Below are 69,434 nucleotides of genomic sequence, written 5' to 3' on the forward strand. Positions count from 1 at the left end.
AGACAAATGATTGTCCAATCCCTTCTTGAAAAGCTCCAGTGATGGAGCACCCACAACTTCTGGAGGCAAGTTGTTCCACTGGTTAATTGTTCTCACTGTCAGGAAATTTCTCCTTAGTTCTAGGTTGCTTCTCTCCTTGATTAGTTTCCACCCATTGTTTCTTGTCCTGCCTTCAGGCACTTTGGAGAATAGGCTGACCCCCTCTTCTTTGTGACAGCTCCTTAGTTATTGGAGCCCTGCTCTCATAAATTATGGTTGTAAACCGCCAAGAAATATGTGATGGGGCTCACTGGAAGTAACTTGCTAAAGTCCCAGCATCTCAATACAGTAGCCAACGTTGGTATTCAGAGTTCACATACCTGACTGACTACGTGTCATCAAGTCAATATCAATTTTTAACAACTCCATAGATGGATTTTTCTCAGGATAACCACGTACCTGGAGTAGGTCCAATATTAATTTCCACAACTTAGCATAACATTTTTTTTAAAGAACCTTGTACCTATGGGAACCTGGCAAGATAAGATTTTTTTTTCCAGTAGAACTTGCAAGTTTCAATCAACAGGACCTCAAAAGTCCATCTTGAATGCTAGCGAGAAGTTCTTTTCCAAGAATACGATGGTTCAAAGAACAAAAAAAAAGACTGCATATGTGATTTTTTTTTAAAAGCAGAGTCAGCATCAATCAATGCTGTTCTATGAAGCCCTAGGAGGTTTGGCACCTTTTAGCTGTGTTTCAAAGTACATAAAACAGTACGAGGCAAGGTCCATTATTATCCTTGGTATAAACTCATAATGATTGCCCAGAGTAAAGTTTCTGTACTGTATCCCCCTATTTGTTTTTATTTCTATTTTGCAGGCCTGACTGATAAAGAAATTTTAGCCCAGGCTTTTATCTTCGTTTTTGCTGGATATGAACCCACCAGTAATTCCCTTGGTTACATGGCCTACAGCTTAGCCACTCACCCAGACATTCAGAAGAAGCTTCAAGAGGAAATAGATACTGTCTTACCTAACAAGGTAAAGAGTGTGGTGATTGTTAACTCATAGGTCTGCAGTTCGGCACAGTGAATTCATTTCACTTTGCTTGGATGGCTTAAAAGCAGTAATAATATCTGAATTATTGAATTAATGATGCGAGGAGAAGTCCACGACTCTGTTATCCGACCTGCAAGACACAGAATCGTGGCGTTAATGCAGAAACCAGTTTAATGTTAGGAAATTCTGTTAGCCTATTTTGACCCACAAGGAGCCAACATTCCTGCTTGAGCAGGGGGTTGGACTAGAAGACCTCCAAGGTCTCTTCCAACTTGGTTATTCTGCTTCCGTAGAAATGGGAAGGGAGACCTTTGCCTCTATCTGTGAGAGAAAAAGTGGACTGGATGTGAAATTAATTATTTTAATTATCTCCCTCCCCTCCAGGCACCGCTTACCTACGATGCCATCATGCAGCTGGAATACCTTGACATGGTGCTGAACGAAACCCAGAGAGTATATCCCCTCGGAGGGCGTATTGAAAGACTCTCCAAGACGGATGTTGAAATCAATGGGATGACCATTCCCAAAGGCACCGTAGTGATGATCCCACCCCTCGTTCTTCATCGGGTCCCCGAATACTGGCCGGAACCGGAAGAGTTCAGACCTGAGAGGTAGTGTAGAAAGAAAAATCTTCATCAGGGTCCAATCCAAGCTGGGAATAAACAAAATGGAGACTGCTTTAGAAATAAGGTTGCAGTTTACTGAAGAGCAGAGCCAGACAGAAAGATGGCTGTGGGAAAGCTGCCCACATGTAGCAGGGAATGGTGGGTTTTTAATACCTTCTTGGGCTTTTGTTTGGAGTTGTTCCTGTGGCATGAACTTTGGCACAAGTGATCAAAATCCAACCACTCTTGAATTCCATTGACCCTTATCTGGTGCCAATTTGCTATTGAACTTTAGTTGACTAAATTCTTGTGTTTGAGCTAGAGCAATACATCTTTTGAACTGCAACTTATGGTTTTGATTCTATGCACCCGAGATAAGGGTGGCTATTGGATTGGCCACAGGACGGAATCCCTAGTGTATTAATTCTGAGCTCACATGATGCACTCAGTCAAAACGTTTGCCTGTTTGGGGTGTTGCATTTCCAGTGAATCTACGTAGTGGGGTAAGACATTGTTAAGCCATGCCCAGGCCCCATTCACACGTGGGGAGGTCCTAGCGCCTTCTTACAGTTCCTGACATTCTTTCCTTCCTCGGTTCACCCAGGTTCAGCAAAGAAAACAAAGAAAACATCGATCCCTACACATACCTGCCCTTTGGAGCTGGGCCCCGGAACTGCCTCGGAATGAGATTTGCACTGGTCTCCATGAAAGTTGCAATCGCCATCATTATGCAGCACTTCTCCTTTAGAGTCTGCAAAGAAACACCGGTGAGAAAGATTTGGAATAGATCTGTTAACAGAATAACAGAGTTGGAAGGGACCTTGGAGGTCTTCTAGTCCAACCCCCCCCCCCCGCTCAAGCAGGAAACCTATTACCATTTCATTGCAATTTCAGACAATTGATTGCCCAGGCTCTTCTTAAAAAACACCCAGTGATGGAGCACCCACAACCTCTGGTGGAAAGCCGTTCCACTGGTTAATTGTTTCCACCATCAGGAAATTTCTCCTTAGTTCTAAGTTGGTTCTTTCCTTGGTCAGTTTCCATCCGTTGTTTCTTGGTGAGAAAGATTTGGAATAGATCTGTTAACAGAATAACAGAGTTGGAAGGGACCTTGGAGGTCTTCTAGTCCAACCCCCCCACCCCCCCGCTCAAGCAGGAAACCTATTACCATTTCACTGCAATGTTAGACAATTAATTGCCCAGGCTCTTCTTGAAAAACACCCAGTGATGGAGCACCCACAACCTCTGGTGGAAAGCCGTTCCACTGGTTAATTGTTTTTTCACCATCAGGACATTTCTCCTTAGTTCTAAGTTGGTTCTTTCCTTGGTCAGTTTCCACCCATTGCTTCTTGGAAGTGCTTTGCAGATTAGGGCAGCCCCCACTTCTTTGTGGCAGCCTCTGAAATACTGGAAGACTACGGGAGATTTTTTTTCCCTGTCTTCTGAAAAGGGGTAGCCACTTAGATCAGAGATTTCTACAGGAGCAGCCCTTCAACAGAACTCTTTTACACCTTGAGCCTGGGCCCTTCTTTGTCTAGTACAGGGGTAGGCAACCTTGGCTCTTTTATGACTGGTGGACTTCAACTCCCAGAATCCCTGAGCCAGCATGACTAAGCTTGGAAACCTCTCCCTTTCCCCTCAGCGTGGCTGGCTCAGGAATTCTGGGAGTTCAAATCCACGAGTCATAAAAGAGCCAAGGTTGCCTACCTCTGGCCTAGGCGTAGGTCGCTTTATGACTCGTGGACTTCAACTCCCAGAATTCCTGAGCCAGCCTGGCTCAGCTTGGAAACCTCTCCCTTTCCCCTCAGCGTGGCTGACTCAGGAATTCTGGGAGTTGAAGTCCACCAGTCATAAAAGAGCCAAGGTTGACTACCCCTGGTCTAGTATCCTGAAACTTCTGAAAGGTGTTGGATATCAATGGATATCTCCAAATAACAGAAATAATAGAAGAGGTCTTCTATTGGAGATCTTCTAGTCCAACTCCCTGCTGAAGCAGGAATGAGGTTGTGTTCCATGGTTCTATTTAGACCTGGAAAGGCCCTAACTGACCTTTTGCTGCGATTTTCGATTTGGTGAATCTGGAAGTTGAGTTGGGTTATCCTGTTGGCTGACTTCTTCTTTCTCTGCCTCTCCCTCTTCTGCAGATTCCGCTGGTGATGAGCAACCAAGCTTTCTTAGTCCCGGAGAAACCAATCGTTCTGAAGTTAGTCCCACGATCAGACAGTTGAGAAAGTGAGGAATAAAGATAAGCCATGGCTGTATCATCCCTGCAGTGGATTTTACAGTTCGGGGTTTTGTCTTCTGCAGAAGCTTGGAAGAAAACCATTGAAATATTCACTAAATAGCTTTGGAGAGATGGACCTGTTTGCTTTAAGTGGCTCTTATAAGGTTGAAATCATAACAATGCACTTAATAGGTGGGGGAGATGTTAATATTAGTTGTTGATGTTAATGATGATGTATAACTTGATATTTTGAACATTCTTGAACTATAAATTAAGCCGGTGATGAATCCAGTTAGCAAATCCAGACCTCACATGTACATGAATTGGATTGTTCTTATCACCATCAGAATTTGGAACTTTCCACCAAGAAATGTCAAATGATTTTTTTCTCTCTGATATCCACTGATATCCATTAATATGTAAAATTGACCTCATCCAACCTTGGAGAGTCTTGAAACAGGCTTTAATTGGATGGAGTCTGCAACATGGATGAATTTTAATGGGCTTTTAACTAATTATTAAATGGCTTGGTTTGCATTCTATTGTATTTTTTTTATAATTAGCCATCCCTCCTTGCTGTTCTTGGCAGAAAATACCTATTTTCAAAAAGAAGCAAGCATGTAAAATATAGACATACGAGATAAATAAAGGATGTTTTTTTCACTTTCTTTCCCTTTGTCTTGTTCTTCTTGAGTTGCCTTAGTGGAAAGGTAAATTTTTAATGTGGGCAAAAGACAGGTTGCACAGAGGAAAAACTTTTGCTAGTGCTTTTGGAAGAATTTGTATTCTCAGAAGTGGGTAATAAAGTAGAATAACCAATAATGCAGAATCTGCGGTCTCCAGAACTTTTTCAAGCAGTGTTTGCTGGGGAAATGTTGGCGATTGAAGTCCACATAACTTGAAGTTGCTGAGGTTGAGAAAGACGGCTTTAGAACAATCAAGAAGGGTAAATGAGAGTAACATGTTGCCATGCTGCTAGAGGCAACAGAAAGACCCAGAATGCAATACCCAATCATACAATGCCCCAACCAAGGAACTACCAATTCAGACAAACAATCAAACAGTAAACCACAGCCTAATCAAAGAATCACCAAGAAACTCCCACCAACACTGACAGGGCAAGCCACTTGTATATAAACAGAGATAAATCCCCACTCCATTCTAGCACTGATAATGTTCCCTAGTTGAGTAATGAAATGTCTGCAAGAAAAGAGCCAAACTCAGAGAGCACCAGGGACCCCACAGTCCTCCTCCTCCTCCTCTCCACAAACTCCATTTCCTTCTAGCACTGATGATGTTCTCTAGTTGGGTCATGAATACAAGAAAACAACCAAGCTCAGAGAGCACCAAGGACCCCACAAATAAAGTAACTTTAGAAGTCTTGATCCTATTCTTTCTTTTCTTGGCTTGCAAACCCTGCTTCATTTTGCCAAGCTGCTGCATTACCTGCACTGACCAGAGCTCTCCTACATTAGAACACCCCATCTGGATTGCTTTGAAAATTATCAACCTTTCTTGTATCCTTTATGGCGCTGCATTCTAAGAGATAGTTCTATCTTCATAGCTTTCCTCCAGATGTTGCCAAAACAGACCTACCTTACCCATGCCCAACATCGTCAACTCATTCTTTGGGGCATCAAGGAATGAGCCCAGTGACTTGATGGAGACAATATTTTGGCCTAGTGGTTAAGGGGTACCAGGTTCAAAACTGGGAGAGTGTGAGTTCTAGTCCCACTTTAGATGGAGACAGTTAGATAGATTGTGAGTTCTAGTCCCGCCTTAGCCATGAAAGCCAGCTGGATGGCTTTGGGCCAATCACCAGGAGACGGTGTGTTCTAGTCCCGCCTTAGCCATGAAAGCCAGCTGGGTGGCTTTGGGCCAATCACCAGGAGACGGTGTGTTCTAGTCCCACCTTAGCCATGAAATCCAGCTGGGTGGCTTTGGGCCAATCACCAGGAGACGGTGAGTTCTAGTCCCTCCTTAGGCATCCAAGTCAGCTGAATGACCTTGAGCCAGTCCGCCTCTCTCAGCTCAACCCACCTCACAAAGTTGTTGTGCAGAAAATAGAAGGAGAAAGGTGCGTTGGATCTGTAAAAATAATAATGGCAGGATATACATAGAATAAATAAAATTTCCAGCCTCCCCAACTTCACTTTGCAATGGAACCAAATCGGGGAATCTGTGCTTCAGTAAAGGCAGCAACGTAGATCCCCGAAAAATAACTAGCAGATTAATTACTAGCATCAAAGGGGAAGGACTGTTCTGTTTGGAGTCAGAGATGGTTACTCAAGCGAGGATAATGCATTCAACATTGTCCTTGCGCGGCAAGCTGGAGTATCAAAAAGGAAGGCGTTCGTTCACCTATACGCAACTTTGACTTCTTCTCGCAAAGCATTACAAATGTATTATAGAGACAGAGGCAGCCCTATTGTGCATGTCCAATTTAAACAACATCTCAGGTCTCTTAGGAATCACCACGATTTAGCAGATTAAGTAAGACGTGTGTAAAACACCGAGTTCAATTTTCTAAACACTATCAGTCTGTGGAGTCCTTACAATGAGCCAAGAGTTGGGCAGAAGCCTTTTGAACTGGGCCTGGAAACAAACTTGGAAGAGATTGAATTTGTTGAGGAAATACAATCTCATTATAGAATCTAGACCTGATCAGCAGTCTTGAACTGTTACTTCCTAACCATCTTGACTGGCAGCGCTGTGGAGAACACATTGCTGTAATCTAATTAGGAAATATTAAGAAGTGAGTAAGTGATAAGTGAAGGTAGAGTTGTGACTGGTTTCAAAATATTGTGGTGAGCCACGATTTGTTTAAGCTTTGTTGAACCTACCACAGTTGGCTAGTTTTGCTTGGATAAATCATGATCAGTAATGTTCACAGCCGTGTTCACAAATCACACTGGTGGAAGATGTTGACGCTGTCAACTTTAGCATCTCCTCAAATGTAGCCAATTTTCTCAAAATGAGCTTATTTCCTTCAAAGGTTGAGTACAAATTCTAAAATGTTGGTTTTTCAAGGTGCGATCCTATCCAACAAATCAATTCCTCTCTGTTCAGTTGAGCTTCTTTGATTGATTGATTGACTGACAGACAGACGTCCTTGAATCCCATCTGTGTTCAGATATAAGTCTGATATGCAGGCTGTCTCGAGGCAGACATAGCTAAAATATATAATTATTAACTATTAAATTTTCATACTGTTTATCCCAGCTGGTAATATGTACAACCCAGGAGGGAATTTTAAAATAGAAAAACAATATGTTACAACTTGAACAAGGATGTTATGAAACCTATTTTAATTTCTGAGAATTCATTGATGGCACACCTAGCGAAACAGTTCCTTAATTTTGGAGACTGAGTAAGCATCCATTGCCCAAGATTTCAAAGACTCCTAGTTTTGGTTGAGGATCAAATTAGAGTTAGGAAGAATTACAACCCTATCAATGGCTGTAATACTTGCACATTATTTATTTGAATGTCTCACGAGAGCAGGGTTTCTCAACCTTGGCAACTTGGAGAGGGGTGGACTTCAACTCCCAGAATTCCCCAGCCAGCCAGGTGGGAATTCTTGGAGCAGAAGTCCACCGCTCTTTAAAGTTGCCAAGGTTGAGAAATATTGCACAACAGAGAGGGAGCTCATGTATTTTTCTCCTTTGATTGTTTTTCAATTTTTAACTCCAGAAGCCATCCAGAGTCATACTGGAGTTGGATGATCTTCTAGATCGAATGAATGAATGAAAGAAATAAAAAACAATGTAAGAAATGCAACAGCCATCCTTCAGAAGAGAGTTCTTGCTTGGATACCATCCCAGATTTGTGTCTTCCTGTCTTCCTTTGACAAGATCCAAAAGTTAAGATTTGTACATTCTCCAGATTTCATTGACGTTTACCCTACTGCCTCCATCCAACATTGAAGATCACTTGTACTTCAAATGCTTCTCCTTAATCAAACTTCTCCAAGCTGATATCCCCAGATGTGCTTGGAATGCAAATTCCCATGATCTCTGACTCAGGAAGAACATGACATTTCATGAAGAATGAGATTTGATAGATTAAACAAAGATGCTCAGTGTCTGGAACTTTACTTTTTGCTCAAGCAATTTTGGAAGTTCAAGGCAGGGATCTAAAGTCCTTTTGTGGCCCTCCGTGGTGGCTTTAATTCAGACTAAACTCACAGTTGGCAGTCACCTTGCTTGTCCAGGTGGCTTCAGAAGCCTTGTCTCCATTCCTGAACTTTGCTGAACTCTTTGTCTACGCAAATATGTTGACAAGAGAAACTCAAGGCACTGACTCACTGGACCTTAAAACTACTCTACGCAACTTTGCATGCCAAGTTAGATGAAGGACAGGCAGAGATAAAGAGATTACATATCCATTATCTGTTTACTTTACACACACATACCAAAGGATTGCTACTATGGCAAGTAGCAGTCTTGATGAGAACGCCTACAGAATGATAGAAAGGATATTAGAGAAAGGAATATCACTTACTAGTTGCATCATCTCAGAAGAAACTCTGCTAACCTTTTGTGAAGTCTGAAAAAAGTAATAACTACAGTCACAATAATAATGATATAATAAAACCTTACAAGGGGGAAACATTGGCTTCAAGGAACATCTTATCCATGCTGAATCTTGGTTGCTCCAACCCATGGAGAAGACATAAGTCCAGAGCCAATGTTTGTCCTCCTTCTGCTTCGAAGGAACATTTTTATTTACAATCCTACCTTCTTCATCCCAACACTTCATCTGTGACTTATACTTGTCAGATATAAGTAGGTAATTAGTGTCTTAAAAATGTCTTAAAAAGCTATAGACTAGGACCAATACCTTATTTTTGTTTTGTGCAATTCTGCCTTTAGCTAAACCACGACACAAATAGCTAGAAACTCTTCAGACTGTTGGGTATCATTCTAAGCTGGGTGTTGGGGATATGTAGTATCTGTGATGCATGAAGGCATTGTACAGTTGCAGCTTCCATCTTGCCTTTTTTGACCTTCGCCTGATTCCAGTGTCCCTTCCTGGATAAGATTCCCATCTTGTCAACTCCTCTTGACTCCCATTGCTATCTGAAATTTGGCAGAGGAAGAATATAAACTTGATAAATAAATAAATAAATAAATAAATAAATAAATAAATAAATAAATATATTCTTCACAGTGACTTCCAAATTCTACAGCAATGGCTTCTATACAGTTAACTTTAGGAACCTGGTTTTATTTTTTTTATTTTTTTAAAAAGGTCCTATTTTTCAAGAAGAGTTGAACATGTTTTTAGCTGCATTTATGATTTCAGATCTACTAAGAAGTAAATTTGCTCCAAATCTGTCTTTATCCCACTTTTAGCTCCTACCTTTGATGGTGTTTTGGAAAAACTGTATTAGATGTCTTTACTTTATCCGCTAATACATGTACAAATATCACAAAAGTTAGACTGCAATTGTGGAATATAAATTTAGAAATTATAGACATTCACAGGAGGTAAGAGAGAAAGAACGATGATGTGTCCTACCACAAAAATTGGGTTGCTAAATAGTTGTTGGATGATATTCTTTTGTGGGTCACTCAGCAGGTTATCTATCTGTCACCAGAACATCCACCCATGTGCCAAAAAACAATGTACTATTTCTAATTCTCTGAAATACTTGTGCCCAGAAGCAGATGTTCTGAACACATTTCATCTCTAACCTAGACCTTCTACTGGTTCATTCTTTGAGTTCAACTCATTCAAATACACAAAATTCTTCTTTCTGTTCAAAATGATTGTGCTTCTTGGGGTCTTCAAGATAGATAGGAACTACAGTTCCAACCCCTGGAGCAACTTTTGGAGAAAGACAGTCCAAAGTTGCAGAAAACCAGGCTAAAACAGGAGCTTTTGACACCCCTGGGTCTTGCGTTCTGCTGCACAGTTTCATTTTTTCTGCACAAGACATTGGTTCCCCATGTGCTCAGGAGAGAAATAATTTTATGGGACTAACTAAGATGTAGAAGAGTTATAATGTTCCAAACATAGCTGCACCTTAAATCTATTTATTTACTTACATACCACTGAATAGTCCACTCGCTCTTGGTCAAACCGGTCTGGAGTGGTTAACACTATCACAAGTAGAAAACATAGCAAACAATAAAAGCTTAACACCATTACAGCCAAAAATGGACACACAATAACTTTTATAAGTATAACTGTAAAATCTATAGGAGAAGGTGAGCTTTCAAAATTTCATTGGAAACAAATCAGGGAGAGAAACAACCTAGAAACAAGGAGAAATTTCCTGACAGTTAGAACAATTATCCAGTGGGACAGAAGTTGCCTCCAGAAGTTGTGGGTGCTATTAAGTTAATTCAGAAAAAAATAACAAGAATTGGGAATTCATATCTGTAATCTGTAATCTTTTCCCAGTAAAGTAGCTTCATAATTAGTCATAAATAAGAGACATGATGGCAGTCTCCCAATATCTCAGGGACTGCCACAAAGAAGAGGGGGGACACCTGTTCTCCAAAGCGCCGGAAGGTAGGACAAGAAGCAACGGATGGAAAATAATCAAAGAGAGAAGCAACCTGGAACTAAGGAGAAATTTCCTGACACTGAGAACAATCAATCAGGAGAACGGCTTCTCTCCAGAAGTTGTGAGTGCTCCATCATGGAGGTTTTTAAGAAGAGACTGGACAACCATTTGTCTGAAACGGTATAGGGTCTGGACAGCCACCTGTGTGAAATGGTATAGGGTCTCCTGCCTGAGCAGGGGGTTGGACTAGAAGACCTCCAAATTTCCCTCCAACTCTATTATTCTGTTATTCATTGGCTTTATTTTATTTATTGCTGAATAATATTAGTTTACTGTTCCTAGATAACCAACCTGAACAAGGAGCGCATACTCCAAAGGAAAAACATTTAACCACCTGTTATGCTCAAAAGGCACCATTTTACAGTAGCAAAGGTATTTCCCCCTTTAGCCCGGCCAGACATGGCCATTTTCAATTAAACAGGATTATGGGATGTTGGAATCAAACTTCAATTTCTTTTCTGGTTGAATGAGTGAGAAGGATCAGCTGATGCACCTTCCATGCTCTCCAGTTGGATCAACATTTTCCTAATCAGTCAGGAATTTCTACTTTGCATCACACAAACTTTCCTGACCCAGAGCTGTTAACTCATAATTCTTTGACCTTTTTTTCTGGCACGAACTCCTCTGAACGCTGCTTGACAATGTCACAGTCTGTGCTCAGCCCACTTTCCACCAGGAAGATGGCAGAGATCCAGAATTCTTATCCAAGAAGAGTAAAGGGCCAAGAGCTGATCAGATGAGCATGTTTTGCTAGAGTTAAATTGCACACGATGTACTTTCAATACAGCATGCAGCTTTTCACATTTCACAATGTCTCTCTCTCTCTCTCTCTCTCTCTCTCTCTCTCTCTCTCTCTCTCTCTCTCTCTCTCTCTCTCTCTCTCTCTCTCTCTCTCTCTCTCTCCCCCCCCCAGGTAATATTGGTTTCTGGTTTTAATTAATTTATTATTTGTTTTGTTTGTTTCTTCTCTGCTTTTATTATTTTTGTAAACAAAACGGTGAACATATCCAATACACTTTCCCCCTCCTATTTCCCCCACAATAACAATTCTGTGAGGTGGGCTGGGCTGAGAGAAAGGGACTGGCCCAAGGTGACCAGCTGGCTTTCATGACTAAGGAAGAACTAGAATGCACCGTCTCCTGGCGATTGGCCCAAAGTCACCCAGCTGGCTTTTATGGCTAAGGCAGGACTAGAACTCACCGCCTCCTGGCGATTGGCCCAAAGTCACCCAGTTGATTTTTATGGCTAAGGCAGAACTAGAACTCACCGTCTCCTGGCAATTGGCCCAAAGTCACCCAGCTGGCTTTTATGGCTAAGGAAGAACTAGAATGCACTGTCTCCTTGCGATTGGCCCAAAGTCACCCAGTTGATTTTTATGGCTAAGGCAGGACTAGAACCCACCGTCTCCTGGCAATTGGCCCAAAGAACCCAGCTGGCTTTTATGGCTAAGGAAGAACTAGAACTCACCGCCTCCTGGCGATTGGCCCAAAGTCATCCAGTTGATTTTTATGGCTAAGGCAGGACTAGAACTCACCGTCTCCTGGCAATTGGCCCAAAGTCACCCAGCTGGCTTTTATGGCTAAGGCAGGACTAGAACTCACCATCTCCTGGCGATTGGCCCAAAGTCACCCAGCTGGCTTTCATGCCTTTCATGAACCCATTTCTAGCCAGGTGCCTTAACCACTAGACCAAGATATAGTTTTAAAACACCAATATTACCATTTCCTTCCTGGAGAAAGACGGTATGGCAGTGACATAGAGATATTTTCCAACACAAGAAGAAGAAACTTGAATCCAATATGTGTAATTATTACGGAACATTTCTGCCTAGTCTTCTCCATGGCTGTCTACTCTGAGAGTCCAGAATTTGGAAAAATTATTTTATATTCAGTAACTTCAATATTGTCAAGTTTTTGTGCAGCAGCAGGTAAAACTTCTCAGCTCCTGGCGCTGGCTTCTTAATATCAATATTTTATGTATTTTATAGATATTGTTGACATTATTGCTGTTCAACTGTTATTTCATGTAATTCTGCTTTGTTGGCTGGTTGCAATCTTTGACAATCATAAACTCCTATTGAGGCTTGGAAGGAATTTGGTAACGTTGTTGGTTTTACAGATTAATGTGACTTTAAACCCAGTTTATCTTATTCTTTTTTTTCCTTCATTCTTTTCAAAGGTTAGCTTGATCAATTATTTTCAAGACCTTTTCACCTCCAGAGTTTAAAATTGGCTTACGTGAACCATGATTGGACAATTGAGTTTCTCCTATTCTGGCTATACTCCACCTCCTGTTCATTAACTAAGTACTCCTTTCATGCCTAATTCACATACTCTTGATTTGAAAGCAGGTAGGAACAACAATTCTCAACGATTTAAACCTGTAGTACTTTCTGACAACATTTTCCCTCGAACCATCAATCTTTCCAAAAGCAGAAGGAGAAACTCAAGGTCCCCAAAATCCAGGATGGATCACCTTCCATATTTCTCACTAGAGACTTGGGCACTTCTGATTTTATTCCTTGGCCTTCTGATGTTGTAAGTAAAACATGATGTTCCATCTTCCTCTGCCTGCATGAATTTCAGCCTTGTTCGCTCCTCATGTCCCGCAAATCAATCAATAAAATCTTGTGGGTGATAGTCTACTGAGTTATAGGAAGCTGCTGGCTTGTCTTAACTGATCTGGTCAACATATCTGGGTCTCAAGCAGAAATCTTTCCTAGCTTTAATTGAACATGTCCAAGATTGAAATAGGATTGCACAGCTTTATTGTTGAGCTAGAGTCAAATTCCACACACTTATTTTGTCTATGCCACCTATTTTTTTTTTTTACTATGGAGAGAGAGGAAGGCAATCTTTGCATATTCCAGTTGACCTGATCTACCATTGGTGAAACCATAGACTTCTACAGAAGCCTATTTATTGCTTCAGCATCATTCCTGGCTCCCCAAATATTCCACAAGGTGTTTAAAAATTTGAATTGTGAAAGAAAACACATTTATTTACAAAGGTGGGCTTGGAAGCTGAGCAGAGTCTGGCCTGTTAGGTTCTTGAGTGTAGCCTGACGTCTACTAGATGGTCTTATCAAAAAGCCTTTGATCTTTGGTGACCACAGCCTAGTCCTTTAGATCCTCCACCACACATCACTGAGTCCATCTACCCTACACGCGTGATCTACGGTACCTAAAAATCAAGTAGAAAAGATAAAGAACCAGGAAGTAGTTCAGATCGAAAGAAAAGAACTTCCCAGAATGGATATCTACAGGACCTTTTGCCAGAAAAGCCAGCTCAGCTCTGATTTCTCAGCAGTAAATATGTCTTAAGTTGCATTTTTATTTCTCTCTTCTCCCCACTTTGCTTTTTGCCTTGAGCTGGTAGAAGGTCTAAAAGAAAACTTGTCTTTCTTTTTTAAAAAAATTGATTTTTTGCTCAAGCTTTTAAGGCTTCTTGCTAGTCTGGGCCTCCATTTCTTTATGAAATGATTGCTTTTACCTTGAGGTTATCTCTCTCTGAAGATTTCTGCAAAAGCAGCAGCATCCCCCGCTTATCAACGGCCAGTGCTTATTAAACAGTTTTACAAAGTCATTATGGGAGAAAGAAATGGAGGAAGATGCTGTGAGCGTGGACACACACACACACACACAAATATATATATATATGGAGGAAGATGCTGCAAGATTAAATGCTTAATTCCTGAGTTAACATGAACATGTTTGACCGCCTCTGGCAAAGATTTTGGGAGATCTTGCGTTTCAATCTTGTGTTCTGTTTATTAAGGGGGGGGGAGAGAAATGTTGTCATTTTTTAACAGCTAAGCTAATTTCTTTCAAACAGAAGGTAACTTTAAAAAAAAAAATCTGCAGAAACCAAAGTGGAGCTTTTTTTCCTGCTCTTAGCGGTGCATTGATCTGTTTGCAGATTGCAGAACTAAAATAGATAGTGTCTCCTTCCTGCGTTGTGATGCAATCACCGCCGAGGGTTAAATTGGCAATATCCCACATTTAAATCCAATACCCATGAAGGTTCCCGATGCAACGGCACAGAGTCCTTGATTTAGAACCATTTGTTTAGCCACTATCTGAATTACAACAAATTTGCTTAACAGCCACGGGACTCGCTTAAAAACTTCAGGGAAGCAGGTGGCTGCTAAGCGACTTACACCTGATTTTACGACCTGTTTTGCCACTGTTGTTAAGTCAAACAGTGGCCAAACAGGTTGTAAAATCAGGTGTAAGTCACCTGCTTCCAAACTGTGGTCGTAAAATGAGGACTACCTGCCCCCCATTTCAGCAGGACACTGATTGCTTTGCATTTTTAGACTGGCATTTTTAGACTGTCAGGATGCCGAGATACAGGTCGTTCTCGACTTATAACGGTTCGTTTAGTGACCGTTCAAAGTTACAACAGCACTGCAAAAAGTGACTTAGGACCACTTTTCACACTTATGACCATTGCAGCCTCCCCAGGGTCACGTGATCAAAATCCAGAGGCTTGGCAACTGGCATGTACTTGTGACGGTTGCAGTGTCCCGGGATCACCTGATCCCCGTTTGCGACCTTCCACCGAGCAAAGTCAACGGGGAAGCCAGCTTCACTCAACAACCGAGTCATTAACTGAACAACTGCAGGGATTTACTTAGCCACCGTGGCGAGAAAAGTCGTAAAGCGGGGCAAAACCCGCTTAAGAAATTGTCTCACTGAACGACATCAGTTTTGGGCTCCATTGTGGTTGTAAGTTGAGGACTGCCCGTATGTTCTCTCCCATATCTCTCATTTATTTATATTAGGGGTGTCAAACTCGCAATGTCACGTGACGTGTCACGACTTTTTTTCCATTGCTGGCTATGGGGTGGCCGCGGTTTCGCCATGATGCATCCGGCCTGCGGGCCAGCAGTTTGACACCCCTGATCTATACGGTCACACTGAAGAGAAATAGGAAGTTCTCTTTTGGTTTCTCTGCCCGGTTCTTTCAGAGCTGCACATGGGTCCCTCGAGTCCCCAAAGAGCACAGATGCATGCATTCCATCCAACTAAATGGGGCCGTTCAAGTCTGGTGGGATAGACATCTTTCCTTGCTCCCATCACTTCACTATCCCTATCCAGACTCTCCTTTTTTTTTTCAATATAAAATTTTATTATTTTTCATCATAAAAAAAAAAATCACAAATATTACACAATGCTATATGAAAAACCCCCCACCCCCCCGGACTTCCCAAACCTAATCCCAGGATAATATTCAGATTTAAGTAAACAAATATTAGTATCTCTAACTCCACAAAGTATGTTATTCTACATGAGCCTATCCAGACTCTCCTGAACCCTGAAAAAGATATGTTCTCCTTTTACAGATACGGGGTCTGGCCTTATGGAGTCTTCAAGAAGTTGGGCATCCCGGGCCCGATGCCTCTCCCATTCATCGGTACGGCCTTCGGGTTTCGTTATGTAAGTTTACAGCTTGCTTTTATGGGCATGTTTTCAAGAGCGGATTTCTGAAAGGCTTCAGATCTTTATGGTTTGTCATGGAAGAGAGGATTGCCAACTGGGGTTTAGGGCTTCGGGTTTTTAAGATATTGCATGGACCCGTTCAAGAAAACTTGTTCATGCAGCAGGAGGCATAGAGAAGATAGAATCTTAGGATTGGGACGGACCTTGGAGGTCTTCTAATCCAACCCCTGTTCAAGCAGGAGACCCTCTACCAGGTTAGGCAACCTTGGCTCTTTTATGACTCGTGGACTTCAACTCCCAGAATTCATGAGCCAGCCAAGCTGGCTCATGAATTCTGGGAGTTGAAGTCCACGAGTCATAAAAGAGCCAAGGTTGCCTACCCCTGCCCTAGACCATTTCAGACCAATGGTTGTCCATTATTGGTTGTCCATTATTCTTAAGAACAATATGGTTGTCCATTATTCTTAAGAACCTCCAGCGATGGAGCACCCACAACTTCTGGAGACCAGCCATCCCACTGGTGAATTGTTCTCGCTGTCAGGAAATTTCTCCTTATTTCTAGAATAGATCCCTCCTTAAGAAGCTTCCACCCATTGCTTCTTCTCCTGCCCTCAGGTGCTTTGGAGAATAAGCACTAAACATTTGAAAATGAATCCCGACATAATGTGCTGGGGTTGGTTTGGGCGAGGACTCGGATTTTAGAATCAAAAAGAGGCAGGGAATCTTGCGATTTCTCTGTCGCCCAGTTTTCATCTAGTTTAATCTAGTTTAGTCTAATCAAGGGCTGAGAAATTTACCTTATAAAGCAGAAAGCAATAAATAACACAGCTGCTTGTATATTTGAGCTTGGCAAGAAACAGGCTTTAAATTCTTGTTTGTGTGTGTGTGTGAAAAACCTATTACCTAAGCAAACAAGTTGGTAAACTGCTTCAGTTTAATATTGTCATTATTTCAGCTTTGCGAACCCTGTTCCATTCGCAAAGCTCACTAGTCTACCCAACCACTCTGAATACACAGATAATCCTCGACTTACGACCACAACTGAATCCAAAATTTCTATTGCTAAGTGAGACATTTGTTAGGTGAGTTTGACCCCACTTTACGACCAAAGTGGGACTTCAGTTGTTAAGTGAGTAACACGGTTGTTAAGTGAATCTGGCTTCCCCCTTGATTTTGCTTGTCAGAAGGTTGCAAAAGGGGATCACGTGACCTCAGGATCCTGCGACATCATAAATATGAATCAGTTGCCAAGTGTCTGAATTTTCATCACGTGATTGCGGGGATGCTGCAACAGTCATAAGTCTGAAGCACGGTCCTAAGTCGCTTTTTTCTGTGCTGTTGTAATTTCGAACAGCCCTGAGACAAACTGTTGTAAGTTGGGGATTAGTTGTAAGCGATTCCTGATCATCGGTGATTAGAGATATTTGCAAATCTGTGTTGGGAATTTTATGGCAAGGAATGATTGCAAGACGGTTGATCTCAGATCTACCAAGTGTGGTTTTTGCCTTTGACACTCACCCTTAATGTTTCTGTTACAGGGAAGATCCAATTTTGATATGGCCTGTTATAAAAAATATGGTAAAATCTGGGGGTGAGTATTTATTTCCTTTTTATTCGACTGGCAAAGTTTTCTGGGCTTGTTCCCCTCATTCATGGATATATAGCCCTATCTGTTGCCAGACTTCAATGGAGAGACTTTAATCCATTGACCATTTATTCTAGGACTTACAATGGACGACGGCCCATTCTGGCTGTAACTGACCCTGAGATAATTAAAATTATACTGATAAAAGAGAGTTATTCCACCTTCCTGAATCGTGGGGTGAGTTTCAACTTTGCAGACATTCCGACAACGTTTAGAAAAATGCTTTGATTATAGACAGAATCAGAATGCGATAATTACAACCCAAGAAAAGATATTTTGCAGTCAGGGACCTACATTGTGTGGGTCCTGGGACATGGGCCTTCTCTCAGTGGCAACTTCCCTATGAAACATTTTCTCCCCACTCTTCCAAGTCAGGTTAGCCCCATCCCTGCTCTCATTCCAGAAGTCCCTTAAGACCTGTGACCAGGTTGTAATGGGCAGTGTGAATGGTCTTGGGGGAAGAGGGAAAGAGATACTACTTAGGAAACAATTAGATAAGAGAGGGAGGAGTCTCAGGTTGCTTAATGGTTAGAGGAATAAACTTAGGAAGGACTTAAGTTTAAATGCACCAGCCGTTTAAAAACGAGTTGGGAAGCTTGTTTGGAAGTCAGTGTAGATAGATTGCCTTGAAAATCTAAAAATTGTGTTTGCACAGTTACGGGTGTTTCTAGGCTGGCAAAATACTTTGAAACGCAAAGAAGTAAATGTTGATCCAACTTGCTAACCCTTAAATAAACACAACCAAGCTGTAAATAATAACTATACTTAGCATGGTGTCTGAATGCTTGGTTTTCACCTGACGTGATTAACAATGGCCTGCAAACCAACATCTGCGTGAACCTAGATTATAGTTAAGTAGGACCAGAAGGAATAATTCACCAGGGAGCTAGACTTTTGTAGAATTGTAGAGTTTTGTTGAGTTTTATAGCACGGCGATAAGACTTTTGCCTTTTTGTAAGGACAGGGCTGGTTGCCAAGTCCAGATGGACATTGCAATGGTGTGTTCGAAGCCTCTCCTGTTGTTTTTTTTGCTCTTCCTAATGTGGGATGGACATCCATTCCTCTCTCTTTCTCAAATGTGTCCCTTAGACTTTTGCTCCCCGTGGCCAGTTGAAGACAGCCATTGTGATAGCAGAAGATGAGCAGTGGAAGAGGATTCGGACAGTCCTTTCGCCCACTTTCACCAGTGGAAAGCTAAAAGAGGTGAGGAATAAGAGGGGAGGACCCATTAGGGCTGATTTTGCTATAGGACAAAAAGTTAGGCTCTGTTTCTCCTTTACTTGCATTTTGTGTGTCTCCATCCTTCTCCCTTAGATGTTTCCCATCATTCAGAACTATGTGAAACATTTATTAGCGCTTTTGCAGAAGAAAGCAGATCGAGAAGAACTGGTGGACGTTAAAAAGTGAGTAACAGCCTGACTATGTGGGCTGGGGGGGAGTCCTTCATCTCTGGAGAAATGGTGGTCCTCTGTTTGGAACCTCACTTCTTGAGATGACAAAAATGGCTGCCCTTGACAGCTCGTGGAAAAGAGGAAAGTTGAGGATGTTAGCAATTGAAACCTGTGGAAGAACCTCTCAGGAGAAAATAGCAGATGACAATGGAGATCCTACAGAACCATTTTAGAAGACAATCAGGTAGATAATTGCATCTGCTGGAGTAGATCCCATAGTGCCTCAAAAAGCTGATCAAGCTCAAAATCTAGGTCTCAAAGTAAAGACTCTTCATGTTCCAGATCAAACTGTTGAAAATCTAGATCAAACTGAAATCTAGCAGAAGTTTACGAGCAGATCCAGGTCTGTATCTTGATCACCTAAAGAAAGTGTTCCGGGCATAAAAGTTTGACATATACAGATGGAAGCATACAGATGGACATTTGAGGGCCTTCTTCCTTCTTTTTCCTTATTTTGACCACTTGTGTCTTGCATTTCTCCAGAATCTTTGGTGCCTACAGTATGGATGTGGTCACAAGCACCTCTTTTGGTGTCGACACGGATGCCATGAACAACCCCAAAGACCCCTTTGTCCAACAGGCACAAAAACTGATGACGATTGACTTCCTTTCTCCACTGTTTATTTTATTATGTAGGTTGGTTCTACCTTCAGCTTTGAAATCCATTCTTTGTAACCCCTGAGACAGTTTAGCACTTGTCATGGTCTGTGGGGATGGCCTTGAGGGAGAGAAGGAAGAGGTGAAGACTAGACAATGATCAGATAAGAGGCAGCTGAGCCCAGAGAAGGAATGGGAAGTGGCAACCATTTCAGAAGGAACCCTCCCTAGTTTCTTAGACTGTAAAGGGGAGAGGGGTATCTTCAAACCTACAAGATTCCATTAGTGTAACCTTACAATAAAGTTAGAAGTGGAACTTTTGGGTGTGCTTTTTGTCGGCACCATCTTGCGTGGCTGACGGCACTGAATCTCACGACCACTTCCCCCTTTAAAATAATTAATTACACCTCTCAAATAAATGTCCCCTGCCTTGATAACCATCTCCTTCTGCTTCCAAGCAACTTACAACCTATTTTCTGATGGCACCTGCCGTGTTCTTCTAACGCTTTCCCTTCTCTTTCCAGATGTTGCCCCATGGATAACCCCTCTTCTTGAAAAGATGAATGTAAATATCTTTTCCAATGAGTCCGTGGAATTCTTTGCAAGGTCCGTAACAAAACTGAAAGAGAAGAGGGCCCAAGAGGGTCCAAAGGTGCGGAAAAAGCCTGAATGACTAAGTTAATTCGGGGAAAAACACACACCAAGAATCGGGAATTCATACCTGTAATCTTTTCCCAGCAAAGTAGCTTCATAGTAGCTCTTTCAAATCAAGAGACGTGGTGTCCGTTTTCCAATATGTGAGGAACTGTCACAAATAGGTCAACCTATTCTCCAAAGCACCAGAGAGAGCAGGACAAGAAATAACTGATGGAAACTAATTAAGGAGAGAACCAGCCTAGAACTGAGGGGAAATTTCCTGACAGTGAGAACAATAAATCAGTGGAATGGCTTTCCTTCAGAAGTTGTGGGTGCTCCATCACTGGAGGTTTTAAGAAGAGACTGGACAGCCATTTGTCTGAAATGGTTTAGGGCCTCCTGCTTGAGTGGAGGATTGAACTAGAAGACCTCCAAGGTCCCGTCTAACTCTGTTATTCTGTTAATCATCAAAATCTAACTTTTTTTTTTTTTTTACATACTGGGCCTCTTGTATAAGGCAATGTCATAAACATATTGTGTTAAGATCGATACAACCAGCTTTTGTGATGGCAATCTCTGGGATTTTGGTTAACTCAGACATGGTTCTATCCTGGGCAGGACCAACCATCTCTTGTTAGATTCAAAATAAAACATAGCATTCCATTTTAGGTATAAGCATATCCAATCCTTTCCTGTATTAAATCCCTTTAAAATTAAAACATAGCATTGCAACCAATGATCTGGAAATAATTAGGGGATTCCTTCTAAATAAAGTGGCATAGCTGTAATCAGGTTATTGAAACTGTAGCTATGGTGTAAATACTACTCTGGCCAAGTTATCAAGAAGCAAGCATTCTGAAATGTTCTTATTATTTCAGGGAAGAGTGGATTTCTTGCAACTGATGATAGAATCTCAAAACTCACTGACAAGCCATGAGATGAATGGTGTGAATCACACCTATAAAGGTAATAATTTGAAACCATCGTCAACGGTCACGTCTTCGAACCGGAACCAGCTTTCATTGCTAAGTCTGCTTGTGGGAATTAATAAAACAATGTGGGCGAGAGAGACAAACTTCTCAGTGAAGGAAAGAAGCACTGAGACAGTTTAGGAATATTTTTAAAAAAGTTAGTGGGTTTGAGGGAAACCTTCATAAGAATTCAGATCTTCTTGGATGCAGCCTACAATTTCTTGATCCCACCTATAAACTTCAGTTAAACCTTGTAGGAAACCAGGCTAAAGAACGCTTTGCCAATGGATCCATAAAGAAAGATGACCCCGTTCGTGTGCGTCTTCTCCAATGGTTCCTTGAGTTAGCGATTCTTTGCATCACAAGGTGGCCTTCAACTTTTCTCTCTTCCCTTCTTCATGTAGGTTTGACTGACAGTGAGATTCTGGCTCAAGCAATTATCTTCATCTTTGCTGGTTATGAGTCCGTTAGCAGCGCCCTCAGTTATTTGACGTATGAATTGGCCATCCATCCTGACATACAGCAAAAACTTCAGGAGGAGATTGACGTAGTTTTGCCTAACAAGGTAGGTGGGACTCAACTTTGATGCAATTAGGCTTTCAACTATGTCCATTAAGCTCCGCCCTGATTCCCGTCATCTGGAATATTAAGTATCCAGGATGCTGGATACTTAATATTCCAAACAAGTGGTATTCTGGAATACTGCATCCTGTTTTGCTCACCACGTTACAAAAAAGATGTTGAGGTTTTGGAAAAAGTGCAGTGAAGACCAACTCAGATGATTAAAGGCCTGGAGACAAAAACATATGAAGAACGGTTGCGGGAATTGGGTATGTCTAGTTGAATGAAAAGAAGGACTAGGAGTGACATGATAGCAGCATTCCAGTATTTTGAGGGGCTAACACAAAGAAGAGGGGGTCAACTAATTTTCCAAAGCACCAGAAGGCAAGACAAGAAGCCATGGATGGAAACTGAACAAAGAGAGAAGCAACCTAGAAATAAGGAGAAATTTCCTAACAGTGAGACCAATTAACCAGTGGAACAGCTTGCCTTCAGAAGTTGTGGGTGCTCCATCACTGGAGGTTTTCAAGAAAAGACTGGATGGCCACCTGTGTGAAATGGTATAGGGTCTCCTGCTTGAGCAGGGGGCTGGACTAGAAGACCTCCAGGGTCCCTTCCAATTCTATTCTGATTGATTGAAGTAGCTCTTTGAGCATAATTGGTTTTCCTTTAGATCAGCTGCTAAACAATGATGGACCAAACTCTAAGCTATCCGAATTTAGGGTTGATGCTTTCTTGTGGAAAAATGGCGTAAGTCCCACACCAAAGCCTTGAGTTGATGGCCTCCTTGAGAACATTCTAATCCTTAAGGAAAACCTGTTAACAACGATGATGACAACCACAATAAAACACGTCTTACATTTTGCACCTTTAGAACATGCAATCCATAGTGAGTATGTTGCTATGGTAACACTATGTCACCTCCTACAGCGATAGGGATGTGATAACACAAGGCAAAGCAAGCTGTTGTTGATATGCCATTCTCTCAAAAGAGCAAGCCAGCTAACCTGGCTTGGGTCCCAGGCCTGCGGTTGGTGAATTATTGTTTGTCTAGGCTAAGGTCTCTGTGTTGTTTGATTTGTGTTGTTTACCAGACGGTTTCTGTCTGGGATGCTCACTTGATGTTTTCGTTTGTTTCTATGGATTGTCCAGTCTTGTACGCCATCCAGAGTCCCTTGGAGTTGAGTGACTAGTATATTCTAAACAAACAAACAAACAAACAAACAAACAAACAAACAAACAAACAAAAACCACGGCATTGGACTTGGTTGTTATCTGAACAGAAGAGCTTCAAGGACTGTAGAACAAAATGGGAGATTCGAAACACGTCCTAGGAAAGACTGTGGGAAATTGAGAGAATCCAGAAAGTCACAGGAGTTAACTTTCTTGACTCCATGAGTTTGTGATCTTCTGCTCTAGATACAGATATTAACTTTTAAGGTTAATTAGGGACAAAATAAGCAAGTTTTTTCTATGTCTCTCTCCCTCCTTCCCTCCCTCCCTGTCCCTCCCTCCCCCCCTCTCTCAGGCTCCAATCACCTATGAAGCTCTCATGCAAATGGAGTATCTGGATATGGTCCTCAGTGAAACTCTACGAAAGCATCCAGGCACCGGGCGACTTCAAAGAGTGTGCAAGAAAACCATCAAATTAAACGGAATCACCATCCCCAAAGGGATGTTCATTATGATTCCTCCCACCATCTTGCATTATGATCCAGAATACTGGCCTGAACCGGATCAATTTAGACCTGAAAGGTACCCTTTGATATTTCTATGGGTTTTTTTTTAATTCTTCCAGTTCTCATAACCGATGACTTGATGGTAAGAAAAAGTCAGAATGAGTTGAAACTTCCTGACCAAAAAGCTTGTTAGGTGATCTTGTCTGCTCATAAGGCAGACAAATTGGGTGCCTGTAATGGGCTGTGAGAATAACTTTGGGAGATGGAAGGAAGTATCTGCAGCCTAAACAATGGTCTGATAAAAGACATCTAAGTCCAGAGCAGGAATAGGGCTGGAGGAAGCATATCAGAAGGGACTCTTCCTATTTCTCTGGAACATAAACATAGAGGAGGAGAGAAGAGTTTCCAGACTTGCAAGATTCCGTTACTCTCACCTTAGAGTAAAGGTTTTGTAGTATTCCTGGTTTCACTTACCTGGTCTGGGCTCCCCTGAAGGGCTAATGGTGCCATCCTAAGACTCTTCCAACCTGCCCCCCTTGAAGAATCTGCTGCCCCAAGGATCCACTTGAAAGGTTCCACCAACAAAAGGCTTCAGAAGAGATGCAACTTGCTAGAACGAGAATGGAATGAATTGGTGGTTGTCAGGTGTGAAGAACCAGGACTCCAGTTAAACTGATTGATTCCATCACTGGAGATTTTTAAAAAGAGGCTGGACAGTCACCTGTCTGAGATGGCATAGGTTCTCCTGCTTGAGCAGGGGGCTGGACTAGAAGACCTCCAAGGTCCCTTCCAGCTCTCTTCTATTCAATTCAATTGTTTATGCCTACACGCAAGACTCTGACCGTGAGCACTAAACTGGTGCTAGATAAGAGTTAAGGGAATTCAAGAGGGATTGGACTTAGACCGTTTGTGAGAGTGTAATGATTCCAGGCTGACTGCTCTCTTGACTCCACCCCCGGGCTCTGCCTGTCCTTTTCCTAGACCGGCTGACTACTGCAATTGACCGAATGTTGGTCTGTCCCAACAGATTCAGCAAAGAGGTCAAGGAGAAGATCAACCCCTACACTTACTTGCCTTTTGGAGCCGGTCCCCGGAATTGTATCGGGATGAGATTCGCTCTCCTTACCATGAAGGCCGCCGTAGCCAGGTTGATGCAGCATTTCACCTTCCAGCCCTGTAAAGAAACTCAGGTGAGGATCAGGAATTGAGCTGTGCTCATTTATGGAGGAAAAACAACCCGTTGGCATCAAATCCCCCCTTTCTTTCTCAGTAGCAGAGACAGGAGATCTAATGAAAGTGTCACGCACAGAGCTATTCTGGAGGGTAAATGCTCGACAGGTAACGCTTCACCTGCAGCCAACATAACATCAAATATTTGGAAGATGCAGCTTGCATTTTTGTAGCTTAACTCTTTGACTCTTGCTCTCCAGTTGGAAGAAAATAGAGCCGTGGACTCAAAAGCCGTGTTCCTGGCCCAACTTTTTCTTTTCTAGCAAGGATCCAACTCCACAAGGGAGAAATGCAAAGACATTGCTAATTTAGAAATAAATGTATATCGTCCCATATAAAACACAAATAACTTGTTCCCAGTCTCTTTCAAAGCATGCTCAGATGTTGCTCCTACACTGGTCCCTAGCATGGATGATGTTACCTGGTCTGAGTAATGAAATGCCCCCTCAAAGCATGAGAATAGGAACGACCAATAAGTCCTTGGTGCTCTCTGAGCTTGGTTGTTTTCTTGCAGAAGTTTCATTACTCAAACTAGGCAACATCTTCAGTGCTAGTATTAGCAACATCAGTGGTAGGAACATCTGAGCATGCCTTGAACATGACCAGGTCTCTGGTCTTTGACTGTAATAAACTTGATTTGATTTGATTTGACCAGGAACGAGTGATTTGGACTTTGCTGCATAAGTGCAGAACCAATAGTCTTCATTAAGGTAGTCCATCTTGTTTCTGGCTTCTGCGTAATGAATTGTGAAGATCTGCACTCATGCAAGTTCTGGATCACTTCTTCTGAATCATGTCTGGAGGATGCATCTCATCCTTCTTCCTCAAGAACGACCAGCCGTGAATTGGCAGCCACTTATCTTCAACTAAAGCTACAGAAGAGAGGATAAATTCTGTTTCTTCTTCCTCTAAAGATGAACTTATTGTCCAATTATGGGATGACACGAATCAAAACCCCATGCAATCATAGGAAAACACTGATATATACTAGGAAATATATTTATAGGGCGAAATGAGATTTCAAAATCTATCTTCCAATATGCTACAGTCACTTGGAATGGACAACCCACAGACTGAAAATTCTTAAAACAATGACTCACCTTCAAATTAAGTAATTCCAGAAAACATTCAACACTCTTCCCTAAGGCGGATTCTTCCAAATTTGTGGATTCTGAGTCCCATCATTCCCAGCCAGCCAAACCTAATGATAGAATTATATTAGGTAGAATTAATAGATGAAAGAAATTCAGACCTTGCCCTGAATTTTCCCTATATTTTATTTCCTGGTATTTAAATATATCTTGTCCACCTCTTTCCTGTTGCAGATCCCACTGGTGTTAGCCACAAAAGGGATCTTCCGAAGACCTACAAAACCCATCACCTTGAAGATCATTCACAGGACCTAAACCAAGGTGTAGTAGAGACCCCCCCCCACCCCAATGGAGTTTCTATGCATTTTTAAGGACTATTTTCTTAACTGGAAATTTGTATTTTACCTGGCTATTATGAACTCTCTCTCTCCCTCTCTCTTTCTTTTTGTATATAATTGTAGGAGATTTAACTGCATGAAGATCCCTGCTCATAAAGATGGATGAAATCTGCCAGTTTCGCTGTTTCTCAAGTTGCTTTGTTTTGTAACTCGTGTTTTATCTCTGCCATTCCACTAAATCATTTTCTATATATTCACCCCCCCTCAAGTGAAATTAATGAAATTCTTCCTTGGTTGGACCAGCTGATGGGAGAAGACCAGAACTGTTCAAAATCAGGGTCCAGTCAAGCCAGGAGAGCCAACTGGCCTTTGAAATCATAAAGATTTCATGATGATAACATTTATTTTTATTTCTTGTGTAATGTTTGCTTGGAATCCTGTACAAGTACTTCATAACTAGTTATGTGGAGAAATAACAAGTTTAATAAGAGTAAATTACATTTTCCTGTATCATACAAATGTAAAATCTGAAGAGGGCAACTGCTTTCCAAGAAAGAGTTCTTCATAATAAAGAAACTCAAAAGATAAAAACGGGCTCTGTAGCTGTTTTTCAGACACACCCACTTATGTAATAGGTGGGGAAGTGTGAATGCAAACAAGAACCCTGAAACCACATTGAAAAGCTTTGTGTTTGTTCTTTAAAAAAAATAATCTCTTGTGGTGTTTCTAGGAAGATGACAGAATAATGGACTAAAAGCAATGTTTGCCAACATCCAGAAAGCCGATTACTGTCATATTTTGATGCAATATGCAGTTACTCTAGTATGTCACAATAATTCTGAATTTTGTAATTGGGAATATTCGGTTTATAATGTCCAACATTTTAAGCCTTGCCTTTCTTATTTTCATTTAGTTAGTGTGGAAGGAAGGAAGGAAGGAAGGAAGGAAGGAAGGAAGGAAGGAAGGAAGGAAAGAAGGAAGGAAGGAAGGAAGGAAGAAGGGGAAGGGAAGGGAAGGAAAGGAAAACGATGGAAAGGGAAGGAATGGGAAAGGAAAGGAAAGGAAAGGAATGGGAAGGGAAGGGAAGGGAAGAGAAGGAAAGGAAAGGGTAGGGGAAGGGAAGGGAATGGAACGGAAGGGAAGGGAAGGAATATCCAAATTATCCAAATTATTTTCAGCAAGATGATGGAGGAAGTGCACAGTTTTTTAAAACAGCCTCAGAAGAAAAAGGAAACGGAGCAAGAGAGAAATATTTGCATTTAGCAATCAAAACAGCCTTTTCTAAGTAGGATATTTAAAATGAATTATTGTTAATCTAGGTGTAATTCGTTACCGATGCGCCCCCCCTCCCCACAGTACACGAAGCCCTTTAGAAACGAAGTCATTAGTGTAACTGCATATGCTCTTTATTCTCTTCAAGATAGTGTGTGTGTGGGGGGGGGGGGAACCCCCTGAATAATTCTGTGCCAAGAGACAATTACAGCCTGCCGTTCCCGCCGCAGAAGTCCATATGCATCAAGGGGTAACAAGATAACATTAATAAGCATTTTGCCGAGAAAATGAGATCAATAAAGCCTTGGCAGCACAACATCTCACTTGAAAATGATAGCCCCGATGAGTTGGCGAAACGCAGGAATATTAAGCATTTGTGACTATAAAAAATTAATAAAATATTGGGGGGGGGGAAAGAATTTGGACAGCCATTTGTCCTGAAGGGAATAGGGTCTCCTGCCTCCGAGGTCCTTTCCAACTCTCTTAGTCAGTTATAAGTTCTCAATCGTCCCTCAAAATTAACCCCAGTAGCCTGGACACCTCAACAGGAAAAAAAAACAGCTCCTGTTTGGTTTCAACCATTTTGTCTTTCATTGTCCACCTTAGCCAAGAGCAGGCAGATTCTCTCTCAGTCGTAGTTTTAGCTTTTTGTTTAGGTGTGATGCAAGGGAACTCTTCACCTTATGATGATGACACTTATTCTGTAGAGCAGGGCTTTTCAACCTTTTCACCCATTGTACCTCTTTTAGGATATGGCAACATCCGAGTACCACCAGTCCCCTAGCAAGGTGTCAAAAACTTGATGACCAAAAAAAAAAAAAAGGAAAAAAGTGATAAAGTACAGGTAGTCCTCGACTTACAACAGTTCGCTTAGTGACTGTTCGAAGTTACAATAGCACTGAAAAAAGTGCCCCCCAAGTCACAGCCGAGCAAAACACCTGCCTGCCCGCCCGGCCGCACTCTTCCTCCTGTCCGAGGTTTCCATTGTTGTGAGCATTTCTGTTGGGGATTGTTGTGAGCATTTCTGTTGGGGGTGGGGTGGGAGGGGGTTTGGTTTTTATTCCCCCCCCCATCTGTTGGGTGGTTGCAGCAGGTTTTGGTCACTTCACATGACCCTGGGACACTGTGACCGTCATAAATATGAATCAGTTGCCAAGCATCTGAATGTAAATCACAAGACCCTGGAGATGCTGCAACATTCCAGCTGATCGATGCTTCTTCTCGGCTTAGCAGAAGCACCAGGATCAGTGCCGCTTTCCAGCTGATTGGTGCTTCTTCAGGGCTCAGCAGAAGCACCAGGATCAGCGCTGAGCTCCAGCTGGAGCCTGGCGCTGATCCTGGCGCTTCCGCTGAGCCCTGACAGCCCTGCAGCTCCAGCCATCTCTCGCTCAGGCTTGTGCGGTGCTGCCACCGGTTCAGCTCATTCCCCTCCCCTGCTACCACTTTTCTAGGATGGTTGTGTACCACCTGCCAGGTGTCAATGTACCACAGGTGGTACCCATACCACTGGTTGAAAAGCCCTGCTGTAGAGCAAGGGAGAAAACTGGGGTGAAATAGCCCTGATCTTCTTCTCCCTTTCAAGTCTTCCCAGCTCAGAAAAAAAAAAAGCGAAGGAGAGATGAAAAACAGAGCCGGCAAACCTAGCAGAAACTTCCTGCTCATTGGATTTCTTCCCCTGGAATTTAGCACAGCTTGGTTGACGTTTTAAAAATGAGTTGTTATTATCTTGACAGCTCCAGCAGAACCTGAGGGGTAAATCTATTATTGCTTGTATATTATTGTTCTTAGCTGGAGTTAGAAGCTAGGTTGTGTTTTTTTTTAAAGAGCAAGCTTGCTTTGCTGGGAACAATATCATTTTTCCCCAAGTGCTTCTTTTTTTTTTTTTGGGTGGTGGTGGGGAACATAATGGGAGCTTGCCAAGTTCAATTGCGTTGCAACTCCAGGAGCTAAAGACTTTGGGAAGCGCCGTTGCAACATTCCCAAATGCTCACGAGCCTTCAAGGCGAGCCAGAGTTTCAGGGGATGGCATCACGACCCAAAAGAATAAAATAAGATTGCACGTGGGTAGAAATTAAAAATCTGGTTTATTGATGAGAAGGTGGGTGGATGGGAACTAGAGCAAGGTTTAGAATATCATTCCCAGGTTCGTAACCGTGGAAAAGTAACAGACCGGCCTCAACTTGGGCTTCTAAGTAAAAACGATCCTTAACTCCAGTTGTTGACAAAGGTATAGTTTACTAGAGGTCAAGTGAACCACAGTAGGATAAAGCCAGAACTGAGAGTTTGTGCCAGATTTTTGCCAGTTAATAGGCTCCTTCCTATTGTTTATCTCTCATTGTCCAATCAAGTTTAAAAGAGATGTTTTGGAAACAGTCACTCTACGTGTTGGCCTTCTTCTCCTAGTTCTCCAGTTCTCACGGTTCATCTTCATTGTCCCCTGGGCCCTTGCCCTCCCTTCCCCAGGGTTCAAGGCAGACTGGCAGTGAGGTGGACTAGAAGACCTCCAAGGTCCCTTCCAACTCTGTTGCTTTTCTATTAATCGTATTCCACTTAGACTGAGAGGGGGATTCTCTTTTACAGTTTTTGGAACTGCACCAACTCTGCTAAAATCTGATGGCATCGTTTTTCACTGTTTTGAGACAGGAAACAGACAAATACTGTCATATACTGTAAGCCTGAAATAAGAATAACCAAAAAACTCCAAGAATCTGGAAGGAGGTAATTCTATTCTATTCTATTCTATTCTATTCTATTCTATTCTACTCTACTCTACTCTACTCTACTCTACTCTACTCTACTCTACTCTACTCTACTCTACATTTTGTTATTCTATTCCATTCTATTCTATTCTATTCTATTCTATTCTATTCTATTCTATTCTACTTTACTCTACTCTACTTTCCATTATTCTATTCTATTCTATTCTATTCTATTCTATTCTATTCTATTCTATTCTATTCTATTCTATTCTATTCTATTCTATTCTATTCTATTCTATTATTTGACTCGACTCGACTCGACTCGACTCTACTTTCCATTATTCTATTCTATTCTATTCTGTTGTTCTGTTCTGTTCTGTTCTGTTCTGTTCTATTCTATTCCATCCCATCCCATCCCATCCCATCCCCATTTTAAAACAAGTGCAAAGCAGGAACAGAAGGAGTGCAGCCCTTTGTGGAAGGGGCTTCTGGAGCGCACTAAGAACTAGCGAGGTTCAGAATGCCTCCCGTCCCCATGTCTTTGTGCCACACGGAAGCAGTCTGAGATTTTTAGAACGACTCCCTCGGTGTGCAAATTGCTCCCCTTCCCGGCCAACTGCTAAGCAGACTCACACACAGGCAGACAAACACATGTCACCCATTTCTCCCACGCCCTCCCATCAAATCTGCAACGTCCCAACTCACTTGAAGAGGAGAAACTTGTTCAGTCTGCAAAATTTCAAAGGAGGAGCAGGAGGCGGAGGCGGGCAGCCCCCTTTCAGGCTAACAAATATTATTAAAAGGCATTAGCTTCCCTAAGCCGCGACTACCGCTCACAAAAGCAGGTGCTTTTTAATAAAAAATTTGTAGCTCAGGGAAAGCGCGACTGGATCTTTTCAGAGGAGGCAGGCCGAGGAGGGATGGGAGCACCATGAATAATGCAGGAGAAATATTGTGGAGGCGGTTACGCCTGCTTAAGCTCATTTCATTTGAGAATGACATTAAAAGTGAGGCTAAGTCCTCAGCTGGAAACTCTCTTATGATACTTGAGGAACATGACAGGAGATTATTTGGGGGATGAGGTGGGGTGAGAGAGAAAGAATCGGAGTCCTATTCAACCGCAGAGGCACGAGAGGACCTGCGTTCTCCAAACGAGGTGGCAATTCCAGCTTATAGAAGACTGGTTTAAGTTAAGGTATTGCTTGCTTGTGTGTTATCAAGTCAGTGTTGACCCTTAGCGACCACATAGATCGATTTTCTCCATGATAACCTGGTTTTTCAGGTGCATCCATCTAAAGGTGCACCCATCTCTCCTGTCCCTGAGTCCATCCACTTTGCTGTTAGTTGTCCTCTTCTCTTTCTTCTGCTCTTCCCAGCATGATGGAGCTGGTGGTTTGCCTCTTGACTCTGTTCCATTTGACAGCTCTAATTGTTTTGTTTAAATTGCCTGCACCCCGAGTCACACACAGAGGACGGGTGGCTGCATCAGTTTGATAAATAAATGAAGTAAATACATTTGACGCCACGGGCTTTGATTATTTTAATGGTTCTTTCAAGCCCGAGGTGGAATTTTTTGATAATGTAAGGTGCCCGAGGCTAGAAAAATAATTGTGGGCAGCCATCACTGTTTCAATAAAGCCAATAATTAAATAAACAGGCAGAGGGATGGGACAGGAAATTCAGTCACAGTTCTATTTGTGCCTTTCTCTGGGTTCCAGCTGGTAACTGACCACAAATGTTTGCCTACTGCCGTTTGACATGTTTAAAGTTTGGCCCTTTAAAGTCAAGCAACTTCCTGCTGGCAAAGGGACAGAAAAGGTGCCTTAGGAAGAAGGAATGCAGAATTCTGGGGTTGGCCCGCAAAGGTTTTTGTGATTCACCTGTTGTTCAGTTCCCTTGGACAAGAGTTCACTTCCGTGTTTACACTGTGTTTAAGTGCAAAACGATCGGGCAGAGGCAGATAAACTTTTTACTGCGTGTTTTGGGTGTGTTGTGTTGAGGTGCTAGGTCTGGCTTGGCTTAATCAGAGTCAGAGTCATAGACTTACATCCTGGCCTTTGATCATTACAGGTAATCCTTGACTTAAAAACACAATCAGGACCAGAAAATTCATTGTTAAGTGATTGTTAAGTGAGTCACCATAGGACTGCACCTGACTGAACTATCTTTTTTGTCATGGTCATTAAAGAAACCACTGCAATCATTAAACGGGACATCACAGGTCCACGACTGGTGACTTTCTGGCCTCCCTGTTGACTTTGCTTGTTGCAAACTGGCTGGGAAAGTTGCAAAACATGATCGCGTAAGCCTCATCTTGTGAACGCAATCGGGAAACTGGAAAATTAATCTTTCAATGGTGCCACAGGACCTGATTTTTACTACCCTTTTTTCCAAGGGTCATTAAGGAAATCGTTGTAGTCATTAAATGAGATATCATGGGAGCACAGTTAGTGACCTTCTGGCTTCCCCAGTGACTTTGCTCATTGGAAACCGGCTGGGAAGTTTGCAAAACTTGATCACGTGACTGCCGGATGTTGCACTTGTCATAAACCTGAGCCGGCTGCCAAGTGCCCAAGTCACAATCATGTGAGTGCAAGGATGCTGGGATGGTTGTAAGCAGTGGTGGGATTCAAATATGTAAACCACCAGTTCGCTGTGTGGATGCCGCTTCCGGAAGGCCCATTCTGGGTCTTCCATGGCTGAAGGTAAGATGGAAACGTGGGCTTCTCCACTCCTAGTCCTCAATGAGTACACCATCCTGGATCCATTGAGGTCACCACACCATGCAGCTTTCCCGTGCTCATCCCTGAGGTTGGCCTCAGCCCTGTGGGTCAACCTTTTGTGACTTTGACTGAACAGCTCCAGCATCTTCTTGGCCCCTGAATCTCTTCCACAGAAGATATTTATCTTCATCAGAAATGGCTCCATTAAAAACACAGCAAACTTGCAAGCTCAGGTTATTATTACTGACCTTATCTCGCTCTGGCGTGCTTTTCTGTCAGATAAATCAGCTTTACGCCATCTTTTTTTTTTCTATTTTATTACTACCATGTAATCTTTTCCCTGCATGCCAGAGCTATGACAGGTGCCAGATAAAATAGCTTTTGGTAATAAAGTTGTCTTTTAAATAAGAAAATACGTATCCCCTCCTACTTTCCAGTCTCCGCTGGAGTGGTTTAAGGAGGCAGGATTTTTTTTCCCAGACAGGGAAAGAGGACTGAAAAAATGTTTCGTTGATTCTCAGCGCTAGAGTTTACTGAAAAACTAATTTTCTCCAGCGTTCTCCACTTATTCAATTAGCAAGTGAATTTTATCTTTAAATCCAGGTTAGAGCCGAATCAGCAACTACCACTGGGAGGTTTTGTAATAACCTTCTACAATCTTCTACAAGGTCATCTCATTATGTTACCTAGTTTGGTCATGAAACCTCTGAAGAACACAGCCCAGCACAGAGAGCACCAAGGATCCCACAGTCCTCCTCCTCCTCCTCCTCCTCCTCCTCCTCCTCCTCCTCCTTCCTGAACACCTCACTCCCTTCTACCACTGATGAGGTTACCTAGTTGGGTAATGAAATGTCTGCAAAAAACAGCCAAGCTCAGAGAGCACCAAGGATTCCACAGTTGTCTTCCTCCCCCTTCCCTCCCCTCCTCTTTCTCCTCCTCCTCCTTCCTCCACAAATCCCACTCCCTTCTAGCACTGATGATGTTACCTAGTTTGGGTCATGAAATCTCTGCAAGGAAACAAGCAAGTTCAGAGAGCACCAAGGACCTAACCATATCTTAGACCACTTCAGCCACCATGCCAGGTTCTTCCTCTTAAAAGAGGCAAAAATGTTTCCCTCCCCCTAACTTTATTACATCATCTGATTGACACACAGACGGCGTTGCGTAATGGCATGAGGTCATCTTTTATGGTGAGCATTGTTCCAGGTCTTGAGAAATGGTTTAGTGGAGAACATCCACTTGATACGTAGAAGGTCCCAAGTTTAATATCCGACGTTTCCTGGTGAGATTAAAGGTGCTGAAAACCTCAGGGATTTTCCCTGGTAGAGTTTGCAATGATTGTATCATTCAAAAACTGTGTTTAGGCCGGATGCTAGCGTGTTTTTATTGTGAAATCTTTTCGTGACCAACAGGTGTCCCCTGCTTTTCCTCTCTCCTGGCAGAGCAGCTCTCCGTAAAACCTCTGTTTATTTAACCCCCTTTCTACCCCAGCAGTCAAGGAACCCTGAGGCAGTCCGCAGGGAGATGCTTGAGGAACTTTCTTTGGCAGAAGAAGAGCGAAACTTAGAGAAGAGCTCAGAAAATGGCAGTGGTCCCTTGAATGCTTGTGGCATCAAGTGATGTGCGTATTAAATAAGAAGGTTTATTATCGTTTTTTTAAGCGAAGACTGGAGGGATCCCAAGATTAACTGGCGCATCCAACCTTCCTTGAAAACTGCATGAGGAAATGTCTAAACAGGCATTTAATTCTATAGATTCAGACTGCTGCTGTTATGTGACATGAAGGCACAACAGGAAGGAAGGAACATGAATGGAGGGAGGGAGGGAGGGAAGGAAGGAAGGAAGGAAGGAGGGAGGGAGGGAAGGAAGGAAGGAAGGAAGGAAGGAAGGAGGGAGGGAGGGAAGGAAGGAAGGAAGGAAGGAAGGAAGGAAGGAAGGAAGGAAGGAAGGAAGGAAGGAGACACCACAGCCTCTTTGCAGCCTCCAGGTCTTCTATTCCTCATGTTCCACAACAGTTCTGGGCACCAACTTCAACATAATGGGCTTCTTTGGCTTGAGGAACCCTCTGTCATCCAGTTCCAAGGGGATCTTCCCCATTAACCAGAAGAAAGAGAGAGAAAAAACATCACAGAGATGGAATTAAATAGAGGCGATTCAACTAACAAGGTGACTTGAAAGAACCGTGTTTTACATACATGCCTTTTCCTTTGCCTACACAATGCCTCGGTTGTATTTTGTTCAACTCAAACACTTTCCCCCCCCACTGTCTGGGTTGCAACTGACAAAGGCACAGAGAGTGTCCAGGTGGCTTCACTCTGCTGTGAGCACCAAACAAGACTATATTCTCAGTAGGCGTAGAAACAAAACCTCTTCATTGGAGAATCTCTCTCTAGCTCCCCCCCCCCTCTCTCTCTCACACACACACACACAAGGGATGGACTGGGCTTCTCACCCTGAAAAGATGACCCTGTCTTTCCAAAGAGATCTTCCTTTCACATTTACCAACTCCTTGTGTCTTTGAACAAGACATATATGTGAGATAAGAATTCAGCTGAGTGAACTCTTCAGCGAACGAGCAAGAACCAGCTTCTAACCCAAGTGGTAAATAGGACTCACCGGTGTTTCTTTGCAGGTTTGGAAGCGAAATCTTTGCAGTGCAACCACCAGACCCATTTTCAGCACCAGGAGGGCGAAACGCATAGCGATGCAGTTCCTGGGACCCGCTCCGAAAGGGAGGAAGATATACGGGTCTCGGCTCTCTTTGTTCTCCTTACTAAACCTATTTGCAAATCAGAAAAAAAATATCACGGCTGAATAAAGCTACTATTCCCAATAGTCTGTACTCCACTTCTGTAACTAAGACACACCTTTGCTCCTTCCCTGCTGGATAAACTGACTGAGACCCATAAAGAAAGATAGTTTGTGGAGAGACATGATGGTGGTTCGGTGGCTGATCTGGTGTAGTGGAATGTAGTCTGGATTCCCAGAAGGGAGGGGCTGCATTGCAGAGGACCAAGAGGCAATGAAATTTAGATAGTTTGGTTGGCAGGAAGAGAATTAAGACAACCTTTCTCTAGCAATTCTCAGAGTATTTTAGGAAAAGAGCAAGCATAGGGTTAGGGTTAGGGTTCTCATGGTCTAAGTTCAACCCCTCAACCTCCATTGACCCTTATCAGGTGCCAAATTAGTTGACTAGATTCTAGATCAATATGGTTCAATGCCAGTTGCCCTACAGCTTTTCGTTCAGTTGTTGGAACATTAAACCCAACTATTGTCTCAACTGTCACAGTTAGCTTAGCCATCATTTTCTCCACTGGAGTTAATTAAGTTCTAACCACAGTTTATGGATGTGGATCATAAAAAAAGCCCTGCATGACATTGTTGATGTCAAAAAATGATTTGTGTCTCATTTGAGATGTTACAACCAATACGTTGCTCCCTGATGTCTTCATGGTGCTGTGTCCCTTATTCAATAGTTTAAGAAGAACGGTATTCCTCACAACATACCTCTCAGGTCTGTATTCTTCAGGCTCAGACCAATATTCCGGGAGCCGATGTAGGACATAAACAGGAATCATAACCACGGTTCCTTTTGGGATGGTCACTCCATGGATTTCCACTGTCTTTTTGCAAACTCTGTCAATTCGTATCCCAGGAGGGTAAAGACGAAAAGTTTCATTCACTACCATATCTAGATATTCCATTTGTTGGACACCGTCATAGGTGGGAGGGGCCTACACAAAAGGACAAAACAAGACAAAATAAAATAATATGACATTCTGATACATAAGAAGTGATCTGGAAAGAAAGAATCAGAATTGGAATATTATAAAAAACGTTCTTGCAGAACAGGAATCCTGGAAAACTGGCCATCTCCCACCTCCTCAAGGTTCACATTTTGGTTTTGTAAACATTTTGTAAAAATCCTGTCCTGTTAGAAGAAGACTCTGGTTTTGCTCTTCTGGGTGAAAACATCTCTATTCTTGGGAAGCACCCAACCTAGCCGGGAGGAGGGATCAAGTGAGAAGCTAGCCTGGAATCACTTTGCAATCACAAAAGAGCCAGGGCTGATCCCACTTCAGTTCCTTGAGCTTTATCTAATTATTCCCAGGAGTTGGCTGTCAGACTGGGGAGATTCCTGTACTACAGGCAGAATATAATAAAGTAGTTAATGTGAACTCTGCATGTGTGGGTCTAGTTGTTCATGCCTGGCAGCTCCTAAAATGACCCATTCTCATAGAGCCCAAAAGAGCCTTACCTGATTGGGAAAAGTTTCATTGATCTCTTGGTACAATTTCTCTTGAACATCAGGGTGCATGGCCAGACAATAAGACATGAAGCTGAGGGAGGTTCCCGTGGTCTCATAGCCACCAAAAATAAAAATAATTGACTGGGCCAAAATCTCTTTGTCTGTTAAAGCTATCAGACGAGAAAAGAAAGCACGGGAAGAGGTTTAAAGTTAAAGTTGAACTCCTTCTAGATCCCAATGACCTAAAGTAGACAGGTAAGCTGCAAATTCAAGGTGATAATCTAAGGAATCCTGTAGGGTGTTATCCATCCATTGTCTCTTATCTCATTATCTTTCAAGACCAGCCTTCTCTCTCATCAAACATTCTGATCCCTTTCAGTGAATCTGGCCTTTGTGCATGGCATTCAACCCACAATATATTTAACTTTTTCTTTCTTCCAGTGCCCAGTGGTTTCAGCATCCTTCAATAATGTTTATTTTGAGTTCATCCATGCACATCAATATGCACCAAGCAACCTTGTTTTTTTCCTTTTTCAAAAGTGAGATCTGTAATTTTACCTTTCTCTGAATTTGCCTCCCCAGAGGTGTTGGCTGCAGCTTGAGAGTCCATCATGAGCCGAAGAAAGTCAACCCGGTTCTGGAATGGTAGAGAGACCCAAAAACTGTCATTAAGGAGATACAACTAACATTGATGGCTCCAGTTGCCCATTGTAGACTTCAAAGGTGTTTGAGGTGCTCTCTGAGCTTGCTTGTTTTTCTTGCAGATGTTTCATTACCCAAACTAGGTAACATCATCAGGGCTAGACAGGAGTGAGGTTTCATCATCATGTTACCTTGTTGGGCCATGAAAGGTCTGCAAGAAAACCACCAAGTTCAGAGAGTATCAAGGATCCCCCTTGTCAACTTTGAGCTACAAATATTTTCCTTTATTAGAAGGTGTTTGAAACTCAACGGGCAGTTTTGAAACCTGCCTGGCATGCACAAACATACACTGAGTGCACAAAATCCAGATCACAAAGGCCACGGAACAAGACCAACCACGAGACAAATAGTCTAGACTGACCGTGTGATTCTCCTTTTGTCGATCTTCTTTGATTTTTTTGACGACACCATAGAAGTAGTCTATTGAAGACTTGGGGAATATAGTCAGGTTGAGCTTGTTCAGCACTGGAGTAAGGAATGGGAAAAGAACTGGGGGAGGGGTGGGGATGGGAAAAAGCAAAGAGATCATTTGCGTGAACACAACCAAGTTGCAACACAGCAAGAAAAAACCCAGTGAGAGGCCTCCGTTAGCTTTGTGGAGGAGAGAGATTCCAGGAAAATTATAGTTACAATAGGGATTTCATGAGAAGGTTACAATAGTGATTGAGAGAGTCAATAATGATGTTTAATAAAATTACTAGCTTGAGCAGCTACTACAATAGCTTTCTTCTACCCAACAGACTCCTAAATTACTGTCCCTATTATTCACAACCAACCCAGACTTGGGATGGTAGCCAATGAAGACGTTAGTTAGGGAAAGAAGTTCTAAGGTTCTTGTCAAGAATCTCAGATACTGAACAGCTAGTATGAGATAGTGGCAAAACCACGTCTCTCAACATCTATGGAGATCCTCAGTCATCCAGGTCATGATTGTCCCTAAGAAGCCTTTCCAGTAAGCAAGCAAGAGGCAGAGCAGAGATGTCCACCTCTGTGGCCTACAAAGTCATCTTACCAGCCAAAATTAAAACAGGGTTGAGGAGGGTAAATCTGAGAAACTTCTTCATGTGCACAACAATAGGATCCTTGGGATGGTTGAGGGAGTCAATATTGACACCGAATGAAGTGCTGGTTACCACATCCAAACTGTAGGCTGAAAAGATCCTGGAGGGAAGAAGGAGAAGCATAGCGTGGAGGTTCAACTATTAGAAGCCACCTCATAATACATTCAACAGATGATCTCAGGGAACCCTTAATAATTGCACAAGGGATTTCACGTATTATGGAAAATGTGAATCCATTTTGATATGTCTTGGTTACAAATTTTCCCTCTGTAAATTTATGTTAGAAAAGGGATGCTCAATAACCAATCTTATAGATATTACTTACAACTTCATATCTATCAGTTCATCATTCTCCACTTTCTTTTGAAGGTTCTTCTCCAAGATTTCATTATAATGGTTGATGATGGGCATCATCTGAAAGGAAGACCAATGTACCAGCTGCTGAAGACCCTTTGACCATTTATGGACTGAAACCAACAAGTCGGCTCAGATAGTTTTCAAACGACCAGGTGCTAAGCAACGTCAACCTGAATTTCTTGTTTCTGGGTGAATCTTCTCAAACTTATTTGAAATGTACCTCTTATTATAATCTTAAATGTCATAGCTTGCTGACTTTGTAGCTGTTTCTTCATTTGCTGTAAGCATTATTATGTCAAGATATTAAACTAGATCCCATTCAGTGAGGCTGGTGGATCATAAGGGCGTACAAATGTTGGCTGCTAATAAAATTCACCTAGGATTTATGAAAGTGAGCAGAGATCGAATCATCTTCATAGAAGAGAACTTGCAAAGCTCCATCATTCCAAAGCTGGAAGAAAGCCTAGACTAACCAGGTTATATTCCCAATTCTGGAAATAATTAATCGTAGCTAAAATAAAATGGCACTCATGGAAACCTTTTCCAATGTGATATTCTCTTGCCATGATAATCGGAAATTTTGAGAGTTGGAATCCCAGGCTGTCTGGAAGGGTTAAGGAAGGTCAACCTTACTGTGAAATAAGAAAGGTGGAGAAATTTAGTCAAACATTTCAAATACCTACTCCAAGGAGTACTGGAATTTCTTGGAAAATTATTAGGAAGAAAATCAGTAACAAAGAAGAGGCTTTTCTAAAAGATACCGTCTGTCTTAATAGCTGAAGGAAATTAATGGGTGTGTTCACACGAGACTTAATAGGGTTTGGGCAAGGCTCCAGAAAACTTAGGTGTTCCAGAATAGGATTTATATGACTCTTGGACTTGGACTTTTCTTTTAGGACAAGCTGATTTCACAGATCAACGGGATCAACAATGCTGCTAAACAGTGTAAAGCAGGTGAAGTAATATATGGAGGCTTCCTCTATGCTAATGAAGACAGAATTCGCTTAAAATCAACCACGGACAATGATTAATGCCAGGCTGAGTTTTCCTTAGGCAAGGCAAGAATTGTTGAGAATGATGAAATGCACCCAGGACTGGCAACCGTCACCTCTTACCTCCTTCAGCCTCCCACTGGTGAAAGTGGGAGACAAGGCACTACGAATCCTTTTCCACTGTTCATCAACAACGATAGATAAGGCTGTGTCCAGATTTCCATTCAGACCAAAGTCCTGAATAATGTGAAATATAAAGAAAATAAAAACAGAAATGTCTCACGTTGTTCTTCTCAGTCCTTTCTTTTCAATTTGCTGTCTTATTAGCTAAGTAGACAATCTCTCTCTCTCTCTCTTTTCTATATATCTCTCTTATCTATTTCTCTATCATTATGATCAATATCTATCTCTATCTCTCTATCTCTCTATCTAATCTTCTCTGTCATTTGTCTACCTAATTGATAGCCAGATATCTACTGCTGTTCTGGAATTCAAGACGGCATATATATTGTTCCACCTCCAATCTCTTTCACAACAACTACATGAGTTTCGGTTGAGAAAGAGTGACTGGCCCAAAGTCACTTGGGAGGCTTCCAGGATTCAGGGAGACCTTGGACCCAGGACCCAGTGCCAGCCCAACACCTAAACCACAACTGCTCTTCCCAGTTCCCTTGCTGGGCTTCTGTTTCTCAGCCCTGGTGAAGTTCTAACAGCCTCACATTTGGATACCTACCCGGCGATTGGTGAAATAAGTATAGAATTCTTTGACCATGACGGTTTTAATGAGGGCGGGATCCAGAATGGCCATCACAGGTTGCCGGCCATCAAATATTCTGATTGCCAAAATAAATAAATAAAAATGTTTTGAAATGTAGGGTTTATCTTTATAAAGAGACAGGATCAAGGTTTCCTATTTTCCTGCTAAATAGCCAGTCAAGTAAAGAACATCGTTCTGAAGTTCAGTTCTTGGCTCAAAAGTGATGTGTATGTTGCAACTGTGATTCTGCACAATTGTCTACCCCTTAAGAGTTTGAGGAGTGGAGGAAATAAGGGTTTACAGACAGGTTGTCCAACTTACATCTCTGCCCGGTGAGCAAAACCAAATGAAATAATGAAAAACCCTAAAAAGCAGGTTAACAGCAGACAAGGCTGAAAAAAACACTGCAAATAGTTTCTATCTTGCATGTCCTACATGAGCAAAGAATTCTCAATTTTTTTAGGGCAGAATGTAGACTTTCTTTCTTTCTTGTCTCAACATAGCACACGGGCATGTCAGGGCCCTGGAATTTGATGGATAAAGAGAATGATCTCTCTACCATCTCTGACAAGTGACTGCCTAGCCTCTTCTTAAAAATCTCCAGTGATGGAGCGCCTACGATTGCTGGTGGCAAGCTGTTCCACTGGTTGATTGTCCTCACTGTCATTTTTGCCCTTCTATATTAGAAATCAACCTCTGAAGACAAAACTAGATATTAACATTCTGTCCATCACCCTTCCTTCTTGAAGGTGACATTCTGACAGGTGACTCACCCCCAGATTTTGCCGTATTTCTCAAAGCATTTTTGGTCAAACCTCAGGAGACCCTGTCAAATTAAAGAGGGAGATCAGTGAAAACTTGGCAGTGTAATCCTTTCTTCAACAGAGACTGGAACAGTATGAACAGCCATTAAAAGGCCTTCAAGTAGTAAGCCTTGAACCCCTACTGATATGCTTATTAAACCAATACAGCGACAATATCTTCAGGTGGAGACCAAGGAATTCTTAGAGAAGTGCCAAAGAAAGGCAGATGGCTTTAGTGGTAGTCCTCAACTTACGGCTGCAAGCTGAGGACTACCTGTACTAGTAGCCTTTATTCTCTTGGCTCTTCTTCTGAGGAGGCCAAGAAGAGGTGATACAAGTCACAATGTCCCCCTTAGGAAAGAAAAAGGCCGAAAAGACACCTTTTTCTTCCAAACTCCTTGGATTTGTCTACAAGCTACTAGGACGTGAAACAGGACAACACACTCACGTCCCGATATTCATGGAAAGTTCCGATAAAAGGCAGCGGTCTTGGCCCAGGAATTCCCAACTTCTTAAATAAATTAAACGGCCAGGTCCCATAACTGAAAGGAAAAAAAAAGAATATCAGCAGGATAATGTCACTGGGTTCCAAACAAAGAAGGCTTGGCAGGTGGAGAAGATCAGAAGGTCCATCAAGCCCACCTTGAAGGACAGCAAAGATGTCCTAGATGCAGAGAATGGGGAAGATGCCCTTGTCAAAGCTGTGCAGAAGCGGTTTCCCAGGTAAAAGAGGCTGAAACTTTTTTTTAAGTCCAGAAAAAGGAGAAAGTACTTGGAAGCTGTTCAAGCAGACACTCCCTATTTCACTGTTCTATAAGGAGGGGGAGGGGAGGAGGAGGAGGAGGCTGTCCAGCACAATAAAACAATGATCTGTTATTATAACAAACTGCATAAAACTAAATCTAGCCTTCTACTGCAGTTGATTTCCTGGTCTAGTCTTGCTACTAAGGTTGACATAGTGAGAATGGCATTGATAGCTATTAATTAGCCTCGCAGGGTGAATATTGGGTGTATCATGTGGTTTTTCACCTCCTATCCTTTCCCACAGAGCTCAAAGTCACTGGAAGTAGAGCAAGTCAGAAAGAAGACGAGAGGAGAGCAGAGCAGAGAGAAGAAGGGAGAAGGCAAGACAAGATAAGAGAAAGGAGGGGAGGGGAGGGGAGAGGAGGGGGGAGAGCAGAAGAAGAGGAGGAGAAAGGAAATGAGAAGAGAGCAGAAGAGGGGAGAGGAGAGGAGACAAAAGAGAGGAGAGGAGAGGTGACAGCAGAAGAAGAGAAGAAAGGAAAGAGGAAGAGAGCACAGGACAGCTGAGAGGAGAGGAGAGAAGGAGGAGAAGAGGAGAAGGAGAAAAGAAAAAAAAAATAACAGAAAAAAAACCTGAAATCAACTCAAGTCACAAGTTAACACAACTTCGATCCAAGAACCGGCTCCTCCTTCCGCTTTTACGCCACCAAAAGCCCCAATCCGCCCTCCAAACGCCCCAGCTGGGAGCCCTGCAACTCCGGGAGGGGCTTTCCCGTTTCCCTCTCCCCCCTCTACACACACCCCCGGTCTCGAGCAGCCCCCACTTACAGCAGCCCCAGGCCCAGGAGCAGCAGGAGCAGCGCCCAGGTTCCCAGCGCCCAGCCCAGGACCGGGTCTCCCATGGCGAGCGCTTTTTCGACGGCTTCTGAGTCGCGTCTGGGAGGTCCCGGGGTTATATAACCGTCCTGGGGAAGGAGCCAAGCCCGGGACTCCTCCTCGGGCCGGCCTCCCGGGGCCACTCCCCGCTAGGACTACAAGCCCTGGAGTACCGGGCCAGCCCAGGACTACGTGGTCCTAACAGCTGGAGAGGGTTGCTCCTTCTCCTTCTCCGCCATCATTCCTTCTCTTCTCCTTCACCATCTTCTTTCTCCTTTTCCTACTCTTCCTGTCTCCTCCTCCTCCTCCTCCTCCTCCTCTATCACCATTCCTTCTCCTTCTCCTTCTCCATTATTCCTTCTCTTTTTTTCTGGTGTTTTCTTTTAGTCCATTCTGAAAATCAAAATGAGAAGTCTGCTCTTTTTATCCCGTGACTCGTTTCCTGTTCTTTTGCGGACTGAGGCTCAACCAAGCAGTATTCATACCTGGATGGAAACTTCTCCTTTTTCTGGTGTTCTGTTGGCCAGCAGCCCAGGCAGATTTGGCCTCTGTTGGCACCCAGCAGAGAGAGGAGTCGGGTCTTTCCCCCTTTCTGAGACCCCCCCCCTTGCACCCAAGCAGGAAACCCCCTCTCTTTGCACCCCAATGCAGCCCTCGTTGCCCAGTTTCCCTCTCCAAACTCGTTGGGGGGTCTCTGTGTCTACTGGAGGGTCAATTCTTCTAGGAGCTAAATTCTGGTTGGGTGTGCTTGAAGCAGAGTTTCCCCTATTTTGCCCCTTCCCCACTGCTGGACACCCCAACATCCAGCAGGTGTTTTGGTGGGAAGCAGCTGGTTTCAGAAGAAGGCTGTGTGAGCTGTGTGGTCCTGAAGAGGTTTGCGAAGGAGAGGGGGGGGGGTTCTCATTTGGGCCCTGTTCTTTCCTTTTCTTTTTTGCCTTTCTTTTCTTTTCAATTTTTCTTTTCTGTACTTTTTATTTTTCATTTATTTGTTAGTTTGTATTAATTTTCAACTATTTAATTGTAATTTCCGATGCAACTATTTCAAAAAAACATCAAACGCTTGCAAAGTATCCAAATGACACTTTTTTTCTTCTTTCATTTCGTTCTGTGAGACTGCAAGAAACTTTATTAAGACGGCCTCTTCGTTTTTATCCAACATTTCTTGAAATCTCGCACACTAAGAAGAAGAATGGCGCATCAACTTATTTTTTCTTCTGTAGACACCAAAACAGCTTTCTTATCCTCATGGGTGTTCATTCCCAAGGGCCAGAAGGAAAAAAATAAATAAAAATATGTAGCTCAATCAATATTCTGCACCCTTTATAAATTATGCAAATTGGACAGTTGGGATGATCTATTTTGGATGATTTGTTCTGCAAATGATGGATCTTCCACACAATTTCCTACGGCCTTGCTGGGAGGAGAAAGAATGCGGAACAGCCATTCATAACCAAAGAATGATTGATTTCTTTTCTTCCTTTTTTCTCTGAATTTTTGATGGCCGGCAGCCAGCCAGGGCCACTCTGGATCCCCTCGTCATTAAAGTCTCCTTCGTCAAAGATTCCAGACCCCTTTTACTAACTGCCAGGGCGATTCCACCAGGGAAGCTGCTGTGAATTATGCACTGTCAAGTTGAGAGCGCTTTCATAAACAAAGACTCCCTTTAGATCATGGTTAGAGGTGCACTGGAAAAAAAAACTGTATGGAAATGCCTGGATCGAGAACTACAATTAAGTCCCTATTTTACCAATATGGCGGGTGCCTTAGCGCTTTGGTTTGAGCCAAGAGCAGGACATTTCAACAATCATGGCCAAAGATGACCAGTAGAAGCTGATTTGAAGTTAGGCTGCATCCTAACTTCATCTTTGATTATTATTATTAGAAAAGCAAATGGGGGCCCTGCTGAACTTGAGTTATCCTGATTACCTATCCTAAAGTGATGGTCAAAACTGTACGGAGTAGGAACAGATTCCTAGTAAGATCCAAGGGTGCTTTTTCAAGAGGCAAATGGACGTTCTTGTTTTTTCTTTGAAGACGTTTCGCTTCTCATCCAAGAAGCTTCTTCAGCTCTGACTGGAGGGTGGGGAATGGAAGGGCTCCACTTGGAGGTGAAGTGGCCTCAACAACTCTCAGAGAGAGCCCCAACGACCAGATGACTGCAAGGAATATAAATCCTTCCATCCTCCACCATTCAGTCAGAGCTGAAGGAGCTTCTTGAATTTTCCCTGATAGTTTGCAATGACTGTCTTATTCAAAAGCTGTGTTTAGGCAGGATGTAAGCATGTTTTTATTGTGAAATCCTTTCGGGACCAACAAGCAAGTTCAGACAGCACCAAGGACCTAACCAAATCTTAGACCACTTCAACCACCATGCCAAGTTCTTCCTCTTAAAAGAGGCAAAAATGTTTCCCTCCCCCTAACTTTATTACATCATCTGATTGACACACAGACGGCGTTGCGTAATGGCATGAGGTCATCTTTTATGGTGAGCATTATTCCAGGTCTTGAGAAATGGCTTGGTGGAGAACATCCACTTGATATATAGAAGGTCCCTAGTTTAATATCCGACGTTTCCTGGTGAGATTAAAGCTGCTGAAAACCTCAGGGATTTTCCCTGGTAGAGTTTGCAATGATTGTATCATTCAAAAACTGTGTTTAGGCCGGATGCTAGCATGTTTTTATTGTGAAATCTTTTTGTGACCTCTTTGCAGATCTTCTATTCCTCATGTTCCACAACAGTTCTGGGCACCAACTTCAACTTGATGGGTTTCTTTGGTTGCATAAACCCTTTGATGTCCAGTTCCAAGGGGATCTTCCCCATTAACCAGAAAAAAGGGAGAAAGAAAACATCACAGAGATGGAATTAAATAGAGGCAATTCCACTAACAACAATCATGTTTTACATAGATGCCTTTTCCTTTCCCTACACAATGCCTCGGTTGTATTTTGTTCAACTCAAACACTTTTCCCCCACTGTCTGGGTTGCAACTGACAAAGGCACAGAGAGTGTCCAGGGAGCTTCACTCTGCTGTGAGCACCAAACAAGACTCTGTTCTCAGTAGGCGTAGAAACAAAACCTCTTCATTGGAGAATCTCTCTCTAGCTCCCTCTCACACACTCTCTGTCTCTCTCTCTCACACACACACACACATACACACACACAAACATGGGATGGACTGGGTTTCTCACCCCAAAAAGATGACCCTGTCTTTCCAAAGAGATCTTCCTTTCACATTCATCAACTCCTTGTGTCTTTGAACAAGACATATATGTGAGATAAGAATTCAGCTGAGTGAACTCTTCAGCGAACGAACAAGAACCAGCTTCTAACCCAAGTGGTAAATAGGACTCACCGGTGTCTCTTTGCAGGTTTGGAAGCGAAATCTTTGCAGTGCAACCACCAGACCCATTTTCAGCACCAGGAGGGCGAAACGCATAGCGATGCAGTTCCTGGGACCCGCTCCGAAAGGGAGGAAGACATACGGGTCTCGGCTCTCTTTGTTCTCTTTACTAAACCTATTTGCAAATCAGAAAAAAAATATCACAGCTGAATAAAGCTACTATTCCCAATAGGCTGTACTTCAGTTCTGTAACTAAGACACACTTTGCTCCTTCCCTGCTGGATAAACTGGACTGAGACCCATAAAGAAAGATAGTTTGTGGAGAGACATGATGGTGGTTCTTTGGCTGATCTGGTGTAGTGGAATGTAGTCTGGATTCCCAGAAGGGAGGGGGTGCATTCCAGAGGACAGTCCAGAGAAAGTGAAGTTTAGATAGTTTGGTTGGCAGGAAGAGAATTAAGATGGCCTTTCTCTAGCAATTCTCAGAGTATTTTAGTAGAAGAGTGCTCATGGCTGGGGGGTGTGTGTGGTGTGGTCATTAGCCTGGAGTCATTATGTCCCCACGGTCTAAGTTCAACCCCACGGTCTGCGTTGACCCTTATATGGTGCCAATTTAGTGTTGAACTTTAGTTGATATGCCCAAGAATCTTAGAGGCTATTATGATATCCAATTAGTGACAGCTACAATGTAAGTCAACAGACCCTATTTCCCATATTTTGGCCCACCCATCCCTGTTCAAAAGAGAATTATTTTCTAACTATATTCTAAGATAGAAGATTAAATATAATTTCCTTCATATAACTTTTCTCTTCTACTCCTATCAATGTGGCTCGATGCCAGTTGCCCTACAGCTTTTTGTTCAGTTGCTGAAACATTAAACCAAGCCATTGTGTCAACTGCTACAGTCAGCTTAGCCATCATTTTCTCCACTAGAGTTAATTAAGTTCCAACCACAGTTTATGGATGTGGATCATAAAAAAAGCCATGTGTGACATTGTAGATGTCAAAGAATGATCCACATCTCATTTGAGATGTTACAACCAACACGTTGCCCCCTGATGCCTTCACGGTGCTGTGTCTCTTATTCAATAGTTTCGGAAGAATGGTGTTGCTCACAACATACCTCTCAGGTCTGAACTCCTCGGGCTCAGGCCAATATTCCGGGACCCGATGTAGGACATAAGCAGGAATCATAACCACGGTCCCTTCTGGGATGGTCACTCCATGGATTTCCACTGTCTTTTTGCAAATTCTCTCAAGTCGTGACCCAGGAGGGTAAAGACGAAGTGTTTCATTCACCACCATATCTAGATATTCCATTTGTTGGACAGCCTCATAAGTGGGAGGGTCCTGCACAAAAGGACAAAACAAGACAAAAATAAAATAATATGACATTCTAGGTATATAAGAAGTGATCTGGAACCAAGGGATCAAAACTGTAATATATATATTCTGTCAGAAGAAGACTCTGGTTTTGCTCTTCTGGATGAACACATCTCCACTCTTGGGAAGCACCCAACCTGGCCGGGAGGAGGGATCAAGCAAGGAGCTAGTCTGGAATCACTGTGTATCACAAAAGAGCCAGGGCTGATCCCACTTCAGTTCCTTGAGCTTTATCTAATTATTCCCAGGGGTTGGCTGCCAGACTGGGGAAATTCCTGTACTACAGGCAGAACATAATAAAGTAGCTAATGTGAACTCTGCATGTGTGGGTCTGGTTGTTCATGCTTGGCAGCTCCTAAAATGACCCATTCTCAACCAAGAGAGTCATAGAGCCAAAAAGAGCCTTACCTGATTGGGAAAAGTTTCATTGATCTCTTGGTACAATTTCTCTTGAACATCGGGGTGCATGGCCAGACAATAAGACGTGAAGCTGAGGGAGGATCCCATGGTCTCATAGCCACCAAAAATAAAAATAATTGACTGGGCCAAAATCTCTTTGTCTGTTAAAGCTATCAGATGAGAAAAGAAAGCACAGAAGAAGCTGGTGATCATCAGCACAACATTCACTGTTACACCACACGTACACTAGAGGAGATATCTCAAATTGACTTGTGGCTTTCAGGGTAACACAATTATCCAGGGGATCTGATTTGATCAACATCTTCAAATCTCTCTCTCTCTCTCTCTGTCTCCCCCCCCCCCAAGAAAAACAAGAAAGTTCAGTTGCCTTGTGAAAAAACATCTTTGGGATACTTCAACTACTGTTAACTATATTTTGCAGAAAGCACACAAATTTTGAAGCTGATACTGTCAATAAGCCATAGACAAGCTTAATTGTAGTTTAACGCTATATTTGAATGACGACTAATTTAAAGTAGGAACATTTGATCTTCTTCTCTTGACTCTGTTCTAAGAGGCAGGCATAGAGAGCGAAAAAACCTAAAGGAAGATGTTTGAAGTTAAAGTTGAACTCCTTCTAGATCACAATGACCTAAAGTAGACAGGTAAGCTGCAAATTCAAGGTGACAATCTAAGGAATCCTGTAGGGTGTTATCCATCCATTGTCTCTTATCTCATTATCTTTCAAGACCAGCCTTCTCTCTCATCAAACATTCTGATCCCTTTCAGTGAATCTGGCCTTTGTGCATGGCATTCAAACCACAATATATTTCACTCTTCCTCTCTTCCAGTGCCTGGTGGTTTCAGCATCCTTCAATAATGTTTATTTTGAGTTCATCCATGCACATCAATATGCCCCAAGCAACCTTATTTTTATTTCAAACATGAGATCTGTAATTTTACCTTTCTCTGAATTTGCCTCCCCAGAGGTGTTGGCTGCAGCTTGAGAGTCCATCATGAGCTGAAGAAAATCAACCCGGTTCTAGAATGATAGAGAGACCCAAAAACTGTCATTAAGGAGATACAACTACCATTGATGGCTCCAGTTGCCCATTGTAGACTTAGAAGGTGTTTAAAACTCAAGTGGCAGATCTGAAACCTGCCTGGCACACACAGACACCAAGAACACGAAATCCAGGTCACAAGGGCCACGAAACAAGAGCAAGCATGAGACAAATAGTCTAGACTGACCGTGTGATTCTTCTTTTGTCGATCTGCTTTGATTTTTTTGAAGACATCAAAGAAGAAGTCTACCGGAGACTTGGGGAATATACTCAGGTTGAGCTGGTTCAGCAGTGGAATAAGGAATGGGAAAAGAACTGGGGGAGGGGTGGGGGTGGGAAAAAGCAAAGAAATCATTTGTGTGAACACAACCAAGCTGCAACACACCAAGAAAAAAAAACCCAGTGAGAGGCCTCCAATAGTTTTGTGGAGGAGAGAGAGTCTAGCAAAATTGTAGTTGCAACAGTGATTTCATCAGAAGGTTACAATTGTGATTGAGGCACACTAAAACTGATCAAGTCAGTAAATAAATAAATGATGTTTAATAAAATTACCAGCTTCAGCAGCAACTACAATAACTTCCTTCTACCCAACGGACTCCTAAATTACTGGCCCTATTATTAACAACTAACACAGATTTGGAACGTTAGCCAGTGAAGACCTTGGGTGTTGCTAGTTTATGGAAAGAAGTTCTAAAGTTCTAATCACGATGCTCAGATACTGAACAGCTAGTGTGAGATAGTGGCAAAATAACCTTTCTCAACCATAAAACACACTTTCTGATTTTTCTTTCTCCTCTTCTCAACTAAAGTTTATGGAAAGAGAAGAAGAAAAGTGGAAGATATGGAGGAAAACATGAGCATTTTACAAAGATGTCATCTGAATCCTCCATCAGATGTCAAGAATGAAGTGCAGCCTATACGGAATGCCCTTCCAGCAAGCAACCAAGATGCAGAGCAGAGATGTCCACCTCTGTGGCCTACAAAGATATCTTACCAGCGAAAATTAAAACAGGATTGAAGAAGCTAATTTTGAGGAACTTCTTCATGTTCACAACAATAGGATCGTTGGGATTGTTAAGGGAGTCAATATCGACACCGAATGAAGTGCTGGTTACCACATCCTGGAGGGAAGAAGGAGAAGCATAGCGTGGTGGTTCAACTATTAGAAGCCACCTCATAATACATTCAATAGATGATCTCAGGGAACCCTTAATAATTGCACAAGGGATTTCGTGTATTATGGAAAATGTGAATCCATTTTGATATGTCTGGGTTACAAATTTTCCTTCTGTAAATTTCTGTTAGAAAAAGGATGATCCCTACCCAGTTCCTTAGATAATACTTACAACTTCATATCTATCACTTCATCATTCTCCACTTTCTTCTGAAGGTTCTTCACCAAGATTTCATTATAATGGTTGATGATGGGCAGCATCTGAAAGGGAGACCAACGTACCGGATGCTGAAGACACTTTAAACATTTATAGAATGAAACCAACAAGTTGCCTTATTATAATCTTAAATGTCATAGCTTGCTGATTCGATAGCTGTTTCTTCATTTGCTGTAAGCATTGTGCATGTCAAGATATTAAACTAGATCCCATTCAGTGAGGCTGGTGGATCATAAGGACGTACAAATGTTAGCTGCTTCTAAAATTCAGCTAAGAGTTTTGAAGATGAGCAGAATCAGCTCTTTTTCATAGAGAGAACTTCCAAAGCTCAATCATTCCAAAGCTGGAAGAAAGCCTAGCCCAATCTAGTATATGGGGGCTTCCTCTATGCTAACGAAGAAGGGCTCACTTAAAATCAACCACGGACAATTATTAATGCCAGGCTGAGTTGCAAGAATTGTTGAAAAGGATGAAATGCACCCAGGACTGGCAACCCTCACCTCTTACCTCCTTCAGCCTCCCACTGGTGAAAGTGGGAGACAAGGCACTACGAATCCTCTTCCACTTTTCATCAACAACGATGGTTAAGGCTGTGTCCAGATTTCCATTTAGACCAAAGTCCTGAGAAATGTGAAATATAAAGAAAATAAAAACAGAAATGTCTATTCTATCTGTCTGTCTGTCTCTGTCTGTCTGTCTGTCTGTCTGTCTGTCTGTCTGTCTGTCTGTCTGTCTGTCTGTCTGTCTGTCTGTCTGTCTGTCTATCTATCTAATCTTCTCTATAATTTGTCTATCTAATTGATAGCCAGATATCTACTGCTGTTCTGGAATTCAAGACGGCATATATATTGTTCCACCTCCAATCTCTTTCAGAACTACATGAGTTTCGGCGGAGAAAGAGTGACTGGCCCAAAGTCTCTTGGGAGGCTTCCAGGATTCAGGGAGACCTTGGACCCAGGTCTCCCCAGTGCCAGCCCAACACCTAAACCACAACTGCTCTTCCCAGTTCCCTTGCTGGGCTTCTGTTTCTCAGCCCTGGTGAAGTTCTAACAGCCTCATGTTTGGATACCTACCCGGCGATTGGTGAAATAAGTATAGAATTCTTTGACCAGGATGGTTTTAATGAGGGCGGGATCCAGAATGGCCATCACAGGTTGCCGGCCATCAAACAGTCTGATTGTCAAAACAAAAATAGATGTTTTGAAATGCGGGCTTTATCTTTATAAGGAGACAGGATCAAGGCTTCCTATTTTCCTGCTAAATAGCCAGTCAAGTAGAGAACATTGTCCTGAAGTTCAGTTCTTGGCTCAAAAGGGATGTGGGGGTCCTTGGTGCTCTCTGACCTTAGTTGTTTTCTTCTAGTACTAATCTAGCATTAATGATGTTCCCTAGTTGGGTCATGAAACGTCTTCAAGAAAGCAAGCAAGCTCAGAGAGCACAAAGAACCCCTCATTTCAACCCTGAGCTACAGATCTTCTCCTTTATTGCTATCAAAAGGGATGTGTGTGTTGCAAATGTGATTCTGCACAATTGTCTACCCCTTAAGGGTTTGAGGAGGGGAGGAAATAAGAACGAGAATCTCAGTAATTACAGAGAGTTTATCCAACCTACATCTCTACTCGGACAACAAAAGCAAATTAAATCCTGCAGACCGATTAAAAGCCCCTTCCCTTATGAAGGTGACATTCTGACAGGTGACTCACCCCCAGAGTTTGCCGTATCTCTCAAAGCATATCTGGTCAAACTGCAGAATACCCTGTCAAGTTAAAGAGGGAGATCAGTGAAAACAAGGCAGTGTAATCCTTTCTTCAACAGAGACTGGAAGAGTATGAACAGCCATTAAAAGGCCTTCAACTAGTAAGCCTTGAGTCCCTGTTGATGATATGGTTAAACCGATACAGCAACAATATCTTCAGAATGGACACCAAGGAATTCTGAGAGAGGTGCCAAAGAAAGGCAGATGGCTTTAGTGGTAGTCCTCATCTTACGACTGCAATGAATGGTCATAAGCTGAGGACTACCTGTACTGGTAGCCTTTATTCTCTCGGCTCTTCTTCTGAGGAGGCCAAGAAGAGGTGATTCAAGTCACAATATCTCCCTTAGGAAAGACTCCTTGTCTTCCAAAGTCCTTGGATTTGTCTACAAGCTACTAGGATGTGAAACAGGACAACACACTCACGTGCCAATATTCATGGAAAGTTCCGATAAAAGGCAGCGGCCTTGGCCCAGGAATTCCCAACTTCTTAAAGAAATTAAATGTCCAGGTCCCATAACTGAAAGACAAAAAAAGAAAAGAATATCAGCAGGATAATGTCACTGGGTTCCAAACAAAGAAGGCTTGGCAGGTGGAGAAGATCAGAAGGTCCATCAAGCCCACCTTGAAGGACAGCAAAGATGTCCTAGATGCAGAGAAGGGGGAAGATGACCTCGACAAAGCTGTGCAGAAGCGGTTTTCCAGGTAAAAGGGGCTGAAACTTTTTTTTAAGTCCAGAAAAAGGAGAAAGTACTTGGAAGCTGCTCAAGCAGACACTGCATAAAGAGGAGGAGGAGGAGGAGGAGGAGGAGGAGGATGTTGTGCAGCACAATAAGACAATGACCTGTTATTAGAACAAACTCCATAAAAGTAAATCTAGCCTTCTGGTGCAGTTGATTTCTTGGTGTAGTCTTGTTGCTAAGGTTGACATAGTGAGAATGGCATCGATACCACAGGTCAGGTGCTTTTTCACCTCCTATCCTTTCCCACATAGCTCAAAGTCACTTGGAGTAGAGGAAGTCAGAAAGAAGAAGAGAGGAGAGCCAAGCAGCGAGTAGAAGGGGGGAAGGGAAGACAAGAGAAAGGAGGAGAGGAGAGGAGAGCAGAAGAGAAGAAAAGAAAGGAGAAGAGAGGAGAGGAGAAAAGAGGTGAGGTGAGACGGGGACAGCAGAAGAAGAGGAGAAGAAAGGAAAGGGGAAGAGAGAACAAGAGAGGAGATAAAAGAAGAAAAGTTTTAACAGAAAAAAAAACACTAAAATCAAGTCAAGTCACAAGTTAACACAACTACAATCCAAGAACCGGCTCCACCTTCCGCTTTTACGCCAGCAAAAGCCCCAATGCGCTCTCCAAACGCCCCAGCTGGGAGCCCTGCAACTTCGGGAGGGGCTTTCACGTTTCCCTCTCCCCCCTCTACACACACCCCCGGTCTCGAGCAGCCCCCACTTACAGCAGCCCCAGGGCCAGGAGCAGCAGGAGCAGCGCCCAGGTTCCCAGCGCCCAGCCCAGGACCGGGTCTCCCATGGCGAGCGCTTTTTCGACGGCTTCTGAGTTGCGTCTGGGAGGTCCCGGGGTTATATAACCGTCCTGGGGAAGGAGCCAAGCCCGGCCTCCCGGGGCCACTCCCCGCTAGGACTACAAGCCCTGGAGTACCGGGCCAACCCGAGGCTGTGTAGTTTCCCATATTTTGCAACTTCCCCCCTGCTGGAGCTGCCAACATCCGGCAGGTGTCTTGATGGGAAGCAGCTGGTTTCAGACGAAAGGCTGTGTGAGCTGTCCAGTTGTGGTGCTGAAGAGGCTTGCGAAGGGGAAGGAGGGATCTCATCTGGACAGTGGTTTAGGACAGGGGTCTGCAACTTTATTTATTTATTTATTTATTTATTATTCCAATTTGTATCCCGCCCTTCTCCCGAAGGACTCAGGGTGGCTCACAACATTATTAAAAACAAAGAGAGACCCACACACCCCACCGAATAAAACCAAATTAAAACCAATGTTTTAGTGTTGTGCTAATTAAAATTTCTAAAAAACCCAATTTAAAAATCCTCCCTAGGCCAGGCCCGCTTGTTGGAAGAGCCATGTCTTGACAACTTTGACAACTTTAAGACTTGTGGATTTCAGCTATGCTGGCTGAGGAATTCTGGGAGCTGAAGTCCACAAGTCTTAAAGTTGTCAAGGTTGCAGACCCCTGGTTTAGGAGATCCCTTCCTCTACTGCAGTGTTTCTCAACCTTGACAATTTTAAGGCATGTGGACTTCAACTCCCAGAATTCCACAGCCAGCAATGCTGGCTGTGGAATTCTGGGAGTTGAAGTCCACAGGCCTTAAAATTATCAAGGTTGAGAAACACTGCGTCTACTGATTGCGGTCATTCTCCTTGGGCACTGCCCACTTACATACAGCATTTCTTTTTCTTTTTTTCCTTTCTTTTTTATTTTTCTTTCTATTTTTTTTCTGTGCTTTTTCATTATTATTATTTTTATTTTTATTGTTATTATTATTGTTGATGATCATCGCACAGTCAGCCAGATGTTCAGACTGGATTTGGCATTTTTGTCTACCTATCGAGTCCTTACCCAGGACCTGGGATAGGCAGATGTGGATGTTTGATGGTATTACAGATATCGTCGCAGGATGGAAGCAGTTCCTAGTAAGGCCGCCTTTTGCAATTGACTAATGGTGAATTTGTCAATGCCGATGATGGTGTTCAAGTGGTGCTCCAGTTGTTTTGGGATTGCACCCAAGGCGCCTATTACTATTGGTATTACCCTTGCTTGCTTTTGCCACAGTCTTTCTATTTCTATTTGTAGGTCTCTGTATTTTGTTATCTTCTCCAGTTCTTTCTCGTCTATTCTGCTGTCTCCAGGCACTGCCACGTCCACTATCCAGACTTTTTTGTATTTCTTATTGACAATTGTTAAGTCTGGGGTGTGATGTTGCAGGTGCTTGTCTGTTTGAATTCTGAAGTCCCAGAGAAGTTTAATTTTATCATTTTCTATGACTATCTTTATTTTATGATCCCTTTCATGGTAGGGACTTTTAAAGCGCTCCATGGCAATGGACCTAGGTATTTGCAAGACAGCCTCCTACCAAATATCTCCCTTCGACCAGTCTGCTCCCACAGAGAGGGCCTCCTTAGGGTGCCGTCGGCCAGTCAATGCCGGCTGGCGACCCCCAGGGGGAGAGCCTTCTCTGTGGCAGCTCCTGCCCTCTGGAATGACCTACCCCCCGACCTACGTACAACTACGGACCTGCGCCTCTTCCGCCGAGCCTTGAAAACCCATCTATTCCATGTGGCCGGCCTGGCGTAGTTTTGATTGGGCTTTGCTAGGGGTTTTATACGGGGTATTTTAGAGCAGGCTTTTTATTCAATATTTATTGTGATTTTTATTATTGCCTGTTCACCGCCCTGAGTCCCGTAAGGGAGATAGGGCGGTATATAAATTTAAATAAATAAATAAATAAATAGGGAATGAAAGGCCTCCACTTGGAGGTGAAGTTGGCCTCAAGGACTCTCTAAAAGATTGCAAATTACCAGCTGTCTGCAAGGAATATAAACCCTTCCATCCTCCACCATCCAAGTCAGAGCTGAAGGAGCTTCTTGCATGAGAAGTGAAATGTCTCCAAAGAAGACAATATAGGTCTGTCTGAGACGATATAGGTTCTCCTGCTCAAGCAGGAGGCTGGACTAGAAGACCTCCAAGGTCCCTTCCAGCTCTCTTCTCTTCTCTTCTCTTCTCTTCTCTTCTCTTCTCTTCTCTTCTCTTCTCTTCTATTCTATTCTATTCTATTCTATTCACTGTATTTAGGCAGGATGTAAGCATGTTTTTATTCCAACATCTTTTTATGACCAACAGGTGTCCTCTACTTTTCCTCTCTCTGGGCAGAGGGGCTCCTCATAAAACCTCTGTTTATTTAATCATCTTTCTACCCCATCAGTCACTCAAAAATCAAGTGATGTGTGTATTACATAAGCAGGTTTATTATTATTTGTTTTTGAAGTGAAGACTGGAGGGATCCCAGAATTAACTGGCGCATCCAACATTCCTTGAAAATCGCACGAGGAAATGTCTAAACAGGCATTTAACTCCACTGATTCAGAGTGCTGCTGTTATGTGACATGAAGGCACAACAGGAAGGAAAGAAGGGAGGAAGGGAGGAAGGGAGGAAGGAAGGAAGGGAAGGAAGGAAGGAAGGAAGGAAGGAAGAGAGGAAGGATGGGAGGAAGGAAGGAAGGAAGGAAGAAAGAAAGAAAGAAAGAAAGAAAGAAAGAAAGAAAGAAAGAAAGAAAGAAAGAAAGAGGAGAGAGAGACACCACGGCTTCTTTCCAGCCTCCAGATCTTCTATTCTTCATGTTCTACAACAGTTCTGGGCAGCAATTTCAACTTGATGGGATTCTTTGGTTGCACAAACCCTCTGTTGTCCAGCTCCAGAGGGATCTTCCCCATTAACCGAAAGAAAGGGAGAAAGAAACATCACAGAGATGGAATTAAATAGAGGTGATTCTTCAAAGGAGGCCTGAGATGACTACCAAGAGCAATGTTTTACCTGTCTACACGAGGCCTCTGTAGTATTTTGTTCAACTCAAATGTCTTTTCCCACTGTTTGTGTTGTAACTAACAAGGGCACAGGGAGTGTCTGGACCTTCACGCTGGTGTTGTGAACACCAAACAGGACTTTACTATCAGTAGACATAGAAGCAAAACCACATGGAGTGATGATAATTGAAATGTAGTTAACAAGTTGGCTCTCCATCCATGCTATTCATTGCAGAATCACACACACACACATACACACACACACACACACACACGGTGGACTCTCATCCCAAAAAAGTTGACCCTGTCTTTCCAAAGAGATCTTCCTTTCACGTTCATCACCTCTTTGTGTCTTTGTACAAGACATATATGTGAGATCAGAATTCAGTTGAGTGAACTCTTCAGTGAACGAGCAGAAGACTGCTTCCAACACATGGCATAGGACCTGGCTATCTCCGAGACCGCCTTCTGCCACAGATTCCCTCCCATAGACCGGTACGCTCCCACAGAGTGGGTCTCCTCAGGGTGCCGTCGGCCAAGCAATGTCGGCTGGCGACCCCCAGGGGGAGGGCCTTCTCTGTGGGTGCCCCTGCCCTCTGGAACGAACTACCCCCTGAGATCTGGACGATTCCGGATCTCCTTACTTTCCGCCGCGCCCTCAAGACATGGCTTTTCCAACAAGCGGCGGACCGGATCCCTCCTAAAATTTAACCCAAAAAATCTTTTAAAATTGTGGTGTTGAGATTTTATAAACCAAAATTAAACCAAAATAATCCGCCCCTAACACCCATACAAAAACAAAATTTATACAACACTCGGCGCCTGAGTCCCGTTGGGAGAAGGGCGGGATATAAATCAAATAAAATGAAATGAAATGAAATGAAGTTGTTCCCCTGTAAAAAAAAACAAACCTGACTCACCGTTGTCTCTTTGCAAGTTTGGAAGCGAATTTTTTGCAGCACAACCACCAGACCCATTTTCAGCACCAGGAGGGCGAAACGCATAGCGATGCAGTTTCTGGGACCCGCTCCGAAAGGGAGGAAGACATACGGGTCTCGGCTCTCTTTGTTCTCTTTGCTAAACCTATTTGCAAATCAGAGAAAAATCATGGCTGAGCAACGTTTCTGTATTTTAGGAGAAGAGTGCTCATGGCTGGGGTGGGGGGGTGGTCATTAGCCTGGAGTCATTATGTCTCCACGGTCTAAGTTCAACCCCACAATCTGCATTGACCGTTATCTGGTGCCAATTTAGTGTTGAACTTTAGTTGACTAGATTCTTGTGTGTAAACTTCAGCAATACATCTTCTGAATTGCAACAATGTATGTGACAAGTATATTTTTAATGATGTAGGCAGTTGCTTTAGTTTGGCAAGATTCTGTCTGCAGATGAGGAACAATAAAGAGAAATGTGTAAAAGTAGTTTCCGCTTAATTAATGTGGGCTTGTCGAGGAGTTACACCCCAGAATCTTAGAGTCTATTATGATATCCAATTCATGACAGCTACAATGTAAGTCAACAGACCCTATCTCCCATATTTTGGCCCAACCAGCCGTGTTCAAAAGGAAAATATTTTCTAACTATCTTCTAAGATAGAAGATTAAATATAATTTCCTTCATATAACTTTTCTCTTCTACTCCTATCAGTGTGGCTCGATGCCAGTTGCCCTACAGCTTTTCGTTCAGTTGTTGGGACATTAAACCAAGCCATTGTCTCAGCTGCTACAGTCAGCTTAGCTATCATTTTCTCCACTGGAACTTAATTAAGTTCCAACCACAGTTTATGGATGTGGATCATAAAAAAAAGCCCTGCATGACATTGTTGATGTCAAAGAATGATCCACCTCTCATTTGAGATGTTACAGCCAACACGTTGCTCCCTGATGCCTTCACGGTGCTGTGTCCCTTATTCACTAGTTTCAGAAGAACGGTGTTGCTCACAACATACCTCTCAGGTCTGAACTCCTCGGGCTCAGGCCAATATTCCGGGACACGATGCAAGACAAAAACAGGGACAACAACCACGGTCCCTTCTGGGATGGTCACTCCATGGATTTCCACTGTCTTTTTGCAAACTCTATCAAGACGTTCCGCCGGAGGGTAAAGACGAAATGTTTCATTCACCACCATGTCTAGATATTCCATATGTTGGATGGCCTCATAAGTGGGAGGGGCCTACATAAAAGATCAAAACCAAACCAAATAAATAACATTCTGGTGTACAAGAGGTGGTTTAGAAGCAAAGGATCAGAACTGGAATCCTAAAGAAAATGTTCTCGCACAACAGGAATCATAGAATACCAGCCATCTCCCACCTCCTCAAGGTTTACATTTCAGTTTTGTAATCTTTGCAGTAAGGAGAAGAAGTCCTGTCCTGTCAGAACAAGAATCTGGTTTTGCTCTTCTACATCTGCTACTTTTGGGAAGCACCCAACTTGACAGAGAGGAAGGATCAAACAAGGAATTAGCTTGGAGTCTCTGCACAACTACAAAGGGGCTAGGACCCTTCACCCCCTAAGTTCCTTGGAGCCTTATCTAATTGTTCCCAGGAGTTGGCTGCCAGCCTGGGGAGATTCCTGTATTACAGACAGAACATAATAAAGTTGTTAGCTTGAAGTCTGCATGTGTGGGGCTGGTGGGACAGCTCCTAAAACGATCCATCCTCAGATAACATAGATGTATAAGACACAATAAATTCTTACCTGATTGGGAAACGTTTCATTGATCTCTTGATACAATTTCTCTTGAACATCAGGATGGGTGGCCAGACAATAAGATACGAAGCTGAGTGTGATACCGATGGTGTCATAACCACCAAAAATAAAAATTATTGACTGGGCCAAAATCTCTTTGTCTGTTAAAGCTGTCAGACACGAAAAGAAAGCATAGAAAAAGCTGGTGATAATCTGCTCAACATTCACTATTACACCACACACACACACACACACACACACACACACACACATACACGCTAGCAAATATCTCAAATTGACTTGTGGCTTTCAGGGTAACACAATTATCCCAGGGATCTGATTTGATCAACAGTTTTAAACAGCTTTCTCTCTCATCATACGAAGAAAGTCAGCAGTTGTATTTGCAGCTGCAGGGAAAACTAAAATACCAAACACTAGTTTGATCAAATGAACACATCTATCAAATTGTGGGACAGTTTGAATATTAGCACAGGGTAGGAAGAGCAGATAAAGATGTAATTTTAATCAACATTAAACTTAAACAAAGTCTTTAGAATCCTCTCTTTGTCTTCTATCTATTCTTTCAAACTCACTTCGGCTAAAGGAAACTATATTTTGCCGGGGGAAAAATCAAAGTTTGAAGCTGACACTAAGGTTAATAAACTGTAGACACGATTAGTTATAGTTTAACGTTATATTGGAAGGGTGACCAATTTAAAATAGAAGCATTTTTGATCTCCTTGGGACTCTGTTCTAGGAGGCATGTGTGAAGAGCAAGAGGACTTAAAAGAGGTTTGAAGTTAAAGTTGCACCCCTTCTGCACCAGGGTGACCTAACGTAGACAGGTAAGCTGCAAATTCAAGGTGATAATCACTTGAAGGAGTGATGTAGGTGTCTTGCCCATCTATTGTCTCTTATCTCATTATCTTTCAGGCGAAGCCTTCTCTGTAATCAACATTCTGATCCCATGTCAGTAAAGCCGGCCTTTGTGCATAGCATCCAACCTACAACATATTTGATCCATCCTTTCTCCCAGCGCCTCGTGGCTTCAGCATCATTTGCTAATGTTTATTTTGAGTTCATCCGTGCACATCAATATGCCCCAAGCAACCTTTTTTTTTCCTTTCAAAAGCAAGATCTGTAACTTTACCTTTCTCTGAATTTGCCTCCCCGGAGGTGTTGGCTGCAGCCTGAGAGTCCACCATGAGCTGCAGAAAGTCAACCCGGTTCTGGAATGGTAGAGAGACCCCAAAACTGTCATTAAGGAGATACAACTAACATTGATGGCTCCAATTGCCCATTGTAGACTTCAAAGGTGTTTGAGGTGCTCTCTGAGCTTGCTTGTTTTTCTTGCAGATGTTTCATTATCCAAACTAGGTAATGTCATCAGGGCTGGATGGGAGTGAGGTTTCATCATCATAGCACTGATGACATTACCTTGTTGGGCCATGAAAGGTCTGCAAGAAAACCGCCAAGTTCAGAGAGTACCAAGGATCCCCCTTGTCAACCCTGAGCTACAAATATTCTCCTTTATTAGAAGGTATTTGAAACTCAATGTGAAGTTCTGAAACCTGCCTGGCATGCACAAACATACACCGAGTGCACAAAATCCAGGTCACAAAGGCCACGGAACAAGACCAACCACGAGACAAATAGTCTAGACTGACCGTGTGGTTCTCCTTTTGTCGATCTTCTTTGATTTTTTTGACGACACCATTGAAGAAGTCTATCGAAGACTTGGGAAACACGCTAAAGTTGAGCTTTTCCAGCACTGGAGTAAGGAATGGGAAAAGAACTGGGGGAAGGGTGGGGGAGTGGGGAAAAAAAACAGATCATTTGCCTGAACACAACCAAGCTGCAACACAGTGAGAAAAACACAGCAGGAAGCTCCCAATAGCTTTTTTGTTTATTTATTTGTTTTAGGAGAAAGACTCTAGCAAAGTTGCAGGTCTATTGTGAGAGAGTTGCAATACTGATCGAGGCAGGGTAAAATTGATTGAGTAAAATAATAATAATAATAATAACAACAACACAAAACAAAACAAAACAAAACAACAACAACAACAACAACAACAACAACAACAATAATAATAATAATAATAATAATAATAATAATAATAATAATAGAGTTGGAAGGGATCTTGAAGGTCTTCTAGTCCAACCCCCTGCTTAGGCAGGAAACCTATATTCCAGACGAATGGCTGTCCAATTTCTTCTTAAAAGCCTCCAGTGATAGAACATCCACAACCTCTGGTTAATTGTTCTCCATGTCAAGAAACCTCTCCTTACTTCCAGGTTGTTTCTCTCTTTGATTAGTTTCCATCCATTGCTTCTTGTCCTGCCTTCTGGTGTTTTGGAGAATAGCTTGACTCCCTCTTCTTTGGGGCAGCCCCTGAGAGATTGGAACACTGCTATCATGTCCCCCCTCGTCCTTCTCTTCGTTAGACTAGAAATTTAATAAAGCTATAGCTTGAATAGCTATTGCAAAAGTTTTCTTCTACCGTACTTTCCCCATAATTTACCAACCAACACAGGTTGGGATGGTAGCCAATGAAGACCTTGAGTAATGTTAGTTTAGGGAAAGAAGGTCTAAATTTCTAGTGAAGGATCTTAGGTACTGAACAATTAGTGGCAAAACAACTTTTCTCAGCCATGAAACACCCAGTCTGATTTTTCTTTTCTTTTCTCCTCTCAGCTAATTTTTATGGAAAGATGAAAAGTGCAAGACATGGGGAAAACACAGGAATGTTACTCAGATATTGTTGGAATCAAGAATGAAGTGCAGCCTAGAATGAGTGCCTTTCCAGCAAGCAACCAAGATGCAGAGCAGAGATGTTCACCTCTGTGGCCTACAAACACATCTTACCAGTTAAGATTAAAATAGGATTGAGGAAGCTAAAATTGAGGATCTTCTTGATGTTCACAACAACAGGATCATTGGGATGGTTGAGGGAGTCAACGTTGATGCCAAATGAAGTGCTGGTTACCACATCCAAACTGTAGGCTGAAAAGATCCTGGAGGGAAGAAGGAGAAGCCTAGTGTGGAGGTTCAACCACTGGAAGCCACCTCCTGATATATTCAATGGGTCATTTCAGGAATCCTTTAATAGTTGCATGAGGGATTTCACGTATTATGGAAATTATGAACCCTCAGGTCCAACATCATTTTTATATGCTTTGGTTACGAACTCTCCTTTTGTAAATTTATGCTAGAAAAGGGAAACTCTCCACCAAATTCTCATAGATACTACTTACAGCCTCATATCCATCACTTCATCATTGTCCACTTTCTTCTGAAGGTTCTTCACCAAGATTTCATGATAATGGTTGATGATGGGCAGCATCTGACAGGAAGACCAAGGTATGAGATGCAGTAGACACTTCTACCATTTATAGGCTGAAACCAATAAGACGGTTCAGATAGCCATTTGCAAATCACTCGGTGTGAAGCAACTTCAATCTGGGTTACTTTCTTCTGTGTGAGTCTTCTCATGCTTAAAAACAACCACTAACAATATTTAATGGCGGGCACGAATCGCTGAGAAGTCTGAAAGGCATCCAACCCTCATCGCTTACCTCCTTCAGCCTCCCACTGGTGAAACTGGGAGACCAGGTATTGCGAATCCTCTTCCACTGTTCATTGACAGTGAAGAATATGGCTGTGTCCAGATCGCCATTCAGACCAAAATTCTGAATAATGGGAAATATAAAGAAAATGAAAACAGAAAAGTTTCATGCTGTTCTTTCTCAGTCCTTTCCTTTAAATTTGCTTTTATTAGCTGTATGTCATCTCTCTCATGTCTCCCATTTATCTATCTATCTATCTATCTATCTATCTATCTATCTATCTATCTATCTATCTATCTATCTATCTATCTATCTATCTATCATCTATCTATCTATCTATCTATCTATCTATCTATCTATCTATCATCTCTATCATGTCAGTCAGTCAGTCAGTCAGTCAGTCAGTCAGTCAGTCAGTCAGTCTGTCTGTCTGTATCTCTCTCTCTCTCTCTCTCTCTCTCTCTCTCTCTCTCTCTCTCTCTCTCTCTCTCTCTCTCTATCTATCTATCTATCTATCTATCTATCTATCTATCTATCTATCTATCATCTCCATCTCTATGTCTGTCTGTCTGTCTGTCTATCATCTATCTACCTACTTACATAACTACCTACTGTAGCTATCTCTCTGAACTCAAGATGGCATATTGTTCCACTTCCAATCTCTTTCACAACAACTACATGAGTTTCGGTGGAGAAAGAGTGACTGGCCCAAAGTCACTTGGGAGGCTTCCAGGATTCAGGGAGACCTTGGACCCAGGTCTCCCCAGTGCCAGCCCAACACCTAAACCACAACTGCTCTTCCCAGTTCCCTTGCTGGGCTTCTGTTTCTCGGCCCTGGTGAAGTTCTAACAGCCTCACGTTTGGATACCTACCCGGCGATTGGTGAAATAAGTATGGAATTCTTTGACCAGGACACTTTTAATGAGGGCGGGATCCAGAATGGCCATCACAGGTTGCCGGCCATCAAACAGTCTGATTGTCAAAACAAAAATAGATGTTTTGAAATGTAGGGTTTATCTTTATAAAGAGACAGGATCAAGTTTTCCTATTTTCCTGCTGAATAGCCAGTCAAGTAGAGAACATTGTCCTGAAGTTCAGTTCTTGGCTCAAAAGGGATGTGGGGGGTCCTTGGTGCTCTCTGACCTTAGTTGTTTTCTTCTAGTACTAATCTAGCATTAATGATGTTCCCTAGTTGGGTCATGAAACGTCTTCAAGAAAGCAAGCAAGCTCAGAGAGCACAAAGAACCCCTCATTTCAACCTTGAGCTACAGATCTTCTCCTTTATTGCTATCAAAAGGGATGTGTTTGTTGCAAATGTGATTCTGCACAATTGTCTATTTCTTAAGGATTTGAGGAGGGGAGGAAATAAGGATGAGAATCTCAGTTTATCCAACCTACGTCTCTACTCGGACAGCAAAAGCAAATTAAATCCTGCAGACCGATTAAAAGCTCCTTCCCTTATGAAGGTGACATTCTGACAGGTGACTCACCCCCAGAGTTTGCCGTATCTCTCAAAGCATATCTGGTCAAACTGCAGAATACCCTGTCAAGTTAAAGAGGGAGATCAGTGAAAACAAGGCAGTGTAATCCTTTCTTCAACAGAGACTGGAAGAGTATGAACAGCTATTAAAAGCCCTTCAACTAGTAAGCCTTGAGTCCCTGTTGATGATATGGTTAAATCGATACAGGGACAATATCTTCAGAATGGACACCAAGGAATTCTGAGAGAGGTGCCAAAGAAAGGCAGATGGCTTTAGTGGTAGTCCTCATCTTATGACTATGAATAGTCATAAGCCTGAGGACTACCTCAGTTTAATACTAGTAGTCTTTATTCTTTCAGACCTTCTTCTGAGGAGGCAAAGAAGAGGTGATTCAAGTCACAATGTCCCCCTTGGGGGAGGGGGGGGAAGGAAGCAATCTCTTTTCACCATTGGGTTTGTCTACAGGTTACTGGGATATGAAGCAGTACAATATACTCACATGCCGATATTCGTGGAAACTTCCGATAAAAGGCAGTGGTCTTGGGCCAGGAATTCCCAATTTCTTGAAGAAATTATACGGCCAGGTCCCATAGCTGAAAGAAAAAAAAAGAATATTAGCAGGATAATGTCACTGGGTTCCAAACAAAGAAGGCTTGGCAGGTGGAGAAGATCAGAAGGTCCATCAACCCCACCTTGAAGGACAGCAAAGATGTCCTAGATGCAGAGAATGGGGAAGATGACCTCGACAAAGCTGTGCAGAAGCGGTTTTCCAGGTAAGGGGGGCTGAAACATTTTTAAGTCCAGAAAAAGGAGGAAGCACTTGGAAGCTGCTCAAGCAGACCCTTCCCTAATTCACTGCTCTATAAGGAGGGGGAGGAGGCTGTCCAGTGCAATAGATAGATAGATAGATAGATAATTTAATTTGTATACCGCCCTTCTCCATAGGACTCAGGGCGGTTCACAGCATATTAAAAACAAATAATATACACACAATACAAAAAAATGCAAAATACAAAAATACAGAAATACAAAAAATAAACCCCGATAAAAGCCGAATTAAAACCAAATATTACCAGCTGTGTTTCCAATTAAAATACTTTTAAAATTATCCCTACCTAAAATCCTCCCTAGGTCAGGCCCGCTTGCTGGAAAAACCATGTCTTGAGGATGACCTGTTATTATAACAAACCATGACCTGTTATTATAACAAACCATGTCTTGAGACAATGACCTGTTATTATAACAAACCCCATGAAAATAAATCTAGCCTTCTGGTGCAGTTGATTTCCCGGTCTAGTCTTGCTACTAAGGTTGATATAGGAAGAATGGCATTGATAGCGTTTATCCTCTTGGGTTGTGCCACCACCACCACCACCACCACCACCACCTGGGTACCAAAGTGTTAATTCCTGCGGTTTTCCACCTCCAGTTCTCTTCCACCTACGTAGCAGTTCAAAGTCGCTTGAAGCAGAGCAACGGGACAATGTCAACAAGAAGAACAGAGGAGAGGAGCGAAGAATGGAGGAGAGAAGAGAGGAACGGAGAAGAGAGAAGAACAGAGAAGAGGAGATAAAAGAAGAAAAGAGGAGAGTTGAGTAGAGTGGAACGGAGCGGAGCAGAGGAGGGGGAAGAGAGCAGAGAAGAAGAAAAGTTTTAACAGAAAAAAAAACCAAAAACCTGAAATCAAATCGAGTCGCAAGTTACCACAACTTCGATCCAATAACCGGCTCCACCTTGCGCTTTTACGCCACCAAAAGCCCCAGTCCCGTCCTGCAACTCCGGGAGGGGGTTCCCCCCGTTTCCCTCTGCCCCCTCTAAACCCCCCCCCCGGCCTCGAGCAGCCCCCACTTACAGCAGCCCCAGGGCCAGGAGCAGCAGGAGCAGCGCCCAGGTTCCCAGCGCCCAGCCCAGGACCGGGTCTCCCATGGCGAGCGCTTCTGCGGACCCCCGGGCGGTTTCTGCAAGTGCCTGGGGTTTTATAGCTGCAGCGACTACTAGCTCTAGTTCGGGTGTCGGATGGGGTGGAAAGTTCATTGTCCGGGCTTGTGGGTTGTTTGCGAACGTTATCTAACTGTCCTCGGGAAAAGGAGCCAAGTCCTCGGGGCGGCCTCCTGCGGCCGGTCCAAGTTAGGACTACAAGCCCGAGAATGTCCGGCCATTCCTGGGATATGTAGTCCTAACAACTGGAGAGGGTCGCTCTTTTCCTTTCTCTTTCTCCTCCTCTTCCACCTTGTCCTTCCGCTCCACCTTCTCCTTCTCCTTTTCCTCCTTCTCCTGGTCCTTCCCCTCCACCTTCTCCTTCTCCTTCTCCTCCTTTTCCTGGTCCTTCCGCTCCACCTTCTCCTTCTCCTTCTTCTCCTTCTCCTGGTTCTTCCGCTGCACCTTCTCCTTCTCCTTCTTCTCCTTCTCCTCCTTCTCCTGGTCCTTCCGCTCCACCTTCTCCTTCTCCTCCTTCTCCTGGTCCTTCCGCTGCACCTTCTCCTTCTCCTTCTTCTCCTGGTCCTTCCGCTCCACCTTCTCCTTCTCCTCCTTCTCCTCCTTCTCCTGGTCCTTCCGCTCCACCTTCTCCTTCTCCTTCTCCTTCTCCTTCTCCTGGTTCTTCCACTTCACCTTCTCCTTCTTCTCCTCCTTCTCCTGGTCCTTCCGCTCCACCTTCTCCTTCTCCTTCTCCTCCTTCTCTTGGTCCTTCTGCTCCACCTTCTCCTTCTCCTTCTTCTCCTGGTCCTTCCGCTCCACCTTCTCCTTCTCCTCAATTAAAAAAAAATGTTATGACCTGGCTATCATAAAGGACATCGTTTTGGATACCAGGAGTAAAATCTGTCATCACCTTTAAGGAAGGAAACATGATATTTGATGGGACAGAAAAATGAATGGGGAGCTGTTTTGGCTTTGATGCTCAAGCTAGTTTAGAGATATGCAGGAGGCTGAAATGTCTCCAATTAAACATGACCAAAACATTAATTTTCACCCCAGTATGACTTCCTCATTCAAGAGATTATACCGTGCATCCGAATGAAGACCGCCAAATGGGATAGGCTTGCCCTGATTTTAAATAAAGTAGTTTTATTATGTATTTTAATTTTCTTCTATGTTGCCCGAGGAGCTCTTTTTCCTAAAAAAAAAAGTAGCACTAAAATAATATTAAAATAAGCATTAAAATTATGCCCTCTCAAATAAATATAATGTCATTTAAATTAAAAAAAACCCTTCTTCTGTCTATTGTATTCCTTTACCTCTGCTTACCATAAATTGAGTAAATTAATGTTATGGTAGAACTTTTGAGAGGAAAATGTTCCTGACTTCCTTTATAATGGTGAGTTTCCATACACAGCGATTAGTTTTAAAGTCACTAGGCCACATGACAAATGCATAGGTGGTATAAATTTGGGCGAGGCGTTCCTTTCCAAGGGACATTGGATTGCATGGCTGTGTCTCCCAGCTTGCTCTCTTGGATCACATTCTTGAAGATCCCACCGGCTTTCCTGCTAGGATCAGGGGATCTCCTGGCAGACATGTGTCATCTCAAACTGAAGATCCCTCCTATTAGTAGCAGCAGTTTTAGCCTGTTTCCCCAAAGTGGCTTTTGAACAAGGATGTTTGATTCTAACTGAGCACCTGTGAGATTAAATTTAATATCCTCCACTTGTTTTGGGGTTTTGTTTTTTTAAAAAATGCTTGTGTTCCGTATTTGTGTGGCTCGGTGCCAGGGTCTGTTTTTTTAAAAAGAAAAAGTCTGGATGTAAAAACTAGGCCAGCGCTGCAGTCACTAAGCCATTTTAAATTGTCATTTTCCCCAGAATAGTTAATGCAGATTATGAGCGTAGATCATAAAAGGCTGAGCACAGGGCGGCAGACCCTGAATGTCAAACAATGATAAATGGACTATTTAATCATCGGCACACACGCACACACACACTCACTCACCTGCTTCCCAAGCCGTGATTTGCATGCAGCGGGATAGTCTTCTTGCCAAAGAACTTTTCTTGGGCTGAACAGTTTTGGTTCCTACAATATGGTGTCTCACGAAAGGGGTGGTTGTAGGTCCAGTTCCTCTTGGTTGCTCACTTCATTGACATCCCGTTTTCTTTCTCTTCGTCCTCCTCCTCCACCATTCTTTCTCTTTCTCCTTCTCCTTCTCTTCCTCCTCTACCATAATTCCTTGTCCCTCTCTTCCACCATCATGCGTTCTCCTCCTCCACCATCTTCTCCTTCTCCTTCTCCACCATCATTCCTTGTCCTTCTCTCCCATCATGCTATCTCCATCTCCTCTACCATCTTCTCTTTCTCCTTTCTCCTCCTCCTCTTCCTCCTCCTCCTCCTCCTCCTCCTCCTCCTCCTCCTCCTCCACTTCTTTTGTGTGTTTTACTTGTTCTCCTTAATTCTGAAGGTAAAAATCAAAACGAGAAGTCTGCTCATTTTGTCCCGTGACTCATGTCCTGTTATTTTACAGACTGGGGCTCCACCAAGCAGTATTCATACGTAGAGGGGAAACTTTGGAGAACTCTAAATT

General features: G+C 42.8%; 5 protein-coding genes across 6 annotated transcripts in view; 2 read left to right on the forward strand and 3 right to left on the reverse strand.

Moving 5' to 3' along the window:
* Window positions 1-4,228, forward strand: part of LOC107290618 (cytochrome P450 3A9-like) — a 13,135-nt gene extending 8,907 nt beyond the window's left edge. Inside the window, 4 exon segments of the mRNA XM_015819517.2 lie at window positions 859-1,019; window positions 1,422-1,648; window positions 2,247-2,409; window positions 3,787-4,228. Coding sequence (XP_015675003.1) covers window positions 859-1,019; window positions 1,422-1,648; window positions 2,247-2,409; window positions 3,787-3,885 — 650 coding nt within the window. The 3' untranslated portion in view covers window positions 3,886-4,228.
* Window positions 4,229-12,909: 8,681 nt separating this feature from the next.
* On the forward strand, window positions 12,910-26,062 carry LOC107290631 (cytochrome P450 3A9-like). The gene is made up of 13 exons (XM_015819531.1): window positions 12,910-12,980; window positions 15,790-15,883; window positions 17,425-17,477; window positions 17,609-17,708; window positions 18,621-18,734; window positions 18,846-18,934; window positions 19,466-19,614; window positions 20,104-20,231; window positions 21,094-21,160; window positions 21,591-21,751; window positions 23,276-23,502; window positions 24,454-24,616; window positions 25,982-26,062. Exons 1-13 carry the CDS (start codon window positions 12,910-12,912, stop codon window positions 26,060-26,062), a joined length of 1,497 nt encoding a protein of 498 aa, XP_015675017.1.
* An 8,668-nt stretch (window positions 26,063-34,730) lies between these two features.
* LOC107290607 (cytochrome P450 3A24-like) lies at window positions 34,731-54,108 on the reverse strand. Of its 2 annotated transcripts, none has more exons than XM_015819503.1 (13): window positions 54,100-54,108; window positions 42,149-42,242; window positions 41,671-41,723; window positions 40,874-40,973; window positions 40,264-40,377; window positions 39,117-39,205; window positions 38,743-38,891; window positions 38,092-38,219; window positions 37,587-37,665; window positions 37,038-37,198; window positions 36,287-36,513; window positions 35,396-35,558; window positions 34,731-34,867 (listed from the first exon to the last, which is right to left on the reverse strand). In XM_015819503.1, exons 4-13 carry the CDS (start codon window positions 40,946-40,948, stop codon window positions 34,772-34,774), a joined length of 1,281 nt encoding a protein of 426 aa, XP_015674989.1. In that variant the 5' UTR covers window positions 40,949-40,973; window positions 41,671-41,723; window positions 42,149-42,242; window positions 54,100-54,108; the 3' UTR covers window positions 34,731-34,771. The 2 variants fall into 2 exon arrangements, with proteins under 2 accessions (XP_015674989.1, XP_015674988.1); XM_015819502.1 differs by lacking the exon at window positions 54,100-54,108 and adding an exon at window positions 43,273-43,369.
* Window positions 45,781-54,256, reverse strand: LOC107290609 (cytochrome P450 3A29). Its single transcript, XM_015819505.1, has 13 exons — window positions 54,100-54,256; window positions 53,079-53,172; window positions 52,603-52,655; window positions 51,973-52,072; window positions 51,407-51,520; window positions 50,865-50,943; window positions 50,503-50,661; window positions 49,696-49,823; window positions 49,408-49,486; window positions 48,454-48,614; window positions 47,786-48,012; window positions 46,674-46,836; window positions 45,781-46,132 (listed from the first exon to the last, which is right to left on the reverse strand). Exons 1-13 carry the CDS (start codon window positions 54,171-54,173, stop codon window positions 46,037-46,039), a joined length of 1,527 nt encoding a protein of 508 aa, XP_015674991.1. The 5' UTR covers window positions 54,174-54,256; the 3' UTR covers window positions 45,781-46,036.
* A 2,721-nt stretch (window positions 54,257-56,977) lies between these two features.
* On the reverse strand, window positions 56,978-66,850 carry LOC107290608 (cytochrome P450 3A24-like). The gene is made up of 13 exons (XM_015819504.1): window positions 66,777-66,850; window positions 65,424-65,517; window positions 64,934-64,986; window positions 64,316-64,415; window positions 63,453-63,566; window positions 63,132-63,220; window positions 62,743-62,891; window positions 61,544-61,671; window positions 61,027-61,105; window positions 59,886-60,046; window positions 59,132-59,358; window positions 58,107-58,269; window positions 56,978-57,087 (listed from the first exon to the last, which is right to left on the reverse strand). Exons 1-13 carry the CDS (start codon window positions 66,848-66,850, stop codon window positions 56,992-56,994), a joined length of 1,527 nt encoding a protein of 508 aa, XP_015674990.1. The 3' UTR covers window positions 56,978-56,991.
* Between the last annotated feature and the right edge of the window lie 2,584 nt (window positions 66,851-69,434).

This window comes from Protobothrops mucrosquamatus, unplaced genomic scaffold (assembly GCF_001527695.2).
Source record: "Protobothrops mucrosquamatus isolate PMUCROS unplaced genomic scaffold, P.Mucros_1.0 scaffold942, whole genome shotgun sequence".
Taxonomy (NCBI): Eukaryota; Metazoa; Chordata; class Lepidosauria; order Squamata; family Viperidae; genus Protobothrops; species Protobothrops mucrosquamatus.

What these genes read in the sequence shown, in the direction of transcription:
- LOC107290631 (XM_015819531.1), top strand. Translation starts at nt 12,910, where the DNA reads ATGGATCACCTTCCATATTTCTCACTAGAGACTTGGGCACTTCTGATT. An exon ending in TTCCTTGGCCTTCTGATGTT is followed by an intron (nt 12,981 to 15,789) that starts GTAAGTAAAACA and finishes CTCCTTTTACAG; the next exon opens with ATACGGGGTCTGGCCTTATG. An exon ending in AAATATGGTAAAATCTGGGG is followed by an intron (nt 17,478 to 17,608) that starts GTGAGTATTTAT and finishes CATTTATTCTAG; the next exon opens with GACTTACAATGGACGACGGC.
- LOC107290607 (XM_015819502.1), bottom strand. Translation starts at nt 43,346, where the DNA reads ATGGGAGACCCGGTCCTGGGCTGGGCGCTGGGAACCTGGGCGCTGCTC. An exon ending in GAACTGATAGATATGAAGTT is followed by an intron (nt 38,892 to 39,116) that starts GTAAGTAATATC and finishes TCTTCCCTCCAG; the next exon opens with GATCTTTTCAGCCTACAGTT. An exon ending in AAACCTGCAAAGAAACACCG is followed by an intron (nt 34,868 to 35,395) that starts GTGAGTCCTATT and finishes TTAATGGGGAAG; the next exon opens with ATCCCCTTGGAACTGGATGA.
- LOC107290608 (XM_015819504.1), bottom strand. Translation starts at nt 66,850, where the DNA reads ATGGGAGACCCGGTCCTGGGCTGGGCGCTGGGAACCTGGGCGCTGCTC. An exon ending in CCAGTGGGAGGCTGAAGGAG is followed by an intron (nt 63,221 to 63,452) that starts GTAAGCGATGAG and finishes TCTTCCTGTCAG; the next exon opens with ATGCTGCCCATCATCAACCA. An exon ending in GACAAAAGGAGAACCACACG is followed by an intron (nt 61,106 to 61,543) that starts GTCAGTCTAGAC and finishes CTACCATTCCAG; the next exon opens with AACCGGGTTGACTTTCTGCA.
- LOC107290609 (XM_015819505.1), bottom strand. Translation starts at nt 54,173, where the DNA reads ATGGGAGACCCGGTCCTGGGCTGGGCGCTGGGAACCTGGGCGCTGCTC. An exon ending in GGAGAATGATGAAGTGATAG is followed by an intron (nt 50,662 to 50,864) that starts ATATGAAGTTGT and finishes TAATAGTTGAAC; the next exon opens with CACCACGCTATGCTTCTCCT. An exon ending in GACAAAAGAAGAATCACACG is followed by an intron (nt 49,487 to 49,695) that starts GTCAGTCTAGAC and finishes CTATCATTCTAG; the next exon opens with AACCGGGTTGATTTTCTTCA.